The sequence below is a fragment of the Apodemus sylvaticus genome, chromosome X (genome assembly GCF_947179515.1).
Source record: "Apodemus sylvaticus chromosome X, mApoSyl1.1, whole genome shotgun sequence".
In the NCBI taxonomy this organism is placed as follows: domain Eukaryota; kingdom Metazoa; phylum Chordata; class Mammalia; order Rodentia; family Muridae; genus Apodemus; species Apodemus sylvaticus.
The window spans coordinates 128957577-129029665 of NC_067495.1; the positions used below are offsets into that span (position 1 = coordinate 128957577).

Below are 72089 nucleotides of genomic sequence, written 5' to 3' on the forward strand. Positions count from 1 at the left end.
TCTAAGACTTGTTTTTATTTTGATTTTCCCCTCCTTTTTTTCTTTTTATTCTCTTGAATCGTTTTTTCTGGCTTTCTCTTTCACTGTAATCATCTTATTCTTCATGAATTTTTCTGTGGTGTGTTTTGTATATTTCTCACCTCTTTTTTTCCTTATTTTATCCTTGTCCTCCTCTATTCCTTTACTTCTGTTTCTCTTTCTGCTGTCCATTCCTTTTACCTCCCTTTGAGGAGTTTCTGGTGTGGCAAAATGCCAGGCTCTTTTGTGCTTTATTTCATCCTCCACCACGCTTTAAACATCAGGAAAGGTCAGAAATTACTCCTGCACACCCTGGGCTGAGCGGTGGGTGGATAAGTTCATTATCTATCTTCTCACAGGTGGGTGGGATTGTCACTGCTCCAGGGAACCTAATCCCTTCATGCTTATTCCCCTCCCCCAAGGACCCCATCTGCACAGTCACTGTGCGAGTCTAGTCACTTGCTTGCATTCCCTGCACGTCCAGTGCAGAGTGATGCACCCCCAGGTGCAGTGGGAGAATTCATCAGCATCCGACAGGGCTAACGATTTACTCCTGAGAAATAATCCATATCCGGATAATAGATCACCCACTACTCCCTGAGACCATTTGTCTTGGCACTTAAATGGCACCAGAATCCAGGGACAGAGCCAGGACTCTATCCCGGGTTCATTGGTAGATGAATAGGCTGGAATAATAGTGTTAAGGATTATGATAAGGAACACTTTGCATTTGTGTGGTGCTTTTAAACTCTAAATTTGGAGGAGCTTAACCTTTCTTGGCTAGGCTCTCTTGGATCTCACACACTGGACCCTGTTTACAGATTCAGAAGCAGAGGACTTTATGTGACTCCCTGGAGTCCTGTATCTTGATTCTGACACAAAATGAGAGGAAAAATATTTTCTGACTCTTTGAGACTATTCCCTCTGACTGAACCTTTCTGTTTGTGTAGGAGAAAGGAGGCCAATCACAAGAGACAGTCCTAGTAGTTTATGGACATGTACAGTTTGAATCTTGTTTCTGTATTAGCTAGCTGTGGTCTTTAGCAGCTTGCTTAGTCACTCAGAGCCTTAATGTCCTTCTCTATGAAACAGGGATCTTAATAACTCCTCTTCAAAGGACCACTATAGGGTCGAGCAAAAATTATACATGTTGAATGCTTATTATAGAGCCTGGCTCATAGTAAAAATTCCATGAGTGTTAGATATGATTATTACTACTGCCTATCTCTTTGCAGGATGCTTAGTGGACTCATACAAATGTATGAGAAAATTGGTCTGGAGGAGGGGAAGAGATAATTGATGAGCCAGCTTCTACAGTGTCCCTGAAGCCATCTATGGGGGAAGGGACTAGGAAGGATAAATTCTGATGGCAGGAGGAGCTAAGGCAGAGAGGTTTGTCTGGAAACAGGCAAAAGGAAGGAAGGACACCAGAGACCTGCATGATTGAGATCTTAAACTTGCAACAGGATCAGTTGCTGGCCTTACATTTTACTCGACTAAAATTCTTCTCTGGTCTTAGCTGTCCATTTCCCTGGGTTGACCATAATTCCCCTAAATGGGGTGGGGGAGGTGGCTGTTTTGGGGGAATGCTAAATCCAAAAAGATCAAAAGAGAGTAAAAACTAAAAATAAATAAAAATCTTGTGCAGGAGCCTTTTGTGTAAATGGAAGATCCCTGTACAAATAAAAGGTAATTAATATTCCTAATACTAACAGTGACATGATCTTTAGAACTCATTGTATGGAGTGTGGCTGTAGGACTTGACATGTCATTTAGATAGAGATAAACATCCCCAGAGTCCATCTGCATGAGGAATCTTAGCTCAGAGTCTTCTCCCCCTTTTGGGACTTCACTCTCTCATAGTCATGCACACACATAATTTAGCCTTCAGTGAAATGACTCTGATGCTATGAGACTCTGAGGTTCCCTAGAGAATGGGTGCTATGTGCAGGCTGTGAGTGAGCTCCTGACTTCAACCTTCAGGGAGCTGAGGAACTGATCCATCTCCTAGCACAGCTCAACTCTTTTGGAGATAAAGGTTTTTTCAGAGCATGATGGTTGATTAATAATTCTCTCAAGGGAAGAGAGGCCTATACTTATCTGTTGTTACATATTTAGAAAGAACCCTCTGTGGGGCATCTAACTCAGTTTGGAAGAGCTGATGATGTGGTTGAAGAGATGGAGCACATGCATATGAAGATTATTGACAATATAAAGCAGTCCCTTTGAAAAAGAGACATGAAATATAGTCAGGAGACTTGATGTCACATGATCACTCTGACCCTTCCCATCCTTTTAGAAAGACAGTCTAGTATCATTGAAAGAATATTAACTTTGGAATTAGACCGACCTAACTTCAAATTTTGAATACTTCACAGGTTAACTAGGGGTCCTTTATCAAGTTACTTAACTCCTATGTGGTACAATTATGCATATATTGTGGCACAATAATAGCCCTGTAAGATTATGTTCGTGATTAAATGAAAGCACGCAATGGAAAACTCTAAGCATAATGCCTGGTACATGGGACGCACTCAATCCTTAGTTCCTACAACTGTAATATTCAAGGAGAAAGGCAAGGATTGTTTGGAAATAGAAAGGTTTTATTTTCCATTTCAGCTCTTTATATGGCTGACAGTAAATTTCATAGGAATGAAAACCAAAAAATAATATATATATAAATAATAATTATCATATCACTCTATAATACCTTTTGTATGCCCTCTCAGTATTGCTCACTAGATTTACTATGATCAAATTTACAGAACAATGAAATAGCAGAGGAGGCAAATTATATGCTTCTTGTGATCTTGGACTCCTTTCTGAGTTTCAGTTTTCTCATCTGTAGAATGTAGTAAGAACACCGACTTCCCAGGGCTTTCTGAATATTTAATTAAAATGTTTTTAAAAACAATTGGCGTAGAAGGGGCTGAAAATAAATGCCTGCTCTATTCCACCACTTTCATCATAAAAAAAGGGAAAAGACAAAACCACCTACACAGGGATATTATATGAATACAGAGTCAAATAAATATACAGAAAATGCTTGTAAACTGGAAAAATCCAATCATAACCTTCATGAAACATTTGTTATGTATCAGGTGCCAAATAATTAGCAAATGCTAGTCAGTTAGGTAAACACTAATTGTCTGCTCTATTTAGTACATTATTTCAGGTACTTTGGAATGATCTAGAGAGGCAAGGGCAGAGAGAGAGAGAGAGAGAGAGAGAGAGAGAGAGAGAGGAGTTGAACCTCTCCATATAAGATTGGATCATTAGGGACAGGACTTTGAGGAGTGATTCTTCTAGAGTATCAGAGTGGAAGGAGGAATCTACATTGTCTTCAGAGAAGGTAAAAGAGAGTTTCCTTAAATGTGAATTCACAATGAGGGATTTGGCAGAGGAGGCAAGTCAAATTTAGGCCAGAGTTATGTCCTCTTAGATTAGGTTTCCAAAGGATTATTGGCAACTTCACTAAAAAGGGTACAGTGTGTTTGTTTGTGTGTGTGTGTGTGTGTGTGTGTGCGCGCGCGTGTGCGTGTGTGTGTGTGTGTGTGTGTGTGTGTGTGTGTGTTTGTATGTAGTGATAAAAGTCATCTTACTGTGAACACAGGAAGTGGTATATGAGAAAATGCAAGGCATTTGGCACTGAGGCTGAGGAGAAGAAGGCTGAGTTAAAGCTGGAAGGAGACTGAGGAGAAGAGGAAGGTAATTTTGTCCAGGCATATGTCAGTGTCTTCATGGAGCAGGATGAAAAAGAAAATGTACAGAAAAAGAGAAAATGAATCAACAGGTGTGAGACCGGATGACTGATGGGTTGAAGGATTCTTAGAGATGAGACCTGGGATGTTCTGCTAAGACATTTGTTCTTAGTGGAAAGGGACCAGGGGTTAGCAAACAGTGTCAAGTGGCTGAGTGAGCAGAGAACTGATCCAAAGAAGACCGGAGAACAGTCAGCACTTAGCATCTTTTGTTGTGTTATTGGACCAGTCCTCCAGTATGTTTTTCCACTAACTTTTGTGGTTCCAAGAATGCAGAGACATGAGAAGAGAAGAGCAAATACCTCATTAGCCCTGCATCTCTCTTTAAGGCTTCTGTTGTCTCAGAATTGAATTATACTAGAGAAAGACTTATTTGCATTGGCAAATGGTAATTAATAGGGGGGATGATTAAAAGTGAGAGAAGCTACAGAGCCTGAAATGTCAATGGTTGGTATGCAAAAGAATTCCTCCATCACATTGTTCTACCTCCTCCTTTCACTTCCTTCCAGTTTTCCTGCTTCTCCCATGTTTTCCCATCACTTCTTCCTGCTTGATCCATTCACCCCCACTGCCCGTTACTGCTGTCATTTTTTGTGATCTACAGTCAAATGCCATTAATCCAGACAGGCGTATGATAGTCCAGCTAAGCTGTCCCATGAACCAATCTCCTAAGCAGTCAGACCCAGGGAAACAGCAGGCAGACAGCCTCCCACCCCGCCCCTCAGAGGCAATGGCAGTTAAACCAATGAACCAGAGTGGTTGCCCCTAAAGTCATTAATAAATCACTAGAGTCCAAGAGAAGTAGAAAACTCCCCAGCAAACAGTGCTCAGGACATTTGCTATGACCTCCTCTGCCACACTAGCCACACAGGCCAGCCCTGACTGCTCTCAAGGTGCCGCTCCCAGATTCCGCCTGGCCCTTCTCAGTTTCAGAGGGAGGTCATTCATTCCAATGGGATGTGACAGGTGCCATCTTCAGGCGCCTGGCTCTGCTCCCAGCAGCAGAGCCTGTCACTGCCTGCAAATCCCCCAAGTGCTATGCTGGTCTGAGGAGAGCAAGTCCTGAGGTGGGGAGATGACCTTTCAAGAACTCAGGAACTCAAGGTGGGATGGCCAGTGCTGTGGTGTTGCAAAATGAGCCCTGGACTAGAAGGTTGGACATCTGGCTTCTAGTCTCATTTTATCTACGAAACTTGCTAGATGAAGTTGGGTAAGTCACTTCCCTTTTCTAGATTTCTGTGATGCCCCTTGTAGTGTGAGAAGGTTATACTGGATTATCTCTAATTATACACTCAGCCTTAATAAATCCTGAAATTGAAAAGAAAACAACTATCTTTTTTTGAAATCTCCATTTTAGTTAAAATTTCTTTGGGGATACCTTCTCCAGGTCTTCAATTTTGCTGACTTGTTACCAAATCTTTCACTCCTGAATGGTCATTCAGTACTTGGTGACATTTACTAGTATTTAAGTTCCACCTAAGAGACAGAGTCCTCGTGGATTATGTAGAGTTTTTTTCTCTCCTGCTGTGCCAGTTCTGCCCTTGGGGTTTGGCCATCCTGATGGAGTTCTGTAGGTGGGGAATGAGCCATTGGCACTCAGACTTCAACCTAGGCAGGGGAGGTAGCTGCCTAAGAGAAAGTTCCCCTCAGCTTTGTACTTTCAAATATTCTTATGTTGAAATAATGGCACAATAAAGAATTACCATATTAAAGTGTTGATTTCATAGAAGTTGAAAGCAAAGCGATTGTTACCAGAGGTTGGGATTTAAATATGATAATGAATGTGTGTATCAAAATATCATAATACCCTAAAAATAAGTGCATTTTTTGTGTTACTGTGAAGTAAATAGAAATAGAAAAATGCTTGTACATACCACCATCTTAACAACTGTCTCCTCCACCTCAGTGGGAAGAATGCTGCATTTGGACTCTGCTATTAAACATTTTGGAATACATCTAGAAAAAAAGGACATTTGTAGCTGGAAATATTGTCAGGCTTTGTAAGAGATTTGGACTCTCAGTAAGGGGTATGTTTCCTGTATCTGACACCAGGGGTTATATACAGTCTGAAGAGAGTCAATAAGTATATAATGTGTAGATTTCACATTGCCTATGTATAGCAAGTGCAAGGAAGGCAGACACAAGAGAGTGCTACACAAGCAGCAATGGAAGTAAAGGCTTAAAATAAAAGGCAGTGACATCAGACAAGTCACTTATTTGATTTTTGGTTTCTTCATCGATACATCAGGAGTTATGTTAATCTCTTCTTCACAAACTTCCCAAAGCTGTATGAAGTTCAGAGGTTAAAGTAGAGCACATTGTAACCTCTTTAAATATCTGCAGGACAGTGATAGAGAAGAACTTCAGAACTAGTGAGTTGGGGAGCTCCTCTGGCCACAGGTTGGGGAGGACTCATAATATATTGATGTGTATAATTCTTTTGCTCATCCCTCAAGCACTATGACTGGAAGCCACAGAATTTTTTTTACATGAAGAAAACCCTCCACAGTTTGTACTGTATATTTTGTAGCATACACTGCACCTCTGTACAGTTCATTTTATGTAATGCCCTTTGCTCTTATGGATTGTGGCAGGAAGGGAAGGATCGCCTCCCTACTTTTTCTTCTTTGTGACTTTTTTTTTTTTTGTATTCTCTTAGTTTGTATTTTTCTTGCCAACCCCACCCTGTTAGGGCTTACAGAGTTGGAAAAATTCTTTCATCCTGCCTACCCCCTCATTCAAAGAACAAAATGCTTTACAAGATTAAGTGAACATTTTGGATTTTTTACCTTGATTTTTATCTTTTCATTCAACCAGAGGGGTATGTGTGTGGGAGATGCACTTGTCAACTAAAAGCAATTTCTCTGCCTCCTTGGGGACTGAAGTGTAATCGTGGCTCTGTCTTTCTGGTGTCAGGATGAAACTTGCATTTTCTGGAGTGGTGTCAGCACACTGACAGACAGCTCCTGGGATCTAGCAAGGAGTACTGGTAAAGAACGGGCTGAGGGGCAAGATGGCTGGAGTTTTCTCTCAGCTCATTTTTCATCCCCTGGGTGACTTTAGACTAGTCACTTATTTTACTTCACCCCTGTAACTTAAAAACACAAAAATAAAATCTCTCCACTTCTATCTTACAAGCATTAGTAGAGGACTTTATCATACCTTTGTTTGGAAGGAATAAAATCATAGGATGAAATTCCCTGGAAGCAGTATAGCTTAAAATGCTAGTAAACAGCTGGAAAGAAAGGTCCAGTTCTCCTTATACAATTCTACCTGAGGAATAAAAAAGGCAAGAGCATCTCAGCTTCAAGACCCACAAAATTCCCTCATGATTTCAGGGATAGAATCGCTGTGAACTCAGATAGACATGCCAAGCAGAAACCAGGAAGGCAGAATCTTGAGGTTCTTGATACTGGGGTTTCCTTTATGGAGTATGTATGATTGGCATGAACAACATAGGGACATTCTGATAGGATTTCTCAAACCATGCTATGTGTGGGAGGCAGGGTTGCTAATCTACATTCCCTCTACAGGTCTATATGTAGGGAGCATTGTTGTCTCTCCTGAGGGATCTTGAGAGGGAGGAACTAAGATTCACTCTCCATTTCATAGAAGTTCAGGGAATCAGCCATGTTCTCATCCATTCATCTGGTCATGTACTGTGGTATGTTGGCCACGTTCCTGATGTCTTAACTCCAAACACTCGGCTCTTTCTACATTGCTTTGCTTTACCTCCCTATTCCTTAACGAAAAGAGCCCAACACATAGGATGTTTAAATGAAAAATCTGACTAGGCAGTGCTGATAAGTAAGGATTCTCAGAAAGTTCAAACAGATAAACTTTTGAATACATCCTAACTATAAAGGTTAAACTTTAAGAGTTGTTCCATTTCTTGTAGTACATATTCATCCATTTCCCCAAAAGGAAGTAGAGTGGGGTTAAAGTGATCAGTTTTTCTTGACGACTGCCCTAAGGTTTCTTGTAGCTTAGATGCAATGGGAAGAGTGCTACGGGGTGTACAACGACAGATTTAGTTCCTTGGTAATACAGTTTTCCTTATTTTAGTGTCCACAAAAATCCCAATGAGTAAACTGTGCATTGTAATATTTTCTGGTCCCTTTGTCTAGAACGTTTTTCTTTGTTTCCTTTTGTTTATGAGGAAGATTTCCTGGGGATTGAATCTAGGGTGTCTCACATACTAAGAAAATTCTTATTTTGAGATAGGGTCTCACGTAGCTTTGTAAACTGGCCTGGAATTTGTGATTCTCATGTTTCGTTCCCTGACTAGGTGGGATTACAGGTGTATCATCATGCCAGACCAGAAATTCTTACTTAGCAGAACAGGAGTGAGAGCAAGGAGTGAGTGTGAATTGCTAGAATACATCACAATTGGTGCTACTTGCTCCAAACACCATACCCCAAGAAACAATGAGTAAATTCTAAGTCCATTGAGTCTTAGAGCTATACTTAATTATCGACCATTGTTTGCCTGGTAACAAGCACTTTTTTGCACTTAAAGAGAAAGTAAGGTCTGAACCTTTCTTTTCAAGGTCACCGAATTCCTAGATGACTTCATCACTGGGGCTAAAGACTCTGCACTAGACTTATGCTTAAATTAGTATCAAGAGTTCATGGTTCTTATTGTATTATACAATAGGAGACTTAAGAGATAGTTTACAGTCAAGCTTTAGGCCCTGAATTGTCAGCATAAGGACAAAGATGCCCAGTATGTCCTGGTCATCAGTGGTTGCAGGCCCATGAGTAGGTTCTTAATGCTTTTACAGGGTTACTGAGGATTCCTGTGCACTAACTGAATTTGTGCTTCCATATAGGAAATGAGTTTTTTCCCAGTCACCAAAGTGACCAAGGCCACTAGTACAACCCCAAACTATAGTCCCAAGTAATTAGCATATCTGGCTTAGTTCTTTGTTCAACACAGATATTATTTCTTTTTTGAGTAGAGTTTTCTAACTCTAGAGAATAATGTGTTTATTAAAGAAAAATTGGAAAATGCTACAATACAAAAATAATAAAACAGTTAAAATTGTCCATAATTGCATTGCCTAAATACAATCATGATTAAGAATCCAGTGTGTATCTTTTTAGCATTTTTTCCCCTCTACATATAGGCATATTATTTATTTGCACTGTCTGGATTATACTGTTCACACATTTTGCATCCTGACTTATTTTCATTTAAAAATATCATAAGTGTATTTTCAGATTATCATATAAGCTTCCAAATTATATATTTAAAAATAATTGCATAATAATTCATCCATTGAAACAGCATTATTTGCATTACTAAATATGGCACCTAGAGGACATTTGGTAAATATTTGTTGAATGAATTAGGAGATTGATGGATGAATACATTGCCCTATTATGTGACATTTAGTTAAAGATTTTTCAAATGGAACTTTATTATTTTGTTTTTAGAATTACGAACTCTATATTTCTCTTTCTCCCCCATCTCCAGAAGTGTATATACTTTGGCTCGCTAGCAACTATTAGCATCTACATTTAACATATATGAAAACCAATAGGTTGAACATCTCTCTCAAGGTTATGTACCTGGTGCATAGCACAGCTGGATACCACATCTAGGTTTGTGAGTGTTTGCGCATTTTTACCTTTACTGCATCATACTTCTTGGAAAAAACAAAAAACAGAAAAAGGTCATAGAGAAGGATCACTTCCTGGGTTTAGACTTCAGTTAGAGCTGTTCTGAAAGCAAAAACTTCAGCTACCAAAGACATAAAAAGGGAACAGGTAAGCAGATAGCCTTTTTGTCATGAGTAAGTCAAACAAAAATTCATTTGGTTGACTTTTTTAAAGTCAGGACTCCACTGAGGCCACGAGGAAGCTGGTGTGGGATAAGGTCAAGAGAATAAGCAAGGTCACTATCCAGAAGCTGAAGATGGGCTTTTTCAGGTGTCACACTTGTTTGGCTTGGGTGACTGAGTATTTGCACAGTAGAAATTGGTAAAGAAGCTTGCTATGTTTCATTGCTTTAAAAAGATATGGGAAATGGGAACTGCTTTCGAAAATGGTGCCAAAGATAAGGGGTGCCATGTTTCCCAGAAAGAATGGAAAATGAATTGAAACCCTTTAAATTTTAGCTATAGCTCTACTTTGCTAAGAATTGCATGCGTGAGTACAGGTGATTTTCCCTTTTTATGCACCCCTTCTGCCACATTAACACTAATATCAGTGGTTAGCCAAGCAAATGTAATAACTACTCTCCTCAAAGGACCTGTGATTGCAGCTTCAACTCCTCTGGCCCACAAATGAGCTGTTGGAAGATTTTCCTTATTTCTTTCTACCTTCTCACTGCATTTTGATTGACAGAACACCATTTTCCCAGTGGAGGGACCCCAGGCACAGAGTCACATCTGTACATCTAGCAATGAAGAAAAGGGGGTAGAAATTAATGTGGGTCTTAAGGCTTGATGGGAAAAAGGAAACTGCCTTTAGCAATTTTCTTGCCCCGTGTGGTCCAGTCTTTAGTGGCTGCTATGTCTCTTTCTGGATTGGGGAGGGGAAGAGTTGGTTTACTACCACAGGGAGTTCCAAACATTAAGCCCACTACAGGACATGCCTTACATATGTATATAAAAATTAAAAATACAAAGCCTTAAGATAAGTGCAAAGATATCCAACACAGTACCACCCCTCACTGAACTATCAAATATCAAATTCTTTCTAAAAATAAATGTTGGTGCCCCTCCTATGCCAGTACTGTCACAAAAGCACAGGCCGTGGCTGCTAAGTTGACAGCAACTAAGGCGCCCCACATTTATGAGTACTGAGCACTGAGTACTTCTAGGGCAGGTAGGAATCAAACCCCTTAAAACGGAATTTACCAGGCAGGAGAATATTGCTCCTTTCCCTGAGAAAATCTCAAGGCCAGGGCAATAAAATTCCTCTCAGATTCTTCTCGGGCAGGCAGGGTGGGGGAATCAACTCTCCTATTTACATTCTGAGTCCTCAACGGGGACCCAGAGCTTTAAAATTATATTGAATTTGGTGATACACTTGCTGAGGTGAGGTGTCTCCAAAAAAATGGGCGAGGGGAGTGCTGGGCAGGAGAGGGAAATGTTCCTAAGGATTTGGGCCCCATTTAGCTTCAGGGGTTTGGACACCAGGACTAATTTCCGCTGAGACTGGGCTTCCTGACAGCTGAAATGACCTCCGCTAAAACATGGAGGTTTCTAAGGGCTGGGCTATAGATCTGAGGTTCGCTGGGACAGGTGCACTATGTTGTCTTCAAACGGTGGAGCTTCTGGAAAAAGGCCCGACACTAAATGCTCTACCAAGAGCAACTGGGGGTGGAGAACGGAAGGCCCTCCTCAGATTTGGGGTTCACCAGGGCTAAGATACCTTCACCCCTCAAAATGTGAGCTCCCAGAGGGTAGGGGCAGGATACTGTCCTCAAAGTCACAGCTTCTCGAGCCAGGAGCTGGGTCTTGGACTCCCTTTGCGTGGGGGGAAGGGGCTGCAGGGCCAGAGGCCCTCCCCTCCGGCGGGAGGGGGCCTCTCATGAGGCCCTGCCCCCTTTCTGACAAGCTTGAGGTGTCCGGTGACCAAGATTCTCAGAGCTGGGTGCAGGGTGCGGCCCAGGGCGTGGTCACCGGGGGCTACTTAGAGCAGTCTTTGCAGGGAGACTGCACGGAGGAGGTTAGCTGCGAGGCTGCTGGGCACTCAGCACGGGTTATGGCGTGGATGCTGGACTGCCTTTTCGCATCGGCCTTTGAGCCCCGCCCCCGCCGTGGTGAGTGGGGCCCACCTTGTCGCAGGGCTGGGGTGCTCAGCTGGGGGCTGCCGGGGGGGGGGCTGCAGCCCCGGCTGAGTGCCCCAGGGCTTGGCTCCCCCCCCCAACCCCTTTGCCTCCTTTCCCGCTGGCTTTTAGCTAATTGTTCTTGGCTCAAGGGACTGCCCCGTCGAGGACCCGCATAAATCACCAGCTTTGCCGGGAACTCAGAGCAATCGCACTAATGGCTCCGCAGAACGCGGGGTGAGCACGGGGGAGGAGTCGCTGGCTCTATCCTAAGGTGGGGACAGCCAGAGCCTCCTGGCCCTCCCGCAACCCAGCACTCTAAAGGCCCCAGGAAAGACCTTGTCTTGCAGGACATCCAGAACCCAGGGACCCTGACTTGGAGGTGGGGTTTCCTTTTGCCATAAAGCCTGTCTGTCCCCCTTGTCCCAAACTCAGCTGGCCTCTTGAGTCGTCTAATTTAACCCCTCCATTTAAGAGATAATGATATTGAAACCAGACAAGGGAAAGGCCTGCCCAAGGTCATCCATGGAGTTGGCAGGCAATCTGGGACCGCTTAGGCTCTGCTAACTGCTCATTGCCCTAAACTGCTCAGTGGTGAAGGCCTGGGTCTTTCCTTGGGTACTTGAGGTCAGTGCTCGGTTTCCTTACTCCTACAGAATGGAGGGCATAAATATTTCAACTTCACAGCTCTTGTGTAGGTTTGTGTATCCCCTTTCACCCTTCTGGAATGCCTTATACAGAGTAGATTTGGAAAACTTTTCTTTTTTAAAGTTTCAGGAAGCTAAAGCATTACTTTGGAGTTTCCCTAGGGACCCCCTACATGTACCCCCCCCAATCTACACTGTCCTTCACTTCCCTTTGACAAGCCCCACCCGCTTCAGGCTGCCACCTGCCCCCCATGGCCACCTGTTTTTCCATAGTCTCCAACTCCAAAATCTATATTGGTGAGAATGCGTCATTGGTCAGCGGCCATAGACCAAGCCTGGAGTTGTCTCTTCTTTCTTCTTCTCCCTCACGGGCAAGGGAGGGGAAGCTCCAAGAGGAGGGGCCTCCGAAACTTAATTCATCAGAGATCTGATTTTAGTTCTTGCCCATCCTAGCACCCTGCTGACACCCATCCCAGTAGTCTCCTTTCCTGCTAAGGGACTGAAGCAGCATTGCCAGTTCAAGTATGCGCTCTGACAGGTCATAATCATAATCTCTCTGAACCTAAAATGATCGGCATCTACTGAAGGCTATTTTTTTTTCCTTTTCTATGCATTTGAAGTGTGCAATCCTGGTGAAAGAAAGGAAGAAAGAAGGAAAAAAGAAAAAGAAAAAGAAAGAAAAAAGAAAGAAAAAAGAAAGAAAGAAAGAAAGAAAGAAAGAAAGAAAGAAAGAAAGAAAGAAAGAAAGAAAGAGGTCTGTGTAGTGGCATTAGCTTGTTTCCAGAAGTAGGAATGCTGAAGCACAAGGATTGTGAGTTCAAGGTCCACCTAGCCTACTTCATAAGTTTGAGGCTAGCCTAGGTTATAGGAAGATAGAGAAGAGAGAAGGGAAAGGAGGTAGAGAGAGGGGGAATGTGGGGGGGGGAAGAAAGAGTATTATGCATTTTGAGGCCTTAGTTCTGGAACATCCTTGAAGGCTGTTGTGTAATTGCAATGAGACAGCAAGGTTATGAAGGCTCCTCCTTATGGGGATTCCCAAAAGGACTCGCACTCCCATCATAAAACAACAAGGTCTACCATAATCAAAGGGTGATCTATGTGCTGGCACTCTGGAACGGAACATTGTCACCTCCCCATTCTACCACTTAGTGCAGTTCTCATCTCATTCTAATCTTCCTCAGTTTCTCCACTGGTTGAACAAGTGTCAGGGCCCACCTCTAGCTGCTACTTTTTGAACATGCTCCAAGTTATAAATGCCAATGACCAGACCAATAGAGCCTTTCCAGCTGTACCCTGGAAATGCAGCCCTGAATGGTTAACTTACTCTCTTCTGGAAGCCTACACTGCTCCCAAAGCACACATGGACATAGCCATAAATATGTGTATCTGTACACATCTCAAACCCATGCATACTCTACACAAGGCCATAAACAACTAGAAATGTACTATAGATGGATTGCATAATTTCCACAAAACACCATACCCCTCACATCATGCACACACATGTGCCACCCACACATCCATGCAAATTCTATGCAGTTGACAGATTATCCATATTGCAATTATTTTCAGAGAAAGCTATTTAACATGAAGTAAACACACGTTCTTTTCACAATGCCTTTTTTCCTGCTTAGCCAATGTTTAAAACAAACACAAAGTCTGCATTTCCAGCTGCTGAGACCTGCCCACCAAATGCACCTATAACACAGCATCGCCTACACCAGGTCTATTACTCACACAGTGACAGTTAACCTACATGAAGTGCTTACCTAAATGCTGGGCCCTTGAACTCAAGCCTTACAAGAACGGTCTCACTCATGTCACAAAACATCACTTTTAAATATAAAATGAAGCCAAGGGTACAAGTTTTCACAAGGTAAGTGTATGTAATGCATTGCTCTCCCAGTGGTAAACATTGTGCAACATGAAGAGTAACTTTGGGAGAGGAAGAATTATTGATATTTTTTTGGCATTGGAATTGCCCTTGTCTTCTCTTTCTAAATGCCTTTAAAAATCCTTACCTATCAGAGGTATTAGAGATAGATGGCCACAGAATGAGTAGAATGTGGGAGGTATTCTAAGTAGTTATTTTGTCAGAGAAATCTTTTGAGGTTTTTAGTGTCAATGGAAAATTATATGAAGGTATTTGATAAGGATATCGCTAAGGTCTGGGAGACAAGGGGTGGGGGTGGCGCAGAAAGCCAGCACCATTGATTGACCCACTTGAAACTCCCTTCCCAGTTCACTCTTGGCATAAGATTTGGCTTCAAGCAAAGTGACTTCTATACAGCAGCCAAAACTTGGAAGCTGAAGGGACCCTGGGGTCCATTTCACATACAGATCTAATCTTCTCTTAGTGGCAATACCTAATCGATTTGCTGAGTCCAGGCCCAAGTGGGCTAGAGCAAAATCATTTTCCAGAGCAAGGGCAAAATTGCCAAAAAGACATCTCACTCGCCTGGCCAGGCAGGTCAGATAAATACGAAATTCACTAAGGACACAATATCCCAAAAGTCCTTTGTGAATGACTTTCCTCTTCAAAACTTTGCCCCACATGAAGCTAGCTAGAGCTGAGCTTACCAGGTTCAACCACACTCTAGTTACCACGAGGATGAAACGCAGAATCTGTGGCTTGAAAACTGGCAGAAATAATCCGTTTGCAAATGTACCCCAGGCTCTAGCAGGAGAGCTGACATTCATCAAGCTTAAATATCAAATGACAGAGAGTACATTGAACATCAGGAGAGCGGGACACCAGGTCCCTGAGGGTGATTATGGCAATTGTGAAATCCACATCATTCCTTCGTTTTCACACTTACCTACTAAGACGACCTAAATGGCCAACAATAGTGCACTGGCTAAATAAACTTTGTGACATATCTACTTGATAGAATACAACCATAAAAATGGGGTCTGTGAAGAATACACAATAACAGAGAAAACAGCATGATCATAACCATCACTGGTGAATTTTGGAAAGACCAGAAGAAAATTCACAGCAGGTAAGCCAGGAGATTCTAGAAAAGGAGCAAAATAGTACTCCGGGTTTTGTTTTCTTTTTTTAAATATTTTTTTAATTTATTGATATATTTATTTACATTTCAAATGATTTTTCCCCTTAAATTATTCTTTAAATTTTTAAAGGCCATAGAAAGACTAATCAAAGACTTATGGCATGCAATCGATTTATACACTAAACTTAAATTCCATTATTCACATTTGAATCTAAATATTTTCTTTCACATTTTTGTTTAAATATAATGGCTAAATCAAACCGGCTGATCATTATCTTCTTTGTGATTGTGAAATGTCCCTTATTGCTGGGTGAACCAGAGCTGGTTGGAGTACTGGGCCTGACCCTACAGTGTTGTGACAAACCTGTCACTTCATTTCTCTTAAAGTGACATGGCCACACTGGTTATTAATGACAGTAATAATCATTATTGTTGCACATGAAATTATATGATTGTTTATGCTTCAGGTATCAGAAGATACACATTTTCTTTCTTTTCCAAATATTTACCAACAACCAGGCGCTTTGCATAAACTACCACTTTTTACCTTCAGAACAAGACTCTAAGGTATTATTCTCTCTAATTTAAAGGGAAAAAAAGCCAGAAAAGTTCTGTAATTTGCTCAGTTTTACATGGTGACTGAGGAAATTTTACAATCCCTTTTGGCATAACTTAAAAATATGAGTGAGAGCAAAAGGAATCAGAATTACAAGAGCTCCCAACACTGTGCTGCTATAGACTAGCTATTTGCAAAGTGGTCAGTCTGATATCATTGGTGATGCCCCTTGCCCAGGGTCCAAATTCTGGAGTTTGGACTATCTGGCTGCTTACAGATTCCTTTCTGTGAAAAAAGTGCACATTTTAAAGGAAAGGTGCAGTACAAACACCACCTGTGCCCTTAGAGCTGTGGCTGTGAGTCACGAGGAAATTATTTCTGTTTCCTTCTGGCAGTATCATTTGTTCTTACATGCATGCACAGAAGTGTTAGATGGCATGTTTGATGAACCCTGGCAGATCCTCAGATACTCCTTTTGAGAAACCTCTTGGCTTCTTCGGATAGGCACACAATACCCAGGCACACAATACACAAGGCCAGTAGGTCCTTGCTTAAGAAGGAGCCTACGTAGCTCTCTGGGCTTATCGTAAACTGCTGCTCCAACTCTTTTCTGCATGATTTGGCTGATTATTAAGTATTATCCCTCTCACTTTTCCTCTCAAAGCAGGGGCCCCAGGACCTTCTCATATGCACACAGAGGTACTGATATAATAGCTTGCAGAGTTGTACCAAAGGACAGTGAGGGAGAGGACCATTTCAAAAAGAGGGTGAATTTTTTAAAGCAAAACGAAACAAAACAAAACAAAACAAAACAAAACAACATCAAAAGCCTGGCTTCTCAGAGCTCTGGCTCCCGTGAATATCAGTACTTTTCTCATCTGTCAAAGTTTTGTTCCCTCCCTAGAATTATTCCCACCCAGGCCACCACCAGGACGCTCATCCTTTAACCCTGCCTTCAGCTCTAGTGTGGCTAACCTTAGCTTGCAGTAACTTGCTTTGGTCTTTAGAGGGAGGCAATAGCATCAGGAAGGGAGGGGTCCAGAGCAGGGTCTTGCTCCACCACCTTTGACAAAGGTGAGACTTAGTTTTCCTTTAACTGGGAACAAATAATTAACTACTCAACAGAGACTTAATATTCATTCTGTCATATCTCCCAGAGAACCATGATTCCCCCCACCCCATCTCATTTTCTCTGACCCGTGGAGTTTGCTAAAAACTTAGGAACTCTTTTTGATTTCTAGGGTAGAGATGAATAGAAAATACCCATCCCCCCACCAAATCATAAGGCAATCTTGTCAAGAAAGAGGCTCTAATTTTTTGTTAGCACAATAACACCTATTTAGGGGCAAGACTGGGGCTGGGGCTGCAGTTAGAGTTGGGAAAGTCTGAACATGTAACAGAGGGTTTTGAACTTTGTGGAGTATTACTTCTCAAACTCAGGTCCCATTAACACTGCCAGGAGAAAATGCAGAGTGAGAATTGGACTAAGGTTCATTTGGGGCTGCATTAGGCTGATCAAAAAATATCATCCTAAAAGAAGAAGAGGCTTTTTCAAGAGGGTTAGACAAACCAGTAATGAGAAAAAGTGTCTATTTAGTCAGTGGGTGCCACACCCTGAGAAACCCGATTAAGATGCTACAGGAGAGAGGGAAAATGGAGAAGGGACCTAACTAATCTTTTCTTGAATGTTTATTATGTATCAGGTATTTGCCTGGAGCTTCTATGATTCATCCCCTTTTCTAAGGCAGCAGTTTTGCAGGTGGGGAAACTGAGGCTTAGAGAAGTGAAATAACCTTACCCAAGATCACTCACCAAGTGTGAGCAAGCTAGAATACATCTCTAAAGCTGCCTTGCTTCGATGCCTGTGATTTTTCTCAGCTCTCTCTCTCTCTCTCTCTCTCTCTCTCTCACACACACACACACACACACACAGAGACACACACACAAAGACAAAATACTGATGCTCAGTAACTTTGTTTTCACGAGGAAAGGAAGATTTTTTTCCTTAGTACAATTCACATTTTTATTGTCTTGAGCCTGTAGATGTGTATATTTTAGGATAAATAGCAGTCTGGAGACATTAAGACACTTTTGCCTTTAGAAGATTTCATATAGTCCTCATTCTATATGGACACACTTCCCATACTCCAAAGAAGAACCAACATGATAGCAGTTTTAAAATACAATGAAATTGGTGTAGTGTGTATGTGTGTGTGTGTGTGTGTGTGTGTGTGTCTGTGTCTGAGTGTGTATGTTGTATGTGTTTTTATGATGGTGGCAGTAGCCCGGGTAGCCTTATCATATCTCATCATTTACAGGGGTTTGATGTGAGAGTGTCTCAAAGTATGTTAATATCCTCTGGCCCAAGATGACATCTTAAAAATCTCTCCAATCTGGAGCCATTAGCTTCCTCAGAGTTTGTTCCCATTTCACAGGCATGAAAATTGAGCAAATTGAGACAAAAGGACCGTATGGATGCAAGTAGATTGATTGCCAGGTAATTACTTAGACAGGTAATTCAGTAGTGTGTGTGTGTGTGTGTGTGTGTGTGTGTGTGTGTGTGAGAGAGAGAGAGAGAGAGAGAGAGAGAGAGAGAGAGAGATGGAACATAGGAGGAAAATCTTCTAGAAAGGGGAGGATGCTGCGGCTCCTTGGAAGTGAGGAAACAGAAAAGAGGCTGGTGTCTTCAGAAGGGGAGGACTGTGGTGTCAGAGGGACCCATGCGGGGCTGAGTGCCTGAGACCAGATGCTGCGACATACTGAAATTTTCTGAGCTCCTACGGGTAGTGAAAGAAAAGGTTTCAGGTGTTTTCTGACCAGTGAATCTCAGCCCTTCCATCCCTAGTCTTTTTCTACTCCCAAAGAAGCCTTTCCGTGTACCTAATACTTTAAACAATGCTTTTCCTGCCCCGCCCCACCCAGGATGAGGTGGTGACCCAGGCCCAGTTGGGGGCGGCTTTATGGATGTCCCTACTGCTTTTCATCCATACACTAGGCTCATTTGTGCCAGCTGAAAGGGCACAATAATAACAGTGGCAATTTAAATCGTGCTTCTCACTTCCCCCCCTGGAAAAGCGGCAAAGTGACTCACCACCACTGAATTGTCCCTCTCGCTCCACTCCCTGACCCTCTGCAGCAGCAGCCCAGGATGGTTCCCTGGGGGGCTCAGTTGGGAGCCAGAGCTTCCAGCCATCCTTTGGTTCTGACTAGGCTGACACCACGCCCCCCATAAATGTGTTCTCCCCAATGCAATGTATTGTTTTAATTAGAATTTCGCAGATGAAGTCGCGTGGAAGGCATTAGAGCAGCATGAGTCTCGTTAGGCAAGCACAGTGCCCTCCCCCCAAGCATGAATAACACAAAATAGGGTCCATTCAGGAATTATTTCGGGGGGGGGGTTCTACTTGTTTTTTTTTTTATATGTAATTTTATACGGGGAGGACTGGTTTACTTGAAATTCACTGCAGAGCAGCTTCTGTTGGGGGTGCTACACGAGCAGGTCTGGGGGGGCTATGAAACAGTCCCATACCCCTTCTTTACCCCTCACCTCTATTCCTCCCAATTTTCAATTCTGCAATGCTATGACCAGAAAAAAAAAAAAACGCGCTCATTCTTGGTTTTCTTTCAGCACTAGACTAAGGAGAGCTCCCGGAACTGGAGGAGGTGAGGTGCAGTTAGATGGAGAAAGCTTCAGCCGTCTGAGAGCCAAAGTAATTATGCTGAGTACTCTTGGTACTGTCAGGAAACTCAGAAGAAGGAAGCCCTGGGAAACCATACTGCCTGATAAAGACTTCACTGTCTAACAGGAAATCAGAGAACTTTTTATTGAAGCTGCCTGCTCCAGGAGAATGATTTTAGGGAGCATGGCAGACTTGAGTTCAAATACTAGCCCAGTCTACTAGGACCTGCATGCCATTGGGGAAATGACTTACCTACTCTGAGCCTGATTTGTGTAAAATGGTGACAATCAGACCTCTGTCTTCCTCACAGCCTCATTGTGAGGACTGAAGGAGAGCATACATATAATGGGACTTAGCACTTTGCCTGGTACACAGGAAGCGCTTGATAAATGAAAACAGGATTAGCATGATTATTATCCTTCTTCCTATCTACCAGGTGCTCTCTGTAGCAGTCCTTACATTTGAAAAGAGGGGGTAATAACTGCAGTTATGGATGATCATGCCCTAACAACTATTAAGAGTGTAATTGTGATATTTCAGAGTAGGGAGCACTCTGCTAGGAGGGAGGGGTAGGAAAAAAAGCAGAGAAAGTTTTGTGATTCTTTCATTAAGTCTTAAAAAAAATTAAGTAGGAGTTTGTCATTAGGCCCAGGGGGAAAGGGCTTCCAGGCAACTGCATCTGCCCACACAAAGTCATAGAGGTGTGAAACAGCCAGGCCTTGAACAAATAGTTGTGCTCAGCTGGAGACAAACTGGGACCTCCTGGAGGGGTGGCGGTGACATGGGTCAGTGATCAACAATTGTTCCAGATTACTCCCACTAGCCCCTGCACCGCGCATTAGGCACCCTACCTGGACAAATCTCCTGCGCAGCCTTCCTCTTCGTTCTCTAAGCAGCAGGTAAGTTCACACCCTGCCTCATCGGACCTGGCAGGCAAGGCGTTGGAAGAGCAGACCTCCACCAAAGAGATCAAGCCCGCGGGCGCCCCTGCTGGGGTTGCCAGCCCATACCTTCTTCCTTGTCCCAATCTTGGTGCAATGTACACACACACACACACACACACACACTCACACACACACACACACACACACACACACACACTCACACACACACACACAGAGAGACAGAGAAAGAGAGAGACAGAGACAGAGAGAGACACACAGAGAGAAACAGAGAGACAGAGAGACTGAGAGAGACAGAGAGAGAACACTATGCAAAAGATCACCTGGGTTCTTTTAAATACTCTTGTGATTTTACACACTGCACCCATGCACTCCCATGATCTCCCTCCAAGACACACCGTATTCAGTTCTCTGTGCAAGCATATAAACTGGACACACACTTCCAAATCACACACTTGAACATACAATTAAAATACACATAAAACCCTCACCTGCACAAACCTTTGCACACAAACACTAGGTGCTCTTACAGAGGTGCTTTGCTCACAAATGCACAGATTACACATCACAATAAACCCTACCTGCAAAACCACACTGACACATCTAAGTGTAAGCACACACAAAATATACATATGCATACAATCTTCAGCAGGCATACACACACACACACACACACACACACACACACACTGCTAACTTACATACATTCACCACAGCAGATCCACAGACCCGGCAGAATTACACATGGAACATACCTACATTCAGACCGCACCCTCATAGGCACTGTACTATAGTCAGGCAGAATCATACATCCTACAAGCATGCACACACCAACAGCAGAAACACATGCCTCCTCATGTCACAGAGCACAGACACCCCCACCAAACACTTGGGTTAAATCATGCACCTCACCCCCTCCCCATCACACACAAACGGCCACACACGGACGCATACACAGACGTGCCTTACCCGCGCGCGCACACACGCGTACATGCATACATACATACACATACAGTCCGCCCCCTCCTTCTCTCAGGGCGGAAGGGAAGGGGGCGAGGAGTGGAGGCGGGGAAGAAAGGAGGGAGGATGGGCGTGCAAGGCGGAGCGGGCACAGAGGCTCTTTTCCCTTTGACCTGAGGGTGTTGCCCCTCTGTCCCGGGCCAAAACAGTGAGTTGGGTCCAGGTATGGTCCAGTCGGAACCCAGGAAAACAGGAAAGTCCGGGGATTTCGCCAGCAGGCGCCGAGCACTCAGCGAGGACCCTGACTCAGATTGTGGTCGACCCCGCTCGAGGCTCCTCCTCCCAGGACCCTCCCCCTGTCCCATCTGTTTGACCTCTGCCCCTCCCCCCAGGGTGTGCTGTTTCTTTCTTTATGCCTATGAGTGATTCTTTGAGGAGTGTGGGGGCTTTATTGGTTTCAAAAAGTAAAGAGTTGAGATTTGCATAGAAGCTTTTTGCGGAAACCCCTAGCTTATAGCTCGAAGACTTCTCTTAATGGAGAGCTCATTATTTTTGCATAGCAACAGATTTACTACATAAAGGCAGCAGCGATTAGAAATCACTGACTCTGTGCTGGACACACAGTAGGACGCTGCCCCCCTCCCTTTAGGTCTCCAAATCTAACAGGGCTATTTGCAACCTAGGCGAACCTGCGTCTGTTCTCACACAGCCAGAGAACTCGGTTTTTTTCCCCCTTAGCACTAAGCCCTGCACTTCACGCACACAGCAACCTTGGACCTGGAGCCACCGGCGGCAGGGGGCGGCAGAGTGGCTGAAGGTGATTTACATTTCTTGCACCTTAGCCTCAGCAGGGAAACTCCAAGGTTTCTCCACAGACGTGATTATTTAAGCTCCTGTCTTTTGCTTGTGTTCTCTTTCTATGGAGACGGACCACAGGCGAGGGAAATGGAGAAGAGAAAGAAGGTCTTTCTACCTCTCCACTCAGAGCCAAGCCGCATAAAGTTCTGTGCAAAGCCTGTGGGTTTCCAAGTGGTCAGTGGTTCGAATTTCAATGCTGCCACATTGAGGATGGTTACCTTGGCAAGTTGCAGGGTAGTTGGGGAATTGACATATAATAGGCATCCTATTCCTTCTGGGAGCCTTATTTTAAAAAAAAGTAAGGATTGGGGGACAGGAATCTGGGCAGTTTTGAGGGACTTGACCACTAGCTGATGCCCCTAAGCCAGGAAGTCAGAGTGTGGCAAGGGGTTCAGCTAACTTTCAATTTCTCAAGCAATGCTGTGTTGAAGGGAAGTGCCCCCATGACTATCTAAATGATATTAGTCTCTAACTATGAGAAACTCCTGGTCACAGCTTCAGTTCTTAAGGTTGTGGTAGGGTCCTCCCAACTGACATGTCTACCCACCACAGAAACTTCCTACTCCTCCTACCTATTTTCTCTTTTACAAAGTGCTATAGTGATCTTCATAAGCATGTAGTGAACACTCACCAGCTGCTAGAGATGTCTCTTGTTACTTTACCACACAGCCCAAATGTAATGCAGAAGAGAGATATTCTTGGAGGTTGGAGTTTCAAAAGATAGTATAAAGAACACAGAAGAGGGACTTGAATAGTGGCACTACAGCTACTGTGGGGACAGAGGGGACTAGCTTTGGGCAAGGGGCTATTTATTCCTTCTCAAAGCCCTCAATCTCCAAGTCCAGTTGAATGGGTGTTTTTGTTTTGCTTTTCAATGCAGCTGAGGCTTCTGCAATTAATTAAGGAGAAAGCCTCTTTCCTGGAGGGCAGAGGCCTTAGCCAGCCAAAGGGTGAGTCACCACCTAGGAGCTGGGTGGCAGAGGTGGTGCTGAAGTGACAATGAATCAGTCCAAGATATCACAGAGAGATTACCTGAATGGTGAGGAGAAGAAGGATCAGACAAGAGCCTGAGCCTCAGTCCCCTGAGGCTGGGTCTAAGTGACAGAGTGACTTGACTACATTCATATACACAGAGTCAATTCCTAAGAGGCCTCCCTACTTCTGCCTCTACCAAGTCCCCAAGAATAGTCCTGGAGTTCTTCTCAGAGCACAAAGTAGAATGGAAAGCACGCCCCCTAGGGTGCGATGAGTGTGAGGAAGTGGTGGGTTCACATCTGATTGCACTGTTGGTTTGGTGATCCTGGGCAAGTCCTTTTTCCTCTGGGGCTTCAGTTCTAAGGTAAGTGCTCGGCGTTTGCAGCTGCCATCTGCTCACTTTTCTACAAAGCACTGTGAGGGCAAACGTTTATTCTCCTATTTTGCAGCTGAGAAAACTGAGGCCAAGTAACATTTACTGCTGGACCTATTTAATACCTCAAATCATCTTGGTGTGTTTATGTTACCATGGCAATCACTGCAATTTAAGCCAGCATCTTGCCAGTCTGCCACCTAAATTGGCTTCCTATGAATTCAGGTTCAAATCATGCCTCCCTGCTGTCTTTAAACACTAATATGTCGCTGGGTACATAAGTGGATTTTTTTCCATCTCTGATAACATACCCTTCACACCAAATATTAGTTTGTTTCCATCATGACAGCTTAAGCTTCCATCTTAAAAGGCAAGCACCGTAACTAGGGCTGTAACTCAGTAGTGATATGAAGTCCTAGCTTGCCCAAGACTCTGACTCCAGTCCCCAGTAGCACCCAAAGCAAGCATTAATAGAAAAAAGGTGGCCCTTATCACAAGGAAGAGAGGCAATTGTCTGCAGGATGCTGCAGTGAGGGAGGGAGAGGAACAAAGCTGCCAGGGACAGAAGGAGGGGCTGCAGAAAACTCTAGAGAGAATGAGAACCAGAACAAATATGCCAGGGACAATTGGACCAGCCTCAAGTGCTCCCTCCCTCCTTTTCTCCATCTCCTGGTCTGATGCTCTAAAACTTATAAAGGCGAAGCACTCAGCCCATTTCCAACAAGAGAGGAAGAGAGCCTCTCCTTCAATGGAAAACAAACTCATCCTGAACATTCCAATTATACTTCTGAGTGGGGTAAGGTTTGTTTCCTTTCACGGGGAGAGTGCGAGATCATCCTGGTAGTAGTGATGGTGGTACTTGTACCCCAAACAGCACACACATGTAGTCAATGGTAGAAAAGCACTCTGTGTGTGTGTGTGTGTGTGTATGTGTGTGCATGTGTGTGTGTGTGTGTGTGTGTGTGTTTCTACTGATTTACTATAGCCCCTCTCATCTCCCTCTTTTCTACCCCATTTCTGAAGAGAAATTTGCCACTAAGGTTCTGGATCTCTCTTCTAAGCTGCATTCTTTAGACTCACATGTCTTACTTAGCATTTGGGGAAGTAAGGGCAATTTTTCCTGGACCTTTTCTGTAGTCATGTCTGCCTAGAACAAGCAGCTGCTTTCTTTTTTTCTTTTTCCTTTCTCATCCTTTCTCCTTGGCCTGGGTTCTGGTTCTCTCTTCTTTCTTCCTTGCCTTGTACATAGTCTTTAACATTCTGGACTCTCACTTTCTCCAATTAATTTTAACCCTTTAACAACCACATTCTCTTGTTCTCCATTGATTTCACCCAAGGGAGTAAGAAATTTAGCTGCAGGGGGGGAAGCCACTGTGCATTGGAAGTGCCTCTCATTTGATAGCTTGCATCATAGTACTGGATTGCTTCTGGTGCATTGCAGGAGAATATTGGATATACCTTAATCTTTGTCAATTATAATAAGTTGTTACCTGCTGTAATGTTGATTTGGTGATATGATTGGTGAGCTACAGATTACAAAAGGGCAGTCTTGAAAGAAATTTTAGATGCATGGTCATGTGGCTTCCCCAGGTGTCTAGACATGTAAAAACATCAAGAAAGGATGAAGATGACATAGTAGTGGGGTGGGAGAGACCGGGTGGGGGAAAGTTATTGAGAACATTGCTATCCAGGTGGGTAGATGACTTTGAAGCTTGTTACTGTTTGCTTCTCTAGTTCGCTGAACTTTGAACAAACTGACCTTTTTAGAGCAGGGACCTTGGACAAAAGTGAGAATCATGGAGCTGAAAAAGTGAGGCAAGCTGTGGAGGGTGGTAGTCTTTGGGCAGCCCTTACATGCAAAGGGGCCACAAAGGATGTTTCATGATCATTAGAATCAGGTCGGAAGAGAATAAATGCATTATATCAAGTAGGGTGCTGAACATGGAACTAAGAGGTGAGGACCCTCTCCTTGACACTGGAACTAATAAGCTTAGTGTTTGGGGGTACATTTCTGAGCCTTCTGAACCCCACTTCTGCCTTTCCCTCATCTGTAAATATGAGACTGTACAGTGTGACCAGGAGAGGGAGGGCATTTGGAATGTTCAGGAAAAGGGGACTCTTAGAGCTGAATCTTAAAGATGAAATTGTTTTGAATAAGAGGAGAGAAGATTATGGGGTACGTTTAAAAACAGTGGGAGTAGCCCAGGGAATTCAGCAAACAGGTATGCCTGAGGCACGGAGCTGGCTGCTGTGTAGAAAATTGCTATGAATCAGCCCCTACCCCACCGCGGAAAGCTGTACACAGGGTGGGGGAATCTGAGTGGCAGAGGCGAGCGCTCACAGCGCCTGCAGCTCCTCTCAGGACTAGCAGCGGCGCAGTGCCAGGCTGCCTAGCAGGTCTCCACGCCTCTTATTCCTTGGCCGGACCAGGAGAGTCGCTAAGAGGTAGAACAGGGGCTGGACATCAGGGGCCCAAGTGGGACCCTCTGTGGGGTGGCAAGAGAGGGGGGCGAGGGTCCTCACACTGGAAGGTCCGATGTGTGGGAGGGAAAGGAGAGCAGATAGTGTTAAACTTGTTGCCAAGGTTTTCGGACAAGGGCACTAAGGGGAATTCCTAGGAAAGACAGATTTTTTTTTTCAGTTCTCACTGGGGGGACCGGCAGCGGAGAGTAGTTTTTTGGCGCTGCGGGGTCTTGGTTTAACTTTGCAGATGAAGCGCTCCCAGGAGCTACGTAGGGGCGGGACAAGCGCTGGGAAGCCCAACTCAGTCTGAAGGCCTTGCTCTCTTGCGCAGTGGCTGCCTCCACTGAGTAACCCCTTGATTCAAGGGTTTGGAGTTTGTTCTCAAAGCCCCATCCCGGGGGTGGGGGGTCAAGTGCCTGCAGCTGGGCCCCAGCTTAAGACAAGGAAGGAAACCAACTTTGGTACCCTCATTTTCCACGTTCTGGGGCCCTTGGATCTGCTGAGGGACTGGAGGGAGGACTCTCTTTTAAGTAGCAGGTATGATATCAACACTGTGACCCTCTGTCCTGGAGTTCATTAATTCCCTCCTTAGAATAATCAAGGAGTCTGCAGTCAGAGTCTCTCTACAAAATTGTTTAGAGAAACAATATAATGATAAAATTATTATGCCAGTTGTGTTTTGGGGTTGGGGGTACCCAAGGCCATCCAGCTGCATAGTCACTAAGCAGGCCTCCTGATTCTTCTAAGGTCTTCTTGAAGAGAGGAGTCAGTCTACTTTTGAGAGAATGCATAGTTTGATATTGGTATTTTAGAAATATGGTTATTTGATGGTTGTTTTAAAATGTCATTCCTATTCATGAAAACTACAGGGGAAAATATCTCCCACAGACCCAATTCCCTATGGCAGTCTCTCAGAAAGAATTTTGAAGAAGAAAACCAGCAGAAAATTGTGTGCTTTTTGAGGACGATATAATGAAAGGGAAAAGAAGTGTGTGTGTGTGTGGGGGGGTGCTGTCACAGAAATAAAGTCTGGGCTGTGAGGAGTTCTTTACTCTGCAGGTTTTCTTGACATGACCCCCCAAGTGGTCTGGGGGATTGCTCTATTGCTGTCTTCTTGCTCATGTACACTGTGTAGAAGCCACAGATATGGTCTGGAAAGGCAAATGGTTGGTGATGCGCCACTTAATTCATTCTCTCTGTCACAGTCAACACAGTGGAGACAAGTGTTTGTGCAAATCTGGGGATGAGTGTGTGGATGTGAGTGTGTAGATGGGGGTTCGTAAGTGAAACAGATAAGGAGGAGGAAGAGAGAGGCAGAATGGATGCCTGGGAAGGGCGTCCTCAGTGTGTACTGAAAGCCTACAGTTGAGGAAGGGTCTGTCCAATGTGAGTAGGCCTGGAGATATAGTCAATTCTTAATAGTCTTTATAGGAACAAAGGAGAGAAAATGGATTGAAATTAGTAATGGGAAGCTTGAAAGGATGATGTGATGACCCCTCTCTTTCAGTCCTGTGACCTTCATGTGACCTTCAACTAGGCTGTAAGTTCCCAAGGGCAGGAGCTGAGGCCTTCCATTCAGCTAGCCCTCCCTCTCTCTCTAACAGGCCTGGCTTATGCATGATGCTGAGCCAGCTATAGTGGGTACTCAATTCCTTCTGTGGCCCAGTTAGTTTCCCCTACCTTTCACAAGCTAACCTCATCTCCCCATATACTGCATCTCTCATCAAGGAAGAGCCAGTGGACATAGCTCTTCTTCTCTGAAAGTGAGCTTCCTGCTGGCAGTAGGTAAGTATTTATTTTTACTCTTTAAAGGTGGGTCAGGGGCATTCTTCAGCAGGGCAAGGTTTCCCATTTGTCCTCAGATAAAAGTACTTCAGCCTAGCAGTCCTTGCATAGTTGACTTGAAGAGTTCTTAAGTGAGAGGGGGTCCTTACTCTGGGACAAATATGCCATTTAGACGATACTTTCATCATACCCTACCTTTGGATTTGTACCCCTAACACATAAACAATATTTGTTATAGTATAAGGGCATACATAGACTTGAGACTCACAGAAGTGAGGTACTTTACTAAGTCATATACATGGTGTTTAAACATGTAAGGCTTCCATTTGAATCTAGGTTTCCAGTGTGGAACACACACACACACACACACACAAACACACACACACACACACACACATGAGAGAGAGAGACAGAGACAGAGAGACAGAGAGAGATAGAGACAGACACAGATGTAATGAGGTAGTAAGGGAGAAATAGAGACAGAGTGAAGGAGACAGAGTGACACAGAGAACCATTATTCCCACTTCTCAGATGCTGTTGTATAACTTGAGTTAAGCCACAAGTTCTCCAGAGCTCTTGTTTGTTGTTGTCTGTAAAGAGGAGATAATCCCAGCCCACCTCCTTTCCAGGGGTTGTTGTAAGAAACTGGCATGATTCATTTGTTCATGAATTGTGGATAGCTGTTTTAATTATAAGAGCTTTATGTTCTCCCAAACCCTTAAAGTTTATAATCCTATGACTCACCCAACCTGAACACCTACTGTGTGCCAGGGCCTAGACATAAAGGAATTATAGAAAGCATTTGAGAAAATGAGAAGCACAAGGTAAATTAAGCATTATTTTTACCACCCATTGATAGAACATCTTATTTTCTCTCCTTTGCCACCATTTAATAGAAATAGCAACTAAAAGATGGAGATGATGACGCAGCTTGCGATGGCAGCGCTCTTATGTACCCTGTTGCATACTGCCGACATCATTGAGAAAATCTACATCTTGTATTTGATATTGTATTGCCTTGTTTACACCATCCTTTGAGATGTATATAGCATGAAGATTGCCTTTCACCACCTTGAGCTGGAGTTTTTTTTTTTTTTCTTTAGTCCATAAAATTTAAAAAGGGCATACTACATTCTATGGAATGACAATTGTACAGAGACGCTGTTAATTCTGGTGGCTGCCTGCCTTCTATATGATTTCTTCTGGATTTATGGAATTAGACTTTATTATGTATTCATTCTTCTGAGTTCATTATCTAGCAATGCAAAAATCTTGCAGCTATTGAGAGAATTCATAGATGAGGTAGTAGAAAAATGCCCTGACACTGAAATGGATTCATGTCCAGTCTCTTATTAAGTTGCTGTGTTGCCTTGAAAAAAAAAAAAACCCTGTTTCTCTCTGAGCCTCAGTTTCCCGAAATGCAGAAGAGGTTTTGGACAAGGTGATAGTTAAATTTAACTCTGATCCTCATAGTACAATATTCTTGGAAGAGAATTTTAGACCCAGGGCTTTTCTTGAGATGTTTAAATGTTACTACCTCTAGTTTATGAGCCTGTGTCATGGCATGATGGGCTGACTGCAGGGACTGAAGAACGCTGTCCCCAGATTTAATTATCTTGGGGCATCACCACTGCACAGGCTAAAATGAGTCATTTTGTTCACTGCATCTGCAGCCTTTGCTGAAATGCAGGTTATGGGATAACAACTTAAAGGCTAACTCATTAATGCTCAAGATGAATGAGGTAATGTGTCAGCAGACCAAATTGGTGCCCAGATGTGTTCAGCTAGAGCCCTGTATCTTTTTCCCAGGTTGTGATGTATTAATGGGGATGTCTTTATGCATCGTCACTGCCTGTATACATTTGAATTATGTAGATATGATACCTCTGGGCACCCAGCCCTTGCACTATCAATTTCTCAAACACTGAGGAGCTTTCAGGGGCTTGGAGTAAAATTCTAATGATGCCACAAGGTGCCTAATTAATAGAGATTCCAACCACTGCATCAGCATGGTCTCTGTGTTTTGTTTTGTTTTTCCATTCATGTTTACTGGTGAGAGTTAGGCCAATCCTAACTATTTGATGGGAGCAATGGAGAAAATTAGGTCTCCACATTGTGAAGGCTGTGGATTTATGGTTAGTTCAGAACATTTCTGTCCTCTCCATGTTCAAGTGGTTGACCTTTCTAAAGTTAATTTGTTTCCCCATCTGTGCCATGCATTTCAGGAGGATGTGGAGAATAGGCTCGATGCCACCCAAGAGTGCTCACTCCCTTTGCATTGCTCAATACTGCCTTTGTTCAGATTCTCCTGCTTGCTATCTACTCATTCGTGAGCTCCTCTGCTGACCCAAATAATATTATATGTTCTTTTGCTGGTAACATGGAAAAATGGGCGGTTTGAAAGAGAAATACATTTGTGGCTAAATCTGCATTTTACTAATCTGAATAACAGCATTTGAAATATTTAATTATGCAGTTAGTTTTTCTGACTCTTGTAAGATGATTAAAAATGCTTGAAATCGAAGAGTGAAGAAGACAGAGCTTTTCTTAATAGATCCCCAGATATCTTCATCTGTGCTAATTTAATTCAAACTTAGTAGAAACTGAACAGAGTAGATTAATCAATGCATTGATTCCAATTCCTATTTTATGTAATCACTCTTATAGCCTAATAGTTTCAGATGCATTTGGGCCCTCTGAAAAGAATCTTTGAAAGAACATGTTTATTTTTTTTTAAAGGCATGCTACTTATTACACACACACAGTAGTCATTTACCATGTAATTGTGGAAATGGAAGCTATGTCATCTCCCCATTTTCTGGAGTGGGTCATCAAGACTCAGAATCAACTGGTTCTCCTATGCCTATATAGTTAAAAAATAATAAAGCTTGGCTTTGGTTCTAACTTTTTTGCCAACTGCATGTGTTTGTGTAAAGAAATTACTATTGCAAATACCTTGAATTCTAGACCAAAATTCAGCTGGTTTGCTTTCACCTTACTTCCTGGGTATCTTTTTGATCTCATAGTCATTTCAAGCTACTGCTATAGCATGCTGAAGGGGGAGGAGATGGACTCTGAAGCAAGAGAGGTCTCTTGGCATTTTTGTTTCCTGTGGTGAGCCTTCTTTTGTGTCCAGCTTGCAGAGTCAGGCCTGAGGACAAATAGGTTGGTTAAATCTAAAGAATTTGTTTTATGCCTGTCTCTTACTGTTGAATCCTGTTTGTTTCCTTGTACTTCTTATTTGCTGTTTCTTGGGCATTCTAGCTTTTCTAGCTCTGCTGTAGGCTTGGGGCCTACTGGTGATCTGAAAGCATTGAAGGTATGCAAGATGGAGTCATTTTTGTTGCCAGTACTGCAGCCTAGGTCTGTTGTTAAGTTCAGCCCTGTATGTTCAAGCAGGGAGGCAATGATAAACGGTTTATTGTAAGGCCTTTGATTTCCCTCGGAATTGTAAGCATCTAGGCTGACTCATCTCTCAAGAGCTCCTCTCTCTCTCCCTCCCTCCCTTCCTCCCTCCCTCTCTCTCTCTCTCTCTCACTCACTCTCCTTTTTGGGCTGATGATGATTTGAGGTTTCACTGTTTGTTCTTACCATTTTTTGAGGAAGGGAGGGATTTATTTCCATCCTGTATTTTTGGGGAGACCAGCAGCTCTGCTCTCTGGGTGAACAGCTCTGGTAAGCTACAAGAAGATATAGCTGAAACTCCAAGACAGGTACAGAGATGTTTGGCTTGGGATAAGGGGAGGGGGACTGGGATATTAGAAATGTTGAGCCAAAGCTAGACTGTATATCAAGATGAGACCCTCATTGATGGATTTTAGATTTGCTATTGTAAGTGGGCTTTGCTAGAAGTTTAGTATGGAACTGCACTTAAATGCATATATGCCTTGTTTAAAATGGTTATTTTGTGGTTATTTGGTGGTCCAGCTTTGGTGTTCACTTTGGGTTGAAGGAATTTTAGAATCTATGGGCATTCATCTTGGCTTCATCTAAAAGCTACAGGAAAAGCCCTCATTCTGTCTCATGCTTTAGTCAGTGAGCCAGTAAGCATTTCTTGTATCTATGGCTTGCCATTAAGGTATGTGAGGAAAAGAGACTCTTGTTGATAAAACTGAAGAAGTATATTTTCTTTTTAAACAGCATTGCTCATTTGTTTAGATTATATGATAAACCTTTTGCCTACATTATATCTGTTATAGCCATATTACTGAACTTTGAATTTTAAGCCCCTCTCAGAATAATATATAGAACATATTTGTAAGCCTTCATGAGAAAAAAGCTTAGCAAAATGGTATAGGATTGCTTCTTTTTGTCTAAAGCCTTAGTTCTTCCGGTCCCAAATTACTTTCCCTGCCATAAACACAATTAATTTAGCCATAAGCCTTGTTATTACCATGCTGGATCTCTGATATATGTCACCAGCCCTTTGCCCCTTAAGCAGGGTTTTCATGGTTGGACTCTGGTTATTTATTTATTTATTTATTTATTTATTTATTTATTTATTTACAAAGGTACAGCTATGACTCTGCCATTCCCTGCCTAAACCCCCATAGTAATGCCTGATTGCTTAGAAAAAAAAGGTCTATTTCTTTAATATGGTGTTATGGGGCCTTTCATGATATAGCTTCTCTCAACTTGTACATATTGCTTCAAGTAAATAACAATCTCCCATTTCTTTTCCTTTGCAAAAGCCATTCTCCCCCTCCCTCCCTTTCTGCCTCCCCCCCCACCATCTCCAGACAGGCTTAGGTATTTTCTCCTGTCTGTTCTCATAGTACTTTTTCTTTATACCTTTGCCAGCTGACATACCAAAAGATTTTGCAAACTGTTGCTAACCTGCGTATGTCCTTCACTGCACTATTGAAAGGAGCAGTATTCTCCTATTCACCCCCTGAATAGTTAGTATCTGGTTTAAAGTGGACAATTCATACAGATTTCTCTTTAATACAGAGTTTTTTTCATTTAATGAGCCACTGAAAAAAAGAGTAACAGAAGATGCGATAAAAGATGCTTGTGTGGGGGTCCAGGGAGGTATCCACTGAGGGATGAGCAGCCTGCGCACACTATAGATAGGGCTATGAAGGAAGGCCATCTGAAACACCTTTGCCATTAGATTAAGACAAATTTCACCCTAATTGCTAATTTTGTTTAGAGTCTCACTAGGAGATGAACTTTGTTTTCACAAAAGTTCTCTTCCCCCCCCCCAAGAAATGCAATATAATCAGGTTTAAAAAAAAAAAAAAAAAAAAAACTACCAGCAAACAAAATCCTGCCACTAAAGGCTATTTGGTAGATTTTTGGTGTTTCTTTCAGTGTTTTATGCATGTTTTTCTTCACATAGGTACAATCATAATTTCTGTATTTTGTATTTCTTGTTGAAAACCTCTTTATAAACATATATGTATGGTTGCATCATTTTCCATACTAGTTATTACATAACTATATAAGTAATCTTGTTTCTGGGCTAGTTGTTTCTTTTCTTACTTTCCTTCCTTCTTTTTTTTAGTGGATGGTTCATTTGTATATGATGTTTCCTGTTTGTAGCAAGATTTTATTACAATAGATTCCTAGAAGGGGAATTACTAGGTCAAAAGGCCTGGGGACAAATTTTGGCTCCAGATTCATGTGTCCAGCTTGTCTGTTGAAAGAGTTATTTAAATTTAAAGTGCTCATTATCTTGGATAGATGCCTCCTTTTTACCTAACCCAGATAGCTTAGAGCATCTTCATGAAAGAAAAGAAAAAAAAAATCTATCAGTGTTGTAATTAATTAATGGAAAATATTATGTCTTATTGGATCAAACTGGGCTTTTAAAAATATAAGGTTGCTTATTTTTTTTAAAAAAAAGCTATTTTCTTTAATTTTTGTTAGGTTCTCTCTCTCTTCTGGACTATCTACTCAGAGCTGTTTTTTTAAGTTGGTTTTTTTTTTCTTCCCCCCTGAATATTCAACACAGAGGCAGCTCAGCTTGAGGGTGAAGCCACCTCCCAGTTTTCCCTCCCTCTTTACCCCCTCCCTATAGTTCCTTCCACCAGGTCCAGTCAGTGACAGTTGGACGATGCAGTCTTGATAGTCATCCTATTCCAGAATGGGGGGCTGCATACCTTTTCTAAAGGCAGCTAGGACACGATGTCCCAGAATCATACCCCTTTTGCTGGTGTTGTCTGCCTTCATTATTTTAGTGTGCGTCCTGGGAGGAGCCCCAGGACAGAACCCAGACTGCAGGATGGACATGGTATCCATACACAGCCTCTCTGAGCTGGAGCGTCAGAAGCTGCAAGAGACTGCTTACCACGAACTCGTGGCCAGACATTTCCTCTCTGAATTCAAGCCGGACAGAGGTGAGCTATAGACCCGGAGTGTGGCGTCCTTGCCTTTGGGCGAGTAGACCCCCCGGGCGGAATGGGGCAGATTGAAAGTCTAGGAGAGTAAGAGGGTGTCATTACTGCTCTCAGAACGGGACCAATCTCCCGGTGCCCTGGGAACGGAGGATGGTAGGAGTTGAATACTGTTTGTTAAATTTCAGAAAAGGTAAAAGATTAGTTGAGTTGAGTCGAAGCCTGGGGTTTTGAGGGAACGGTAAGCCCCGTAGGACCGAGGACAGGTGAAGAAACGGGGCTCACCAAGTGTGGTGGGAGAATCGGGCAAAGAGGGAACAAGGCTCAGAGGGATACTTCTAAAAGAGGACTGGGACAGGAAGAGACTGCGCGTTTGAGAGAGATAGAGACAGCGAGAAAGAGGAGGCAGAGAGACTCGCGCCAACCCGGGCAAAGAGCGGGCTAGCGGTGCGGGCTTGAGGTTTGGCAGTGGGAGGTGCGCTCCGAGCGCAACTCAGCCCTGCTGGCTGCGGGGACCAGGGACAGGACCGGGTTCCAGGGCTCCGGGAGACCTCAGGGGTATGCGCACAGGTTTGGCTATGGGCTCTACCGGAGGTGGGGGATGTTCACGCTGCTCAAGGGGCGCTCCCTTAAGACTGGGAAGTACAAGGGTAGGATCCAGGACCGCCAGGCGCGCACCCCTGGTCCAGCCTGAACTGAGTGAAGCAAAGAGCTTAAGAGACCCCGCTAGCAGTCACCACTGCGGGGGTTTGGCGCCGAGACACAGCCAGGTGTCGCCGATTCTCTCACCGCAGCAGAGGGAGCGAAGGCAAAAACGCGCGTGAGCGCTTCCGCAGTAACTTGGCGACCCTCACCCGTGGTGGCGCTGCAGGCAGAGCCCCTCCCCTCGCCTGTTGCATGATCAGAGGCGCCTCTGAGCTTTTGAATTTGTGTTTTTAAGTGTGCTGAGCAATTACTGGTTCATAGTAAGATGCGTCTGGCGCATTAAACTGCTTAGGCTAAATTCGTGGAATCTTGCACGTGCTAGGTGGGGCTAGTTTTGTTGTCAGATAGGGAAACTGAGGCTGGGAGAAAGCAAACGTTTTTTGGGCTGGACAGAGCTCCCCCTCCCCCTCCCGTGGCTACATATCAATGCAATGTTTCAGTTCTCGCTTCCTATATGTATGTGAATGCATATGTCTTTCCTTTTCTCCTTCCATAGCTCTACCCACTGACCGTCCAAACACTCTGGAGAAGTGGTTTTTGATGCTCAGAGGACAAGACAGGGGTGAGTGGGGCATCTCTCTCTCTCTCTCTCTCTCTCTCTCTCTCTCTCTCTCTCTCTCGGGAAAAATAAAATAAAATGCAAACTCCTTTCTGGTAGTGTGGCCGTGGATACCGGAAATGGCCAGTGTTTATTGCCCCTGAAGACTCTTCGCTCTGCTCTCCCTACCAGAACCGCCCCCGCCCCCGCCCCCGCTTCCGCCCCCGCCCCCCCAGAGGTTTATATCACGAAATGGAGGACCAGCTGCTGGTTCATTTGGTGGACCTCTCAGACCTGCCTTAGCTTCCCCGTGGACGTCTAGCTCATTGCTTCAAGGTGGTCCTGCACTGGCAAGACATAGGCAGGGATGAAACCTTGGGCCACATCTGGCATTTGAACGGCACCAAGTCATTTTTACCTAACCACATCAGGGTCTCGCTCTCCAGAGGGGTAGGGGGCGCTGAGGGCCTGGGGGAGTGGGTGCATTATGGAAGATTGCTTAGAAGAGTGCTATAAATCCACGCAGTAATGTAATTAATGCAGGTCGTTGAGTTTTCTCATTCTTCCCTAGCTGCATCACTGAAGACTTTTGGCATCCGCCTGGACGAGGTCCTGGTGAACGAGCTTACCCGCCGCAAGCACCGTGAACTGGAACTGACACCCACAATGCAGGTTGAAGATATCAATGGTTCCACTGGTCGTCGCCGTCGGGGAAATGTGGTGCAAAGGATGCTTGGACGCATGAGGCGCTTTTTCAGTCGCAGGAGGAATGAGCCCACCACCCTGCCCAGAGAGTTCACTCGCCGTGGGCGTCGAGTGAGTTCAGTCTTAGAGGTTTCAGGCATGGACCCTCTGTGGAAAGGGGTCAAGGCCTGTGTCCTTATGGTGTGTGTGTGGGGGGGGGGGTGAAAAGAAATAGAATGGGTGGGGCCTGTCTTACCGCAGAGAAACTGTCAAGCTCTAGATGTCATTCAGCAACCACTTAGGAATGTCCCAGTGCTTGCTCCTTTTCCTCCATTTCAAGATAGTCTGGCTTTCCCCGCAGGGTGCCATTTCTGTGGATAGCGTCGCTGAGCTGGAGAATGGAGCCCTGCTGCTGCAGATCCTGCAGCTCTCCGAGTTTTCACTGCCTATTGGACAGCGACTTCTGGGATCCAAAAGGAAGATGAGTCTCAACCCAATTGCTCAACAAATCCCTCAGATTGTTGAGACTTGCTGCAAATTCATTGAGAAACATGGTGAGGAAGCCATACACGGTGAAATCAAGGGATGAAGCAGCTAAAGGGGGGGGTGGGTGGGATGAAAAATGTTCTAGAAAGGAAGAGAAAGAAGTTGTGCCTTGAGTATCATTCCTCTGATAATTCCACTGAAAATTGGGATACAGATGCTTAGGGAGAACAAGGGAAACATAATTGGTTAACAGGGGTCATACATGCTCAGGATCTCTGGTCTTTTCTTTCAGGCTTAACCTCTGTCGGGATTTTCACCACTGAGTACTCTCTGCGGAGGGTGATTGAGGTAAACTGACTGTATTTACATGTTTGTTCTTTAGGTAAGAAAAGAAAAAAGGGCTCTTTCAAACACATGGGGTAGTATCAGGATTGACAGTGTGTAGGGGGGAGGTCTTCTTAATCAACCCTTAGATGTACTATATAACCAGCTATCTTTACTGAAACCTGTCACTTCTTGAAGAACTGTTCAAGACCCAGCCTATGATGGGCAAGGAAGACATTTCACATCTTCTTTCCCCTCTTTTAGCTCCGTGAGTTATTTGACAAAGGCCTGGATATTGTGCTGGATGACAGTGTGAATGTCAATGATGTGGCTGAACTCCTCAAGGAGTTTTTCCGTGAGATGAAGGACTCTCTTCTCCCTGATGAGCTTTACATGTCCTTCCTCCTGACTGCAAGTGAGTTTTCTGCCCTCCATTGTTGGGGCAAGGGAAAAAAAAAACAATATACAAATCTGGGGAATATAGTGAAAGAGTTCAGGTGAGAGAATCCCTATGAATCTAGGGTAGAATGAACAACAAAATATGAACTATATCTTTCTAGAATACACAGTCTTTATTGGTTAATGAAAATAAAAACATTAATAAAGCCATCTCCCAGTTGCTTTTTTGTGTCTCTTTCTGTTCCCTTATAAATCTGTTGCTTGGAAATTTCCCTTAAGCTTCTGGTTCCCTTAGCCTGAGGGCGTAGAAGAACCCAGACTCAATAGAGATTTAATTTTGAGGTTGAGGAGAGCACTTCTTGCTTTTAGAGACCCTGATCTCAGTTAGATGTTTAGTGAGAAAGCAAAAGCATGTTGCTTGGGTACTTTTCCCAGGTACCAGCAACCATGAAACAGAACTATTTCTCTTTTGATATCAAGTTGCTGCCAAGGCTAGCCCTCTAAGCCAGTCCCATTTTCCTTACCCTAGCTCTGAAACCCAAGGATCAGGTTTCTGCCCTGCAGCTTCTGGTCTACCTGATGCCACCTTGCAACAGTGATACCCTTGAACGTCTGCTGAAGGCACTGCATACAATCACTGAGAACTGTGAAGACTCCATTGGCATTGATGGACAGCTGGTAAAAAAAAAATGTGGGAAATAGCAGTGAAAATAAGATGGTTGTAAAGCAGGTTAAGAGGGAAAATCCAACAATAAAAAGATTAATCATGTATTTACATAGCTTCTAGTACCCCCCTCGAGGTTGATTACACTTTTTTACCCAGGTTCCAGGTAACCGAATGACTTCCACCAACTTGGCTCTGGTGTTTGGAACTGCTCTTCTGAAGAAGGGGAAGTTGGCCCACAAGGAATCCAGGAAGATCAAACTGGGGATTGATCACTATGTTGCATCTGTCAATGTGGTCCGTGCCATGATTGATAACTGGGACACCCTCTTCCAGGTAAGTAGGGATTTTTGAATACACTTATTGCATACATTCTTCTGTTCACAAAATAAGGGAGAGTTCCATGTGGATAAGCAAGACTAGAAAATCCTCCATTTGCTGATCACAGTGCCTTCAGTCCCGAATACCTAATAAAGATCAGTATAAATACAGAGGGATATGCAATTAAGATTACTACTTTTGCTTTCAGGTGCCCCCTCATATTCAGAAGGAGGTTGCTAAGCGTGTGTGGAAGTCCAGCCCTGAAGCCCTGGATTTTATCAGACGCCGTAATCTGAGGAAGATCCAGTGAGTGTAGTTTTAACCTCCTGGCTTGTTTATGTTTAACCTATAGGGCTTATAGTTTCACACTATCTTGATATTAACAAACTTTGTGGCAAGCCTACTAACTTCAGTTTTTTTTTCTCATTCAGGAGTGCTCGCATAAAGATGGAAGAGGATGCTTTAGTTTCTGATCCAGTGGCAAACTCTGCTGAAGCCCAGGCTGCTATCCTTGCCCAGAGCCAGCCCTTTGATGAAGGTCAGTTCCCTTCTAAAGGTCAGACCCTTCCCGATGGTCAGCCCTTTGTAGAAGGCTTCAAACCCTTACAGAGAGCTAGGTTTGTGCTGAAGTTAAGCCCCTTGAGGAAAGTGAATCCTCTAAGATTGTTATGTCTGTAAATGAAGAGTTGGTATTTGAATATTTGTGTGTGTGAATTGTTTTGCGGGAAGTTCAAGGTCTTGAAATCCTATAAGACCTTTATATTCATGGCCCACATCTTAAGGGCATACCAGAGTTTGATAAAGAAGATAATGGTGAGGATGAGGAAGGGAGTGGTGAGGGTGGTGATGACACCCTAAATATTGATGATCTACCTCCTCTTGAGGATATTGTAGAACTTGACAAAATCCCAGAACTTATGGAGACCCCCAGCTTTGAAGACTTACCTTATTTTCATGCGGTTTCAGAGCCCGAAGGAGCCCCAGATGTGCCCGATGTCGTGAACGTCGGAGACAACCTGAACTATGACTTTGAAGACGAATCGGATTTTGAAGACCAGGACCATCTGGATCTTGCAGAGGTCCCCTATCTTGATGTAATTCCAAACAAGGAAGACACCGATTCAGATACCGACTCGGATGCCGGTGAAATCCCAGGTAATGATGAAGCCCCAGTCACTAATGGAATCCCAGATAATGTGATTAAGAAGCTCCCAATCTTTTAAAGATCCCAGCAGCTGATTAAGTCCCAAGTGATGCATCCTCAAATGATGAAGAGATCCCAAGTCATGAAAAATATCCAGAAGTTATTGGGATTTCAGACTCTAAAGAAAAACCCAATTTTAATAAAAGTTCCAGCTCTGCTTCTTTGCCTTGTATTGTATTTGAAACTCAAAACAAGGTTTTAGTGTTTTGAGCGATTTGCAAAGTTGGAAGTCTAGAATACTAAGAAGTTAACATTGCTACTATTTTCCAGGTTCCACTGAGGAGCCCGCTGTGCCTGCCAGCACTGCCAGTCCCGGTGACAATGAGGAAGGAGGTAACGCCCCCAACGCAGGCCGCGTGCCCCGCAAGAAGAAGGGCAAATTTGGCATCCGCTTCTTTCGTTAGATGTTTTCCCTTCTATAAGGTGCCGGACAGGGTAAAAGGGTGGGGGTAGACCTGGAATGTCACAGGAAACAGTAAAGAGTCTTGAAGACAAAGAACTAAGGATCAGAAGGAGTTCCACCTGATGCTCGGGTCAGGACAGGAATTCCAAATACACTGCCAGCCCCATTACTGGGGATGCCTGGTATCTTCAGCTGGTAAAAGCAGAGATATTTCTGTGTCATGACCAGGCTCCCTGGTGCTACCTTGCCTTCTCTTTTACTCCTGATCCAGGCTTTCTCTCACTACAGCAGCCCCTTCCTTTAATTGATGTTACATTTGTGGTAAACATCTGTCCCAGAGAAGCTCACAAATCTCGAGGTGCTTTCCCTACCCCCTCCCCAAGGGGATTGCATGCTTTCCTGACTTTCCTACCCTCCTCCTAAGAGCTCACTGGAAAGTCCCTCAAGAGGCATGTTAGAATGTTAGGTCAGTCTACTGACAGCTGACAAAAAATTAATGCTAAATTGTGTAACATCAACTCATAGCCGTGTCCCCGCAGCAGATCCACCGCCACTAAATTTTTCTCCCTCAAATTATTTAGACCAATGGCTCGTCAAACAGCCACCCCCAAAATTTCTGTGCAGTTTTGCTCAGGACATGGCAACGGGGAAACCTCAAGTGTAAGCCTAACTAGCTTTTCTGAGGTCAAAAGTTAGAGGAAAAAATTAGATTTTAGTCCTGGACCTGTTTTAAAGGCAGCTGGTGTTCACATCCCTGCTGTCAGCAAAACAACTAGTTAGGCACAGACACATAGTTCCAAGTAGTTAAAAATCACCTGATTACAAACACTCTTATTTATCGTCTCTGTAGATCCTCAATGCAGGACGGTACAAATTTGCTGGACTTGCTCTGGTAAAACACAGATATGGGTTATGTATGACATCCAAATTATAACTGCTATTTATGGGTAACAACAGCTAAGGTTCTTAGAATGAAGAATGTATTGTATTGAGGGACAGAAACTGTTCATATAATGGATAACAACCACAGAACTCGAAGATTTGTGATTGTTAAAACTTCTCTGGCATTTCATCATTAATAAACATCTGTGTTGTGACAGCAGCATATTCATGGTGTACAGTGTGGTTTTTTTTCACTTACAATTTGGGGGGTCATGATTTTGGAAGCTCCAAGTGAAGATCAGAAGCTGGAACTACGACAAGGAAGAATAATAAAGGGGAGGGGTTGATATGAAATGAAGAAGAAGGATGACATGATATAAAAGGGAGAGGGAATGTGGAATAAAAAAGGGGGAGTGGGTGATATGAGATAAGGGGTGATGGGGAATAGAGAAGGAGCATGAGGTGGGATAAAGAGAGTTAAGGGGTATAAGAAGATATATGAAATGAATGCTGCTTGAAGAGGAGGGAATGATATGGGGTTAGGAGAAGGGTGATGGGCAATCAAGGGGAGATGACATAAGTTAAAGGAGAGAAAGGAGGGTTGAGTAAAGAAGGGATGGGATGGGGAATAAAACAGTGCGGATGACACTGAATAACTGGGTGACAGGGAATAAAGAAGAGGAGATGACATGGCCTAATAGGGAACAATGACAGACAATAAAGAGGAAGGGATAACATGGTATAGGGGGAAGGGGAGCCTTTGGATAGAGAAGAGTAAATGGCATGGGATAAAGGGGAGAGATAATGGTGAATAAGGAGGAGATGGCAAGGGATAAAGGGATAGGCAGTGTATAAAGAAGATGGGCTGGTATGTGGTAAGTAGGAGGGGTGATGGAGAATAAAGCAGCATAGTAGGGGTGACAGGGAATAGAGAAGAGGGATGATGTGACATGATAGGGAAAGATGATGGGTAATAAAGAGTAGGGGATGACATGGTATAAAGGTAAGGGATGATTGTTGATAAATAGAAAGGGGTGGCATAACCATTGGACTGGGCTTGGGGTCCCCAATGGAGGAGTTGGAGGGTGGTCTGGAGGAGCTGAAGGGGTTTACAGCCCCATGGGAAGAACAACAATGTCAGCCACCCAGAAGCCCCAAGACTCCCAGGGATTAAACCATCAACCAAGGGGTACACATGGCTCCAGCCAAAACTGTGGCAGAGGAAGGCCTTCTTGGGAATCAGTGGGAGGAGTGGTCCTTGGTCAGGTGAAGGCTCAACAGAGGCCCCAACAAAGGGAAAACGAGGGGAGACAGGAGAGTGGGTCTGTTGGAGGGGCATATACTTGGAGGCAGGGGGTGGGAGGAGGGGTGGGGAATTTTGGGGGAGGGGAAAACTTGGAAAGGTTTTAGCATTTGAAATGTAAATGAAGATTATATTTAATAAAAGGGGTGGCATGGGATAAAGGGAATACACTATAATTAGTAAAGAAGAGGGAGTGATATGGTCTAAGAAAGTAGGACAATAGAAAATAAAGAAGATAGGATGACAGGGGATAGGGGGATGATCAAGAATATAGAAGAGGGGATGATTAAAATGCAAGGATGATATCCCCATCAAATAAAGCAAAGGAGGTAGCAGGGTACCTGTTACCTGTGGGGTGATTGTAGATAAAGAGGAAGCTACTGTTTAGTATAAAAGGAAAAGATAGTGGAAAACAGGAGGGCATGGCATGGGATAAAGAGAGTGATGTGGAGTAAAGAAAGTGTGATATGAAATAAAGAGAAAAATAATAGTGTATGAAGACAAGGGAATAATCTAGGACAAGAAGGAAGTGTGAGACATGGTAAAGGGGATATGGCATGGGATAAAGGGGAGTGAGAGTGGTGAATTAAGACAGGATGATATGGGGTAAGGAGGAGGAGGAGGTGATGGACAATAAAGTTGAGGGGATGACAAGGGATAAGAAGGAAGGGTCCATGGAGTTAAGAGGACTGTATGACATGAGATAAGGGGAGGAGTGATAGGGAATAAAGAGGAGAGGATGATGTAAGAAGGGTGACAAGATAAAAAGAGAATAAGACAACATGTAATAATAGGAGAGGATGATATATAATAAGGAGGAGAGGATGATATATAATAAACTGGTAAGAGAATGAAAAAAGGATGATACGAAGTAAAGGGTGAGACAAAAAGAATGAGAAATAAGAGGGAATAGCATGAATAAATAGAGGATTTGAGAGTCATTTTGGAAATTTACAAAGGAATGACAGAAACTCTATAGGGGGTCCTTTATGTATCAATGGTTCTCAAGCTATGGGTCCCGACCCCCTACTTTGGGTTGTATATCAAATATTCCGTGTATCAGATATTTACATTCTGGTCATAACAGTAGCAAAATTAGTTATGACATAGCAATGAAATAAGTTTAATATTGTGGGTCACCACAACATAAGGAACTTAGTAAAAGCTTGAAGCTTTAGGAAGGTTGAAAACGACTGGTCTAGAGGAAAAAGACTTGGTTGTATAGAATAACTGGGAAAATGCTGAGCTGAATATAGGGATGAAACAACTTGTTATCAAAGAGAAAAATCATGTAGGATGCATATCAATAAGGACAGAGAATAAAAGAGGTGAGATGAAGTGAAATAATGGGAAATAAATGGGAAAAAGTGAATTCCTCTGCTTGAGTGAAGAGACCTCCTGAAGAATTAAAGTAATCACTCCCAATTACTCCCACATCCCTTTAACTCCTTCTCAAAACCATGACCTCTTATTCCTTAACTATTATTCTTGTATAAACACACTTCTGGGTTCATTTCATCTTATATATTTATTTTAATAGAGATTTATAAACAGCAGCTATGTAACAGGGTTCACTCCTATAATAATCTTTGTAATAATTACAATGGCAGTTAACACATGGAATTATTACAAAGTATCTGGTATCATTACATGTTTTATAAACATTTTATTTAACTTAATTGTCACACCAATTTTCAAACATACATGTTCTTGACATCCTTATAAAGCAGAAATAAGAAGCTTAAATAATCTGCCCAAATCCACAGCTCACTGATAGACATGTAGCCATTTAAAAAAAAATATTTTTTTTGTATTTAAGAATTTTTTTATTCGATATAATTTTTTATTTACATTTCAAATGATTTCCCCTTTTCTAGCCCCCCACTCCCCAAAAGTCCCATAAGCCCCTTTCTCTTCCCCTGTCCTCCCACCCACCCCTCCCCACTTCCCCGTTCTGGTTTTGCCAAATACTGCTTCACTGAGTCTTTCCAGAACAAGGGGCCACTCCTCCTTTCTTCTTGTACCTCATTTGATGTGTGGGTTATGTTTTGGGTATTCCAGTTTTCTAGGTTAATATCCACTTATTAGTGAGTGCATACCATGATTCACCTTTTGAGTCTGGGTTACCTCACTTAGTATGATGTTCTCTAGCTCCATGCATTTGCCTAAGAATTTCATGAATTCATTGTTTCTAATGGCTGAATAGTACTCCATTGTATAGATATACCACATTTTTTGCATCCACTCTTCTGTTGAGGGATACCTGGGTTCTTTCCAGCATCTGGCAATTATAAATAGGGCTGCTATGAACATAGTAGAGCATGTATCCTTACTACATGGTGGGGAATCCTCTGGGTATATGCCCAGGAGTGGTATAGCAGGATCTTCTGGAAGTGAGGTGCCCAGTTTTCTGAGGAACCGCCAGATTGATTTCCAGAGTGGTTGTACCAATTTGCAACCCCACCAGCAGTGGAGGAGTGTTCCTCTTTCTCCACACCCTCTCCAACACCTGCTGTCTCCTGAATTTTTAATCTTAGCCATTCTGACTGGTGTAAGGTGAAATCTCAGGGTTGTTTTGATTTGCATTTCCCTAATGACTAATGAAGTTGAGCATTTTTTAAGATGCTTCTCAGCCATCCGAAGTTCTTTAGGTGAGAATTCTTTGTTTAACTCTGTACCCCATTTTTTAATAGGGTTGTTTGGTTTTCTGGAGTCTAACTTCTTGAGTTCTTTATATATATTGGATATTAGCCCTCTATCTGATGTAGGATTGGTGAAGATCTTTTCCCAATTTGTTGGTTGCCGATTTATCTTCTTGATGGTGTCCTTTGCCTTACAGAAACTCTGTAATTTTATGAGGTCCCATTTGTCAATTCTTGATCTTAGAGCATATGCTATTGGTGTTCTGTTCATAAACTTTCTCCCTGTACCGATGTCCTCAAGGGTCTTCCCCAGTTTCTTTTCTATTAGCTTCAGAGTGTCTGGCTTTATGTGGAGGTCCTTGATTCATTGGGATTTGAGCTTAGTACAAGGAGACAAGGATGGATCAATTCGCATTCTTCTGCATGCTGACCTCCAGTTGAACCAGCACCATTTGTTGAAAAGGCTATCTTTTTTTCCATTGGATGTTTTCAGCCTCTTTGTCGAGGATCAAGTGGCCATAGGCGTGTGGGTTCATTTCTGGATCTTCAATCCTGTTCCATTGATCCTCCTGCCTGTCACTGTACCAATACCATGCAGTTTTTAACACTATTGCTCTGTAGTATTGCTTGAGGTCAGGGATACTGATTCCCCCAGACTTTCTTTTGTTGCTGAGAATAGTTTTAGCTGTCCTGGGTTTTTTGTTATTCCAGATGAATTTGAGAATTGCTCTTTCTAACTCTGTGAAGAATTGAGTTGGTTCTTTGAGAAAATCAACAAGATAGATAAACTCTTAGCCAGACTGACCAAAGGGCACAGAGAAAGTATCCAAATTAACAAACTTAGAAATGAAAAGGGAGATATAACAACGGAAACTGAGGAAATCCAAAAAATCATCAGATCCTACTACAAGAGCCTGTACTCAACACAACTGGAGAATCTGGAGGAAATGGACAATTTCCTTGACAGATACCAAATACCAAAATTAAATCAGGACCAACTAGACCATCTAAACAGTCCCATAATGCCTAAAGAAATAGAAGGAGTCATAGAAAGTCTTCCAACCAAAAAAAGCACAGGACCAGATGACTTCAGTGCAGAATTCTACCAGACCTTCAAAGAAGAGTTAACACCAATACTCTTCAAACTATTCCACAAAATAGAAACAGAAGGAACACTACCCAATTCCTTCTATGAAGCCACAATTACGCTGATACCAAAACCACACAAAGATCCAACAAAGAAAGAGAACTTCAGACCAATTTCCCTTATGAACATCGATGCAAAAATACTCAATAAAATTTTGCCAACCGAATCCAAGAACACATCAAAACGATCATCCACCATGATCAAGTAGGCTTTATCCCAGGAATGCAGGGTTGGTTCAATATACGGAAATCCATCAATGCAATCCACTACATAAACAAACTCAAAGAACAAAGCCACATGGTCATTTCATTGGATGCTGAAAAAGCATTTGACAAAATTCAGCATCCTTTCATGCTTAATGTCTTGGAGAGTACAGGAATTCAAGGACCATACCTAAACATAGTAAAAGCAATACACAGCAAACCGGTAGCCAGCATCAAACTAAATGGAGAGAAACTTGAAGCAATCCCACTGAAATCAGGGACCAGACAAGGCTGCCCCCTTTCTCCTTATCTTTTCAATATTGTACTTGAGGTACTAGCTCGGGCAATTCGACAACATAAGGAGGTCAAAGGGATACAAATCAGAAAGGAAGGAGTCAAACTATCATTATTTGCAGACGACATGATAGTCTACCTAAGTGACCCAAAAAACTCCACTAGAGAGCTCCTACAGCTGATAAACATCTTCAACAAAGTGGCAGGTTATAAAAATCAACTCAAGCAAATCAGTGGCCTTCCTATACTCAAAGGATAAGCAGGCTGAGAAAGAAATTAGGGAAATGACCCCCTTCACAATAGCCACAAACAGTATAAAGTATCTTGGGGTGATTCTTACCAAACATGTGAAAGATCTGTATGACAAGAACTTCAAGACTCTGAAGAAGGAAATGGAAGAAGACCTCAAAAAATGGGAAAGCCTCCCATGCTCATGGATCGGTAGAATCGATATAGTTAAAATGGCCATTTTGCCAAAAGCAATATACAGATTCAATGCAATATCCATCAAAATCCCAACTCAATTCTTCACAGAGTTAGAAAAAATCTTATTGTAAAGACCAGCTCACAGACTTTGTTGATGCCTGAGTAGCACGACATACACTGCCCATATACTTTAAATTCTTTGATCAGTAGATATCAGCATTCCAACCACTCCCAGTCACTTAACATCTCTAGGTGCAGCTAGACCTCCAATTCCGCTGAGACCCAAGTCTGCCAACAATGCTTGAGTCTCCCAACAAATGCTCTCAGTCTGCAATTAGGCACAGGGGTCTGAGTGTCTCCTTTTTCACTTCCTATCCATTCAGGATCTTGGGGCAAATGAATCTAGCAGTGAGTGTACCATTATCTCATGGTCCTCCAAATGCCATATCTGTAATCTTTAGCTTCAGCCTTAGGTCCTTTCAAACGTGAGACTGTACCAGTCTCATACTGAACTTCGTGGGAGAAGGGGACAGCACCTGAGATATTGGCACACCCACCAATCAGAAGCTATGATTTCAGCTTGGTCCTAGGGACACTCAGCTGTTCTTCATGTGCCTTAACACTGGCTTTCTTGTGTTTCTTCCCCATTTGTAGATAATTTTCATCATCACTCACTTTGAAAAACGACCCCCTTCAGAGTATGTTAACCCTCCACCATTCAGTGGCACAAATTCTTATTTCCTAAAGGATGTTGAAGCCATTTGAACTTCTTTTCCTCAAGTGTACAAATTGCTATTGTAGTTCAGTTATTGTGTTCTCCTTCTCTTATCTTCACACACAGACACACTTGCTTATGGTGTTGCCAGTGCACGTGTGAGAATATTTCCCTATCCCAAGGCATTTAACTTGGCCAGGCATCTCCCATTTGTAGCAACTTTGTTTTTAATCTTTCATCACTGTACCAAGTGTTAACCTCTGTTAATCTGGCATTGTGAGATAGACCACCCCTTTCTTCTCCTGGGGAGATGTAACATACATGTTTACTCTCCCCAGAAAGGGATACCATGAACCAAAGCAGAGATTATACCAATATCCAATTTGAGATACCGATAGTTCTTTGTTGTTGTTGGGGTTTCTATCAGGAATATGTGTGAGGGGTTACTTATAGGGAACAGGGATAACTTAAACTCAGCTACATTACTAAAAACCTCACCAATACAGGTGACAATGCAGTCCTGGAACTCTCTATGCAGCATGCAAGCAACTCAACTTTCTTTCCCTGATTTGGCTGTTCAGGGTCTCCACCCCCCAGTAACTGTTTACTGTTTTATTCTCCTAGGTAGTGGCAGGGAAGGAGGGAGGTTGGGAGGAAGTCAAGAATATTCTAAGCTTGGGAGAGGGGAAACATGATCAAAATATGTTGTATGAGAAAAATGAATATAAAAATCATCTAAGTTTTTGATCTCCTGGGCATGTGACTTTTTGTTTACCTTGAGGCTTATGAACATTGCCTCCCTGGAGTAAATGTTTCAATTTGGAGGGAATATTAAAACTTGGAGGAAAATGCCCTATAACAGCTGAATGGAATAATTTATTCAGTATTTTTCTTCCCACTATTTTTTTCAATCTCTACCAATTAGACATCTGTTCCCACAACTTCAATGAGATAATTGTGGAAGAGGTAACTACAAATAGCCCATTATTATATTCAATAAACATTTCATTTTTAATTAAACATTTTTTCTTTATTTTGAGATGATTGTAGATGAACTTTCAGTATAAGACTCAATGCTGAGTGGCTGGACAGATGGCTCAGAGCTTAAGAGCACTTGTTGCTCTTCCAGAGGACCAGGGTTCAATTCCCATCATCTACATGGTGACTCACACAATCTGTAACTCCAGGTCCAAGGGACCTGATACCCTCTTCTGATTTCCTCAGGCATCAGGTATGCATGTAATGTATATACATACACACACATACATGCATATATTTAAGCAAGATACTTATATACATAACATAAATAAATCCTTTAAAAAGAGCCAAGGCTGAGACTGGGGATATATATATATATATATCTGTATTACCAGCACTCAGGATGTAGCGGGGCTACAGTGGGGGAATCAAGAGTCAAGGCTATCTTGAGATACATAGCAAGATGCTTTCTCAAAAACCAAGTGGGAGGAAAATAACCTGTGCAGAGATGTTCTGTGCATTTTCTGCTAATTTTTCCCAGCACTAACACCTTGCAAACCTAAAATGTGATATCATAGCTAAGGTACTGAAATTGATAGAGCACAGATACAATAAAGGGCCATCACTACCAGCACCACCTTTGCTGCCCTTTATAGGAAAAGAAATAAGGCTGCCTTTCATTTTCAATTGTCCTCTCTTCTTAACTCCTAGTTATTACTTTTTTTTTATTCGATATAAATTATTTACATTTCAAATGATTTCCCCTTTTCTAGCCCCCCCCCCCACTCCCCGAAAGTCCCGCAAACCCCCTTCTCTTCCCCTGTCCTCCCACCCACCCCTTCCCACTTCCCGGTTCTGGTTTTGCTGAATACTGTTTCACTGAGTCTTTCCAGAACCAGGGGCCACTCCTCCTTTCTTCTTGTATCTCATTTGATGTGTGGATTATGTTTTGGGTATTCCAGTTTTCTAGGTTAATATCCACTTATTAGTGAGTGCATACCATGATTCACCTTTTGAGTCTGAGTTACCTCACTTAGTATGATATTCTCTAGCTCCATCCATTTGCCTAAGAATTTCATGAATTCATTGTTTCTAATGGCTGAATAGTACTCCATTGTGTAGATATACCACATTTTTTGCATCCACTCTTCTGTTGAGGGATACCTGGGTTCTTTCCAGCATCTGGCAATTACAAATAGGGCTGCTATGAACATAGTAGAACATGTATCCTTATTACATGGTGGGGAGTCTTCTGGGTATATGCCCAGGAGTGGTATAGCAGGATCTTACGGGGAGTCTTCTGGGTATATGCCCAGGAGTGGTATAGCAGGATCTTCCGGAAGTAAGGTGCCCAGTTTTCGGAGGAACCGCCAGACTGATTTCCAGAGTGGTTGTACCAATTTGCAACCCCACCAGCAGTGGAGGAGTGTTCCTCTTAGTTATTACTTTTTACTGTTATAATTTTGCATTTCCAAGAATGATAAGTGGAAGTGTATATATGTCACCTTTAGGGTTTGAAGTTTTTCATTCAGTACAATATTCTTGAGATACATCCAGGATATGGTATACAACAGTACCTTGTCTCTTTTTACTGCTGAAGGGCATTTTGGTTGTTTTTAGTTCTGTAATATTATAATCTGAACTCTATAAACGACTGTGTAGCATGACGGCTAATCCTGGTTATCAAATGGGCACACATGGGAATAGAGAACTCCAGCTGAAAAATTGCCTGTGGGTATTCAGGTGTGTGTGCAGGTGCATGATTTTCTTGACTGTTGATTGATGTGGGAGGGCCTAGCCCTCTGTGGGCCATACTATCACAAAGCAGATTGACCTGGGCTATATTAAAAATGTAGGCGAGCAAATCAGAGTAAGACAGGAAGTAAAACTCCTTGCATGGTTTGTGGCTCCAGGTTCCTGCTTTGAGCTCCTGTGTTGGCTTCATGGATGATGGTCTATAATCTGTAAGCTGAAATAAACCCTTCCTCCCCTTAAGTTGCTTTTAGTCATGTTGTTCATCAAAGCAACAGAAAACCTTTGAGGACCTATAGTGATTTTGAGCAGATAATTTGATTTCATTCCATTGGAATAAATGCCCAGTTGTACAGTTGTAGGTCCTAGATAATTGCCTGTTAAGATCTATCAACAGCCAGTTAATTGTTTTTCAGAGCTAATACATGATTTTATGTATCTCCACTAGTAACATATGAGTGACAGAATTGCTCTGCATATTTTTGGCATTTTATGTAATCTTTTATTTTACCCACTCTGATAATTATGCTGTGATAAATTATTGTGGTTTTGATGTATTTATCTTTACTTGATATCTAATGATTCTGTGTATTTATGTGCTGTCTATATATTCTCCAGAGAAATGTTTGTTCATATTGATATTTTCCAGCAATATTGCTGAAAGAGTATAGTTTATCAAATTGCTTGGTGCATTTGAAGAAATTAGTTGAGTCTTTTGGAGGTAATATCTTTAACTTTGCTCCATTGTACTCTGCCTATTGCTCTATAATTACATACTGTGTTGCTCACTGTAGCTTTAGACTATGTTTTAACATTGATCAGTGTGAGTCCTCTGACTTTGTTTTTCAGTATTGCATTGGTCATACTTGCACTGTTCATTTACACTAAAAATAAATAAGCACATAAATAGCATTTATGCATGTACTTCATATTTAGTGATATTATAAATGGATTGTATTTTTTAAAAAAATACAATTGCTCATTGACGAAATATATAGGAAAGCAGTGAGCTGCTGCAAGGTGATATTCCATTTTGTATATTTGAAATATTAGTTGTTTGTTGATGAACAAAACAGCTGGAATCTTGCTTGTCTTGCTTGGGTTGGCATGAGTAGAGAACATTAGGAAGAATTGGTACTGTTTACAATAATGGATGTTTGAATTTATGAACAAATTGTTTTACATATTCTCATGTTCTTTGGTTTCTTTTATCAGTATTTTCATTTGTTTCTATACAGATCCTTTATATTTTACATTTATATGTGTCATTTGTTTTTATTGTTATTACCCTACCAGTCTGGTCCCCCACCACAGTTCCTCATCCCACTCCTCCTCCCCCATCTCCAAGAGGATATCTCCACCCCACTCCCTATCCCACCAGGCTTCCCCATTCCCTGGGGCCTTTTTCTAATTAAATTATAGGGGTCCCCAACTTCTGTCCATTGGTTGGGTTTAACTATTTGCATCTGTCTCAGACAGACCATGCTTGCTGGACCTCTCTGAGGACAGTCATGCCAGGCTCCTGTCTATAAGCACACCACAGCATCAGTAATAGTGTCAGGCCTTGGAGCCTTCCCTTAATATAAACCTCAATCTGGGCCATTCACTGGATCTCCCTTTCCTCAGACTCCTCTCCATTTTTGTGCCTGCAGTTCTTTTAGACAGGAACAATTCTGGGTCAGAGCTTTTGACTGTAAGATTGCAACTCCATCCCTCCACTTAAAACTACGTCTTCCTACTGAAGATGGACTCTACAAGTTCCCTCTCCCCACTGTAAAGCATTTTATCTAAAGTCCCTCCCTTTGAGTCCTGAGAGTCTCTCACCTCCCAGGTCTCTGGTACATTCTACAGGGTCTCCCATGTCCTACCTCCCAAGGTTGCCTATTTGAATTAATTCTGCTGGGCCTCAGGGCTTCATTCCTGTTCCCACCAATACCTAATCATGTTCCCCCTTTCCCTTCCCTGTCCACTTTTCCACTTAGGTTGCTCCCTCCCTCTGACCCCCATGATTGTTTTCTTCTTCCTCCCAAGTGAGATTGAGGCATTGTCACTTGGGCCCTTCAGCTTGTTAACCTTCTTGAGTTCCTATGGATTGTATCTTGGGTATTCTGTACCTTTTTGCCAACTATTCACTTATTAGTGGATAGATACCATGCATGTCCTTTTGGGTCTGAATTACCTCACTCTGGATGATATTTTCTAGTTCCATCCATTTGCTTGCAAAACTTATGATGTCCTCGTTATTAGCTGAATAGTATTCCATTGTGTAAATTAATCACATTTTCTGTATCTATTCTTCCATTGTGGAACATCAGGGTTGTTTCCAGCTTCTGATTATCACAAATAAGGCCACTATGAACATAGTGTACCCCTGTGGCATGGTGGGGCATCTTTTGGGTATCTGCCCGAGAGTGGTATAGTTGAGTCTTCAGGTAGCTCTATTTCCAATTTTCTGAGAAACCTCTAGATTGATTTTCATCCTGGTTGCACACCTTTGCACTCCCACCAGCAATGGAGGTGTGTTCCCCTTGCTCCATATCCTTGACAACATGTGCAGTTACCTAAGTTTTTGATCTTAGTCATTGTGATTGGTGTAATGTTGAATCTCAGAGTAGTTTTGATTTGTATTTCCCTGCTGACTAAGGACTTTGAACATTCCTTTAAGTGCTTCTTGGCCATTTGCCATTACTCTGTCGTGAATTTACAGAGACAGAAACTATCTCAGAGTAAAAGGTTGGAAGAAGTCTTCCAAGCAAATGGTCCCCAAAACAATCAGGAGTTGCCATCCTAATATCCAATAAAAAAGAATTTCAACCAAAAGATATCAAGTGAGATAGGGAAGGACTCTTCATATTCATTAAAGAAAAAAAATCCACCAAGAGAAAGTCTCAATTCTGAATATATATGCCCCAAATGCAAGGACACCCACGTTTTTTTGTTTTTTTTTTTTGAGACAGGGTTTCTCTGTGTAGCCCTGCCTGTCCTGGAACTCACTCTGTGGACCAGGCTGGCCTTGAACTCAGAAATCCACCTGCCTCCCAAGTGCTGGGATTAAAGGTGTGCACTACCATGGGGCTGACACCCACATTTTTAAAAGAAACTTTACTAAAGTTCAAAACACACGTTGAATCTCAAGCAATAATAGTGGGAGACTTCAACACCCCATTCTCACCAATAGACAGGTCACTGAAACATAAACTAGACAGAGACACAGTGAAACTAATAGAGATTATGAACTAAATGGATTCAACAGATATCTACACAACATTTCACCCTAAAACAAAAGAATACACCATCTTCTCAGCATCTCATGGTACCTTCTCCAAAACTGTCCATATAATTGGTCACAAAACAAGCCTCAACAGGTACAAGAAGATAATAATAAGAAATAATCCCATGCATCCTATCAGATCAACATGGATTAAGGCCAGACATCAATAACAACAAAGACAATAGAAAGGCCACATACCCATGGAAACCAAACAACTATCTACTCAATGATAACTTGGTAAGGGAAGAAATAAAAAAAGAAATCGAAGACATTCTAGAATTCAATGAAAATGAAAATACAGCATACCCAAACCTAATGAGAGCAGTACTAAGGGGAAAATTCCTACCACTAAGTGCCCTTGTAAAAAAATTGAAGAGAGCATACACTAGCATACCTGAAAGTTCTAGAACAACAAAGGAGCAAACACACTCAAGAGGAGTAGAAGGCAGGAAATAGTCAAACTCAGGCTGAAATCAACCAAATAGAAACAAAGAGAATATAAAGAATCAACAAAACAAAAACTTGGTTCTTTGAGAAAATCAACAAGATAAATGATCCCTTATCCAAACTAAAGCACACAGGGGCAGTATCCAAATTAAGAAAATCAGAAATGAAAAGGAAAGTATAACAACAGATACTGATGAAATTAAAAAAAAATCATCAGTTCCCACTACAAAAGCCTATACTCAACAAAACTGGAAAATGGATGATTTTTCTAGACAGATGCTACTTACCAAAGTTAAAAGAAGAACAGGTAAACTTAACAGGCCCATATCCCCTATGGAAATAGAAGTCATTAAAAACCTCCCAACAACAACAACAACAACAACAACAACAAAAAGCTCAGGGTCAGATAGCTTTAGTGCCAAATTCTACCAGACCTTCAAAGAAGAGCTAATACCAATATTCTCCAAATTATTCCATAAAATAGAAATAGAAGGAACATTACCTAATTAATTCTACGAAGCCACAATTCCTCTGATACCTAAACCACACAAATACCCAACCAAAAAGGGAATTTTAGACCAATATTGCTTATGAATACTGATGCAAAAATAATAATACACTTATGGACACTTGATCTTTGACAAAGAAGCTAAATATATACAATGTAAAAAGAAAGGATCTTCAATAAATGATGGTGGTCTGTCTGTATGTAGACAAATGAAAATAGACCCATCTCTGTCACCTTGCACAAAGCTCGAGTCCAAGTGGATCAAGGACCTCAATATAAAACCAGATACAGTGAATCTAATAGAAGACAATGTGGGGAAAAGCCTCAAACTTATTGGCACAGTATGTGTGTGTGTGTGTGTGTGTGTGTTAGTGGTTTCCTAAACAGAACTCCAAATGGCTCAGGTTCTAAGATCAAGAATTGATGAATGGGACCTCATGAAATTGAAAAGCTTTTTCATGGTAAAGGACATAATTCATAGGACCTAAGGATTGGGAAAAAACTTCACTAACCACACGTCTGATAGATATATATCTATCTATGATATATATTCAAGATATATAAAGAACTAAAAAAGCTAATCTCCAAAAAACCAAACAACCCAATAAAAATGGGGTATTGCACTTTTTAAAAAAAAATCCAATTGTTTATTGACAATATAGAGCAAAGCAGCAGATTTGTAAAGTCTATTCTGTAATTTGTTATATTAGTTTGTTCAAGGAGCTTTTTTTATATAGACATTCATGACTTTAGGGGGAAATCATGTATACATACAATATTAATAATTTAAGCGAAAACATGCAGTTTAACACTTTTAAACATGGAGTTTTCCTTTATGAATTTTTTATCATGTTGAATGACTTTTTGCTCCTCTCCTAGTTTATGGATTTGGCCATGAGTAGGAATTTAAGTTTTCTCAGGAGACCTTTGTTTATGCAGACATATAAGTTTTCTGTTTAGCTTTGAATGTGAAGGATTATAATAATCAAATTTCAAGGATTGAAATAGCCTTGTGAACATGAGGTTAACCCCCTTGTTAATAATGTCTAATTATTTTTTATAATTCATATGTATAATTTGACTTTTGATGCCAACTTCATAGTTTATTTTCTTTTTTTCATAGTTTATTTTCATTTAAATATTTTCTGAAGTTTCCTTTCTCATAATATTATTTTGGTCTGAAGATAATTCTAACCTCATATGATAGTATTCTCTCTGATTCAGTTTTCTGGAAAATGATTGTGGAAAATTGATATTTATCAGACTTTAAATATTTGAAAGAATTCATAGATGAAACTAAGACCAATATATCCTTTTTGGAAGATTGAAAATGTTTGATTTAGTTGATTTAATACATATAGGGATATTTAAGCTATCTAAATATCTATTTAGACAACATACATTTTCTTTGAGTTTTAGTAACTTGTATCTTTCATTTTAATCAAAGTAATAAAATATTCAAGTATAGATTTTGTTCAATTATTTCTTCATTTTTTTTTTACTATACATGAAACCAGTAATGGTAACCTCTGTTTGATTTCTGACATTGGCCTTTTGTGTATATAATATTATTGTTGGTGAGCCTGGCAATAGAGTTTTCAGTATTACATGTCTTTAGCAATTTAGCAAATAGACTGAAGGGAGTGAAGACAGGAATGGTAATACAGAGGGAGAAGGAAAAAGGGCATTTAAATAAAACTAAGGATTTTTGAGAAAGTCAAATAAAAGCATATTATTTTATAAGCAAATAACCAACCTGGTATATTATTTCCAATTGCTCGCTAGTGGCATTTATATCTTGGGGATAACCAACACCTATATAATTAGACTTCAGGTTGTCTTAATAGGAAGGAATTTATTCTGAGTACTATAAACATAGCCATGTATTCGGGGCCAAAAAGGTCATAGACCCTACATGAGATCCTATTGCTGTCATTTCTTTTTTTTTTTTATTTTTTTTTATTCGATATAATTTATTTACATTTCAAATGATTTCCCTTTTCTAGCCCCCCCACTCCCCGAAAGTCCCGTAAGCCCCCTTCTCTTTTGCTGTCATTTCTTAAACCAGTATAATTTCGAACAGCATTCTATATACTTACATTTATATTCACCAGCATGTGTAGCTCTCACCCTTCATCAAATAAGCTTTTCTTTGCAGCAGAGACCATTACAGAAACCCATAACTGGTCAAAGCACAGAGAACAGCTGACCATGGAGGATGGGCAGCCCCAATTGGTACATCTACACTGCAATCCCTAAATCTAAGGTTTAGGAAAAATCATGGAGGATGGGTCAGAAAGTTTGTAAGACCCAGAGGACTAGTGTGTCTCCTGCTATGTAATGTCTTCTAGATATTTTACAGAGATGCTGCAACCATAAAATCTCAGCAATATGCTTGCAGAAACAAGACTTGCATAATGACAATATCAGTTGACAAGCCAATGTAGATAGAGGACATTTCACATAGATCACATAGATAGAGCTCCAGTAATCAGTGGCTTCTGAGTGAGGGAGAATCATAGTTTTCGTGGTCAGGAGCCTGAGCAGAAATCAACCTTAAATACTCATTCCTAAATACAGTATATATGTACAACACTTAATAGACACAGTAGGTTGTGTGTATGTGTGTGTGTGTGTGTGCATGTGTTTGTGCTAGCTTGTGTGTGCATATGCACATGTGTGCACATGCATGTGTATAATATAACAATAGTAATTATAGAGATAGCAGAGTTATGGAAACAACCTAGAAAATCCTACAGTAAAGGAATAGATGAAGAAAATTTGGTAGAGACCCACAAGGATTTCTTCTGCTATGAAGAACAAACACACTTTTATTGTTTGTAGGAAATGACTGTATGTAATTAGGCCAGCCTCTGAAAGGCAAGTATGTGTTTTCTCTCATTTGTGGTTCCTAGATTTCATATTTATATTAACTTATGTATGCCAATATGACATGCATATAGAAGAAAACTCTATGCAGGAACAAAGGGGGCTGATTAAAAGAATGAAAAGGAAGAAGAGGGAATATGCTCAGTGAATGAGGATACTTGAAGGAAATGTGCTTATGTAACACAGACTCATTCACAAGTAGTTGGCAATGGGAGAGGAGCTCTATGAAGCACTGTGTTCTAGCTATCACGTTGCTGCTTTTCTAATGATAAACATACAGCAGCTGTGGCTACCTGTACCAGACCTGAATATCAGCATCAAAAATGGAAAAAGGCATAGGAAGAGGAGGAGAGCTAGTTGGGAAGAAGGGTATCTTCAGTGGTGGAAGAAGTGAATAGTGGGAGGTAAGTATGATCTCAATAATTGTATTCTCTACTAAAAATTTCGAAGTAAAAATAAATATAATTCATGGTAGTTTGGCTATGATTCGCCTAGGAAGTTGCACTATTAGGAGGTGTAGCCTTTTTTCAGTAGGTGTGGCCTTGTTGGAGGAAGTGTACCACTGTTGTGTTGGGCTTTGAGACCCTCCTCCTAGCTGCACAAGAGACAGTCTCTCCTGGCTGCAGTCAGATCAAGAAACAAAAGATTCAGATCCTTCTTCAGTACCATGCCTGCCTGGATGAAGCTCTGCTTCTCTCCTTGATGATAATGGATGGAACCTCAAAACCTGTAAGCCAGACCCAATTAAACATTTTTCCCTTGTAAAAGCTGCCTTGGTCATGGTGTCTCTTCACAGCAATGGAAACCCAACTAAGATATACTTAAAAAGAATTGTCTTTGATTTCATTGATTTTTTCTCTATTGCTTTCCTACTGTTACAATCAATTTGTACTCAATTATTAAAATTAATTTTAAGTTAGTATACAAAGTAATGGGTTTCATTGTGGCATTTTGAAATACATGGAGCTATTATTTAAGTGCTTCATAGAGCTCCTCTCCTATCTTCCTTCTTATTTGTTCCTCTTCATTACCACTCTTTCCCCCTTCTTGCAGGTCTTTTTCCTTCTTCCAAATAGGTCCCTCTCAAGTCATGTGAACTTATTTCTCTCCCTTCTTCTCCCCTCCCAACTCCTTTAAACTTTTTAGTCTCCTTTCATTTGATTTTTAAAATTATTTAATTTCTTCCTTGCCTTAGTTCTTTATTTTACAGTTCCCACAGTGGATGCCTGCACTTTTCATTTTATTTTATTTTTTTTAGTTTATGTATTTAATGCTATCTGTTTTCCTTTTGACTTGCTTTTGTTGTTTGCCACAAATTTTAAAGATAACATTTTTCTTTTGGTTCAATTAAAACTAATTTAAAATTATCTCTGGATGTGTTCATTGGCCCATGAATTATATAAAAGTCAATTTTAAATTTCCCAATATTTGAGATTTTAAGCTATGTGTTTGTTATTGATTCCTAGTTTAATTTCATTACCATCTAAGAGTATATTTTGTGTGAATTCAATTATTTTAAAGTTGTTGCAGAATTTATATTTAAAAAATCATTTTAAGAGAACTCAGAAGTTCATAGAAAAATTAAAATGAGTTATAGAGACTTTTGACATACTTTTTATCCACATATGTTAAAAACCTTTGCGATTGCTAATGTTCTCTACTTGGGTAGTATATTTGTTGTGATAGACTTATGTGGATCTGTCAGTACTACTTTACATTAGGGTTTATCATTAGTTTTATAGATTCTGTGAGTTTCGACTATTATTTAATGAATAATATATATCCTTCATGATGGTGATATGTAGTGTACATTCATAGCCTTAAATTTTTTTGTGTCTACTGTTTATTAATCTCTACTGATGCTTTTATTTTTACTATATTTGTAGTTTGTAAGAAAACTGTATTGTTGAAAGCACAGTATATGCTCTTTCTAGAATGGGTTCTTTTACTTACTAATATACATTTATGTTTCCATTAGGTCTTTTCATGGCTTGATGGCTCATTGCCTTTTAATACTGAATCATATTCTGCTGTCTAGATGTACCACAATTTATCCACTCATCTATAGAAGTACATCTTTGTTTTATGCTCCCAAATATGGCTTATCTTAATTAATGTTCCATGTATATTTAAGAAGAATGTGAATTCTGATGTGAGGTTAAATATGGTGTTGTTGAGATAATCTTTATCCTGTCTGACTTTCTGGCTGCTTAATTTATAACCAATGTACTTTCCCTGTTACAAAGTCAGTTTTGTTTTAAATAATACGAATGATAGTGTGGTATATTTTTCTTCATCATTTTAAAAACATATTTGTGGTGGTTTGAACAAGTATGGCCCCCATAGACTCATGTGATTAAATGCTTGGCCATTGGGGGCTGGAAGTATTAGGAGGTGTCACCTTTCGGGAGTAGGTGTGGTCTTGTTGGAGGAAGTGGAGGCAGGCTTTGAGGTTATATATGCTCAAGCTACACCCAATAAGGTACACAGTCTCCTGCTGCTGCCTGTGGATCAATATGTAGAATTCTAAGCTCCTTTTCAGCACCATGTCTGCCTGCACACTAGCATGCTTCCCACTGTGATAATATGGACTGAACCTCTGAACCTGTAAGCTAGCCCCAATTAAATGTTGTACTTTTAAGAGTTGCCTTGATCAAGGTATCTCTTTAAAACAATAAAACCCTAACTAAGACATTTATATTTTCTGGTAAAGATTTTAATAAACACTGGTCAGGTCTTATTTGTCTTTAGCCCAGCATTTTGATCTTTGGCATTTAGAATTATCATTGCTACATTTAGATTAATGTTGACCATATTTATATTTTTATTTGTTGTAAGAGATACTTTCCTGCATGCTTTAATCTTAACTGATCATTTTACATGTTTCCATTTTTAGCTCATCTGTTAGAGTACCAATTATGCATTTCTCAAAAATTGTCAGAGATAGTTACAAACCTTTATGCATGTATTTTAATTAATTTAGGTCTACCTGTAAATGGGATTATTCGTTATCATTAGTGAAGGTACCTTGTAGCAGTGTATTTCAAATTATTTTCTTTGGTTCATTAGGACAATATTGTTTATTATTTCACTTATTCATATGTTAATATTGCCTTATGTATTACTGTTATTTATACTTTAATCAAAAATTTCAAAAGGGGCAGGGGCTGAATTGATTGCTCAGTGATAAAGCACACTTGCTGTATTTTCAAAAGTCTTGAGCTTCGTTCCCAACGCCTACTTGGTGGTTCATAACCATTGGAACCTCTGCTTACAGGGGACCCTATACCCTTTTCCAACTTCTGTGGTTACTATGCATACATGTTTTGTACAAATATACATGCAGGCAAAATACTCATACACAAAAGATAAAATAATAATTTTTTATATGTTTCCACTTCATTTTTTTATTCGATATATTTTTTATTTACATTTCAAATGATTTCCCTTTTCTGGCCCCCCACTCCCCGAAAGTCACATAAGCCCCCCTTCCCTCCCCCTGTTCTCCCACCCACCCCTTCCCACTTCCCTGTTCTGGTTTTGCCTTATACTGCTACACTGAGTCTTTCCAGAACCAGGGGCCACTTCTCCATTCTTCTTGTACCTCATTTGATGTGTGGATTATGTTTTGGACATTCCAGTTTTCCAGGCTAATATCCACTTATTAACGAGTGCATACCATGATTGATCTTTTGAGACTGGGTTACCTCACTTAGTATGATGTTCTCCAGCTCCATCCATTTGCCTAAGAATTTCATGAATTCATTGTTTCTAATGGCTGAATAGTACTCCATTGTGTATATATACCACATTTTTTGCATCCACTCTTCTGTTGAGGGATACCTGGGTTCTTTCCAGCTTCTGGCTATTATAAATAGGGCTGCTATGAACATAGTAGAGCATGTATCCTTATTACATGGTGGGGAATCCTCTGGGTATATGCCCAGGAGTGGTATAGCAGGATCCTCTGGAAGTGAGGTGCCCAGTTTCGGAGGAACCGCCAGACTGCTTTCCAGAGTGGTTGTACCAATTTGCAACCCCACCAGCAGTGGAGGAGTGTTCCTCTTTCTCCGCACCCTCTCCAACACCTGCTATCTCCTGAATTTTTAATCTTAGCCATTCTGACTGGTGTAAGGTGAAATCTCAGTGTTGTTTTGATTTGCATTTCCCAAACTGCATGGTATTGGTACAGTGACAGGCACGAGGACCAATGGGACAGGATTGAAGATCCAGAAATGAACCCATACACCTATGGCCACTTGATCCTCGACAAAGGGGCTGAAAACATCCAATGGAAAAAAGATAGCCTTTTCATCAAATGGTGCTGGTTCAACTGGAGGTCAGCATGCAGAAGAATGTGAATTGATCCATCCTTGTCTCCTTGTACTAAGCTCAAATCCAAATGGATCAAGGACCTCCACATAAAGCCAGACACTCTGAAGCTAATAGAAAAGAAACTGGGGAAGACCCTTGAGAACATCGGTACAGGGGGGAAGTTCCTGAACAGAACACTAATAGCTTATGCTCTAAGATCAAGAATTGACAAATTGGACCTCATAAAATTACAAAGTTTCTGTAAAGCAAAGGACACCATCAAAAGGACAAATCAGCAACCAACAAATTGGGAAAAGATCTTCACCAATCTTACATCAGATAGAGGGCTAATATCCAATATATACAAAGAACTCAAGAAGTTAGAGCCCAGAAAACCAAATAAACCTATTAAAAATGGCGTACAGAGTTAAACAAAGAATTTGCACCTGAAGAACTTCAGATGGCAGAGAAACATCTTAAACAATGCTCAACTTCAATAACTATTTTTTAAAAGTTAAAGTAGGTGATGTTGTGAGAGAAGGTATCCGAATAGTAGCATAATCAAAACACATTATTTTCAACTATGAAATTTTTATACCATAAATAGAAAAAGAAAAAAAACAAGATACAAGTTAAAATTTATATAATCTAAGGATAATAAAATCAGTCCACTGTTCTTTTAAAGTAAGGGGAGGTTGAGATTCTGGCTACAATTTTTCTTCTACCTTAAGATATCCTTGACTACTTCTTGTAGAAAGGTACTCCTGGCAGAAAATTCTTCTTGGCTCCATCTTAGAAAGACTTCTTTCCCTTCCATTTGGAAAGTGAATCTTAGTAAGTATTGAATTGAGTGTTGGTGGGTCTTTCTTTCTCTCTCTTTCACAATTGCAGATAAGAAGTTCATTGTGATTCATATTTGTGTGCTTTTATAAGCAAAATGGATTTGCTCTGGGCTTCTTTGAAAAGCATATTGTTATCTCTGATTTCTATACTTGAATATGATATATTTATATGATATTTTGAATACTTGAATCGCTAACTGTATTCTGAAAATCCTAGATCCATGCATGGCTTTGTGTCTAACATTGATTTTTTTTGGAAAGTTACCTGCAATGAGCACTTCTAATATTTGCTCTCCATTCTTTCTTATTTGCATGTAATTGATTATGTGGAGATTTTTTTCACAGTTCTTGGTTCTTTGTTTTTAATGTTTTTTCTCTTTGCACTCAGGTTTGAAAAATGTCTATGGACCTACCAGTAAGATAACTTTCAGTTCCTGAGCTCTGTTGATTCCACTAATGAACCCATTAAAAGCATTCCTCATTTTCATTTTAAAGAGCATTTAAAACATTCTTACTTTGAATTCTCATCACTCTGACTATATTACTCATCTCCTCCTACATGTTGCTTACTTTTTCATTAAATTCTATAATAAACTTACTTTAAAATTCCTCCTTGAAAAGTCCCAAATCCTTAGTATATATGAGTATTGTTCTGATGCTTATATTGTTTTTTTTTAGACTGTTGTTTCTCTTGCTTTTTGGTGTAATTTTTGTAATTCTTGTTGAAAACTCAGTAAATATTTGATATTTGAAATTAAGATAACTAAGCCTCTAATTTGATAAGTCAAGTTCAGCTCATCAGGAATTGGGTTGTATTTAATCCCTTCCATAATTATAGGTGCCTCAAGCTTCCACTTTTTCTATTTTTTTTTATTTCCTCAGTTGATGTTGTATTTCACTAAGTTTTTCTATGAAGGAGAGGTAGTCTCTGCTGTGCAGCCCTTTCAACTGTATTTCACAAATATACTGAAGCCTGGTGTGGTGATAAGGTGTGAAGTGGTGGTGGGGGAATTGAAATTTTATTTATCCTATCTTAATCATATAAAATAATGGGGTTTCATCATGATATTTTTGTGTACGTGTATGTGTACAGCATACTTTGTTCCTATTCATATCTTATTGCTCCCTCACATCCTTGCAGGAGGCAATTTATAATCTTCTGATTGAATCTATTTTTAATTGGCCTGCGCCTCGGAGATGTAATCTTTTTACAAGAGTTTCACTAGTGAGACCATTTTCTATTCTGCCCCCCATTGCTGTCCTTGGCTAAAAATATTGCTGATCAATTTTCTTAAAATGGTTACCCTTCTGTCAGGTGTGATGGGTGGATCATACCTATAACCCTCCCACATGAGGTGGAAGCAGGGGGATTTCTGAGAATTCAAGACTCCTGTAGTTTACATAAGTGGTCAGGCTGTGCTTAAAAAAAACAAAACAAAACAAAAAAATAAAGTACCTCCAAAACCAAAAACTGAAACCTTGTCTGTTTTAGAATACTATTGATTTATATAAAACAGGATGGTTAGAGGATGCTGGAAATTTGGGTGTAGTCTCTTATTGCTGATGATATAAAATTTCAGAAGTATTGTTAATGGCTTCAAGAAACCTGGGGAAGTAGATATATTATGTAGAATGTTCTAGATACACTTCATAATGGTGACTTTTCTAGTCTTTTTTTCCCCACAAAGTCATAAAATTTTCTTTGGATTCTAGGATCTTTTTTGTGAGATCCTGGTAGGATTCCAAGAGGGAATGTGTGGTTTAGATGAGAATGGCTTTCCTAGGCTCATATATTTAAACACTTGCTCCTTAGCTTGTAGAGCTGCTTGGAAAGGGTTAGGAAGAGGTCTGACTTTGGAGGAAGTGTGTCACTGGAGATAATATTTGAAGTTTTAAAATGTCATACCAGGCTCACTCATGTCCTCTATGCCTACAACTTGTGTATTAGGATGTTAAGTTCTTAGCTACTGCTCAGTACCACACCTGCCTGCCTGTTGCCATGCTCCCTGCTATGATGACTATGGACTCATACTCTAAAACTATAATCAAGACCTCAGTTAAGGCATCTATTCATAGCAATAGGATGTAACTAAAACAGAAAGCATAGATAATTGTGGGGCTTCCTAAAGAGTGGGCCCTCCTAGTTTCTCATTCTCATTCTAATCCACACTCATCTTCATAAATGTTCCACTTAACCATTTCAATGTTCCTACCACCTTATAGCTCCAGTGCTTTCTATTCTAGTAAAACAGATTTCAATTGCTATAAACTTTGAGTGTGTCTCTTTCTCCAGGTTTGGTGATAACAGTTTATACTAGTACCTTGAATTTTGATGAATCCAGGAAAAGTTGTTTTCTGTTTTTGTTTTAATATTTTATTTTTAATTAGCATATAAAGTAATAGACTTCATTATGTTATTTTTTGTGATTCCTCTACCACTTCTTTCCCCATTCTCTGTACTCCTATATCTATCTATCCCCAGTTTTCATTTCAATTTCTTTTTTACTGTTTGAGAGTTTTGTATGTGTTTTGATTGTATTTACCCCATTCAACTCTTTCCATATGCACCCCTTACGTACCCACTAAATTTTGTGTCTTTTTTCTTTAACCCATCAAAATTATTATTAATTTTTTGTGGCCCAAATATTCTTGGATATTGATCTTAGAGAAAACTGTCTTTCACTCTCCCAGCAGCTAACAATTGAAAATTGCTCCATGCCTAACTCCTGTTTCCATGCTGATATTTGGTCTCCTTTATACTTGCTCTTTTGCACCATGTCACAAGTACTGTGATTTCATATGTGCAGCTGTGGGCTTTGAATAAGAGCTATGGTCCACATAGGCTCATATATTTATAAAGGATTAAGTTTCAAAAGCCCATGCCAGGCCCAGGGTCTCTCTTCCTGCTGCCTGTGGGTTCAGATGCAGAACTCTCAGCTATGCCTCTATGCTTCCCACCGTGATGACAAGGGATTAAATCTCTGAAACTGTAAGCAATCCTCAATTAAATGTTTTCCTTTATAACTGTTGTTTGGTCATGGTGTCTCTTCACAGCAAAAGAACAGTTACAAAAACAGCAGCCAAACCTCAATGCCCAGAAGACAATCTTTCCTTGTAGTCATTCACTTATTCTGGCTCTTAGACCCTTTCCACCTAATTTTCCACAATGATTGGTAAGACTTCAGAGTAAGGGACATAGTATAGATGTTCCATTTAAGGATGAGTATTCTGCAGTTGCTTCTTCTCTATACCTTAACCCATTGTGTTAATCACCATCTCTAAAAACAGCTTCTCAGATGAAGATAAAAATGAATCAATCTATGGGTATAAAAGCGAGTCAATAGGAGTCAGTTTAATACTATATTCATTTAACAGAATAATAATATCAGGTTCTCCCCTAGGTCCTATGGCTGTCTAGCCAAAGTTTATTGACCTGATAATGGTACCATGTATGGTTTTCATTTTGTGGAGTAGGACTTAAATTGAGTCAAGAAAGTGATAGGTTACTCCCATGATGAGCCTGCCACAGTGGCACCAGTGGGTGTGTCTTGCCAAGTCAATCATTATTATAGCAGCTGTGTATGATTGTTGGTTACTTTTCTTCTCCAGTAGCATATATAGCACCTTCCAGCTCTATGAAAGTTAGTAAGTAAGAATATAATTTCCAGGTCAATGCTAGCTTTTCTATGATTTGGGTATGAGGTAGCCTCAATAATATGTCTTACTGTCAAGTTCTGGAAGGTGAGCAAGAATAATGTTTTGTACAACTTTTCAAGCTGCCTATGTGTTGAATCCATAGCCAGATGTCCATTATAGTACTTCCTCTGACGTTGGGAATTGAACCCAGGACTTGTCACACTTGTTAGGCAAGTGCTCTATCACTAACATTTATCCCCATAACACAGTGTAAGATTTTTAAAAATAAATAGATAATTAGTTAATCATGTGGCTATATCTGTCTGTGGGCAGATATATGCTGTGAAGCATGTTGTGAAATTGGACACAAATTGGGTCAGTCAATTCTGTCCTCTTACATGTGGATCCTTCAGATTGAACTCAGGTCATTGGCCTTGGCAGCAAGTACCTTTATCTCACCAGCCCACCTTTTAAAATGTAATTTTCTCAAGTTCATTGTTAATATGTAGAAAGGAAACTGGATTTTGTATGTTGCTATTGTATTCTATGGCATTGTTTAATGTATTTCAAAGAGGGCAATTTTTATACATTATTTGATATTTTCATGTAGATAATCATGCCAACTTTAAATATTTAGTTTCAGATAATCTTTTTTACTTTGTATGCATTTTATTTGTTATTCTTACATAAACACAGTTTCAAAATTTACCAATATTATCTTGAGTATGAATGCTGAGAAAAGCATTTTTACATATTTCAAACTTGCAGGAAAAAATCCAATCTTTTGCCATTAATTATGTTGTTAGGTACCTTATAGATGCATTTATTACATTGAAACCATTATCTTGAATCTTAATGTTCTAGATGTTTTCATTATGAAAGATTGTTTATCAGATGTGTTCAAACTGTTGGTATATGGTCATATGATAAATTACATTGTTTGAATTACATATTTTGAGCCAGCCTTATCTTGAATCAAGTGTACTTGGTACTCAAGACTGTTTTTGACATTGACAGGTTTACAATGTTAATTTTTTCCTTTTTCTTCTTTTTATTAGATATATTCTTTATTTCCATTTGAAATGTTGTCCCTTTTCCTGGTTTTGCTCCCCCCAAACCATACAACCAATCCCCTTTCCCACTGCTCACCAATCCACCCACTCCCACTTCCTTGACCTGAGATTCCCTTATACTGGGGCATCTAGCCTTCTCCATACCAAGGGCCTCTCCTCCCTTTGATGTCCAATAAGGCCATCCTGTGCTACATATGCATCTGGAGCCATGGATAACTCTATGTATACTCTTTCTTTGGTGATTTAGTCCCTGGGAGCTCTTGGGGTTCTAGTTGGTTCATAATTTTGTTCTTCCTATACTGCTGCAAACCCCTTCAAGTTCCTCACGTCCTTTTCCTAGCTTCTCCATTGGGGACCATGTGCTCAGTCCAATGCATGGCTAGGAGGGTCCCCCTCTGTATTTGTCATGCACTTTTAGAGCCTCTCAGGAGACAGCTATATCAGGCTCCTGTCATCAAGTCCTTGTTGCATCCACAATAGTGTCTGGGTGTGGTAATGTATAAGGGACTGCCCCAGGTGGGGCAGTCTCTGGATGACCTTTCCTTAAGTCTCTGATCCACACTTTGTCTCTGTATCTCCTCCTGTGGGTATTTTGTTCTCCCTTCTAAGAAGGACCAGAGTATTCATAATTTGGTCTTCCTTCTTCTTGGAAATATTTTGCTCTGTGAATTGTATCTGGGGTATTCTAAGTTTCTGGGATAACATCCACTTATCAGGGAGTGCATACCATGATCTTTTGTGATTGGGTTACCTCACTCAAGATGATATTTTCTAGGTCCATCCATTTGCCTAAGAATTTCTTAAAGTCATTGTTTTTTTATTTATGAGTAGTATTCTATTGTGTAAATGTATCACATTTTCTGTATCCATTCTTCTTTTGAGGGACATCTGGGTTCTTTCCAGCTTCTGGCTATTATAAATGAGGCTGCTATGAACATAGTAGAGCATGTGTCCTTATTACATGTTGGAGAATCCTCTGGTTATATGCCCCAGAGTGGTATAGTAGTGTCCTCTGGTAGTATTATGCCCAATTTTCTGAGGAACCGCCAAACTGATTGCCAGACTGGTTTTACCAGCTTGCAATCCCACCAGCAGTGGGGGAGTGTTCCTCTTTTTCCACATCCTTACCAGCACCTACTGTCACTTGAGTTTTTGATATTAGTCATTCTGACTGGTGTAAGGTGGAATCTCAGGTTTGTTTTGATTTGCATTTTCCTGATGACTAAGGGTGTTGAGCATATCTTTAGGTGCTTCTCAGCCCTTTGGTATTCCTCATTTGAGAATTTTTTGTTTAGCTCTGTACCCCAATTTTTATATGGTTATTTGGTTCTTTGGGGACTAACTTCTTGAGTTCTTTGTATATATTGGATATTAGCCCTCTATCAGATGTAGGGTTGGGAAAGATCTTTTCCCAATTTTTTGGTTGCCATTTGTCCTACTTACAGTGTTCTTTGCCTTACAGGGTCTTTGTAATTTTTTGAGTTCCCATTAGTTAATTCTTGATCTTAGTGCATAAGCTATTGGTGTTCTGTTCAGGAAAATTTCCTCTGTGCCCATACATGCAAGGCTCTTTCCCACATTCTCTTCTATTAGTTTCAGTGCATCTGGGTTTATGGAGAGGTCCTTGATCCACTTGGACTTGGGCTTTGTACAAAGAAATAACAACGGATCAATATGCATTCTTTGACATACTAATGAACTAGAACCATTTGTTGAAAAGGCTATCTTTAAATCCAGCTAAGGGTTTATCTATCTTGTTGATTTTCTCAAAGAACCAGCTCCTAGACTGGTTAATTCTTTGTATTGTTTTTTTGTTTGTTTATTTTTACTTGGTTGATTTTAGCCTTGAGTTTTATTATTTCTTGCCATCTACTCCTAGTGGGTATATTTGCTTCTTTTTGTTCTAGAACTTTCAGGTGTGCTGCCAAACTGCTAGTGTGTGCTTTCCCCAGTTTCTTTTTGGAGGCACTCAGAGCTATGAGTTCTCCTCTTAGCACTGCTTTCATTATGTTGCATAAGTTTGGGTATGTTGTGGCATAATCTTCATCAAATTCTAAAAAGTCTCTAATTTCTTTATTTCCTCCTTGACCAAGGTATCATTGAGTAGAGCATTGTTCAGCTTCCATGTATATGTGGGCTTTCTGTTATTTTTGTTGCTATTGCAGGCCAGCCTTAATCCATAGTGATCTGATAGAAGGCATGGGATTACTTCAATCTTCTCATATCTGTTGAAGTCTATTTTATGACCAAGTATATGGTCAATTTTGGAGAAGTTACCATGAAATGCTGAGAAGAAGGTATATTCTTTTGATTTAGGATGACATTTTCTATAGATATATATTAAATCCATTTGGTCCATAACTTCTGTCAGTCTCCCTATGTCTCTGTTTATTTTGAATTTCCCTGATTTGTCCATTGGTGAGAGTGTGGTGTTGAAGTCCCTCACAATTATTGTGTAAGGTTCAAGCCTTGAGCTTTAGTAAAGTTTCTTTTACAAATGACGGTGCCCTTGCATTTGGAGCATAGATATTCAGAATTGAGAGTTCTTGGTAGATTTTTCCTTTGATGAGTACGAAGTGTCTTTATCTTTTTAATGACTTTGGTTGAACTTTCATTTTATCTGATATTATAATGGCTACTCCAGCTTGTTTCCTGGGACAATTTGCTTGGAAAATTGTTTTCCAGCCCTTTCCTCTGAGGTAGTGTTTATCTTTGATACTAAGGTGCATTTTATGTATGCAGCAAAATGCTGGGTTATGTTTACATATCTAGTCTGTTAGCCTCTTTCTTATTGGGGAATTGAGTCTGATGTTAAGAGATACTAAGAAATAGTGATTGTCGCTCCTGTTATTTGTGATGCTATTTTTTTTGTTTGTGTAGCTATCTTCTTTTGGGTTTGTTGAAAGAAGATTACTTACTTGTTTTTTTCTAGGGTGTAGTTTCCCTCCTTGTGTGGATGTTTTCCCTCTATAATCCTTTTCAGGACTGGATTTGTGGAAAGATATTGTGTAAATTTGGTTTTATCATAGAATATCTTGGTTTCTTCATCTATGCTGTTTGAGAATTTTGCTGAGTATAGTAGCATGGGTTGGCATTTGTGTTCCCTTAGGGTCTGTATGAGATCTGCTGAAGATCGTCTAGCTTTCTTGGTCTCTGGTGAAAAGTCTGGAAGAATTCTGATAGATCTGCCTTTATGTTACTTGACTTTTTTCCCTTACTGTTTTTAATATTCTTTCTTTGTCTGGTGCATTTGGTGTTTTGATTATTATGTGATGGGAGGAATTTCTGTCCTGGTCCAGTCTGTTTGGAGTTCTGTCGTCTTCTTATATGTTCATGGGCATCTCTCTTTTTAGGTTAGGGAAGTTTCCTAATATAATTTTGTTGAAGATATATACTGGCCCTTTAAGTCATGAATCTTTACTTTTCCTTTATACCTATTATCCTTAGGTTTGGTCTTATTGTGTCTTGGATTTCCTGGATGTTTTGGCTTAGTAGTTTTTTGCATTTTGCATTTTCTTTGACTGTTGAGTCAATGTGTTCTATGGTATCTTCTGCACCACCTGGGTATGGAGCCTTGTAGCAGATGATCCTCTCTGGCACCAGACAGAACCTGGAAGCTACAATGTTAATTTTAAGATATTATGTGTCTATCAATATACAATTGATTTGTTGATTTTATTTTATTACTATTTCTATTTGACTTCTTTGTTTAACTCTGTACACCATTTTCTAACAGGGTTATTTGGTTTTCTGGTGTCTAACTTATTGAGTTCTTTGTATATATTGGATATTAGCCCTCTATCTGATGTAAGATTGGTGAAGATCTTTTCCCAATTTGTTGGTTGTTAATTTGTCCGTTTGATGGTGTCCTTTGCCTTACAGAAACTTTGTAATTTTATGAGGTTCCATTTGTCAATTCTTGATCTTAGAGCATATGCTATTGGTGTTCTGTTCAGAAACTTTCTCCTTGTACTGATGTCCTCAAGGGTCTTCCCTAGTTTCTTTTCTATTAGCTTCAGAGTTTCTGGCTTTATGTGGAGGTCCTTGATCCATTTGGATTTGAGCTTAGTACAAGGAGACAAGGATGGATCAATTCGCATTCTTCTGCATGCTGACCTCCAGTTGAACCAGCACCATTTGTTGAAAAGGCTATCTTTTTTTCATTGGATGTTTTCAGCCTCTTTGTCGAGGATCAAGTGGCCATAGGTGTGTGGGTTCATTTTTGGATCTTCAATCCTGTTCCATTGATCTGCCTGCCTGTCACTGTACCAATACCATGCAGTTTTTAACACTATTGCTCTGTAGTATTGCTTGAGGTCAGGGATACTGATTCCCCCAGAATTTCTTTTGTTGCTGAGAATAGTTTTAGCTATCCTGTTTTTTTTTTTTTTTTTTTTTTTTTTTTTTGTTATTCCAGATGAATTTGAGAATTGCTCTTTCTAACTCTGTGAAGAATTGAGTTGGGATTTTGATGGGTATTGCATTGAATCTGTATATTGCTTCTGGCAAAATGGCCATTTTAACTATATTGATTCTGCCGATCCATGAGCATGGGAGCTTTTCCCATTTTTTGAGGTCTTCTTCCATTTCCTTCTTCAGAGTCTTGAAGTTCTTGTCATACAGACCTTTCACGTGTTTGGTAAGAGTCACCCCAAGGTACTTTATACTGTTTTTGGCTATTGTGAAGGGGGTCATTTCCCTAATTTCTTTCTCAGCCTGCTTATCCTTTGAATATAGGAAGGCCACTGATTTGCTTGAGTTGATTTTATAACCTGCTACTTTGCTGAAGTTGTTTATCAGCTGTAGGAGTTCTCTAGTGGAGTTTTTTGGGTCACTTAGGTAGACTATCATGTCATCTGCAAATAATGATAATTTGACTTCTTCCTTTCCAATTTGTATCCCTTTGACCTCCTTATGTTGTCTAATTGT

General features: G+C 41.0%; 1 protein-coding gene across 3 annotated transcripts; it reads left to right on the plus strand.

Moving 5' to 3' along the window:
* Positions 1 to 11495: 11495 nt before the first annotated feature.
* On the plus strand, positions 11496 to 40386 carry Arhgap36 (Rho GTPase activating protein 36). 3 transcript variants are annotated; one of them, XM_052170970.1, is made up of 13 exons: positions 11496 to 11553; positions 33955 to 34113; positions 35312 to 35377; positions 35925 to 36169; positions 36399 to 36591; positions 36816 to 36871; positions 37112 to 37262; positions 37776 to 37924; positions 38070 to 38246; positions 38440 to 38537; positions 38663 to 38769; positions 39198 to 39386; positions 39706 to 40386. In XM_052170970.1, the coding sequence occupies exons 1-13, from the start codon at positions 11496 to 11498 to the stop codon at positions 39837 to 39839; spliced, it is 1782 nt and encodes a 593-aa protein (XP_052026930.1). In that variant the 3' UTR covers positions 39840 to 40386. The 3 variants fall into 3 exon arrangements, with proteins under 3 accessions (XP_052026930.1, XP_052026932.1, XP_052026931.1); XM_052170972.1 differs by lacking the exon at positions 39198 to 39386; XM_052170971.1 differs by lacking the exons at positions 11496 to 11553; positions 39198 to 39386 and having other exon boundaries at positions 33861 to 34113.
* Positions 40387 to 72089: the final 31703 nt, after the last annotated feature.

What these genes read in the sequence shown, in the direction of transcription:
- Arhgap36 (XM_052170970.1), top strand. Translation starts at nt 11,496, where the DNA reads ATGGCGTGGATGCTGGACTGCCTTTTCGCATCGGCCTTTGAGCCCCGC. An exon ending in CTCTGCGGAGGGTGATTGAG is followed by an intron (nt 36,872 to 37,111) that starts GTAAACTGACTG and finishes CCCCTCTTTTAG; the next exon opens with CTCCGTGAGTTATTTGACAA. An exon ending in GGATGCCGGTGAAATCCCAG is followed by an intron (nt 39,387 to 39,705) that starts GTAATGATGAAG and finishes ACTATTTTCCAG; the next exon opens with GTTCCACTGAGGAGCCCGCT.